Source organism: Schistocerca serialis, chromosome 9 (genome assembly GCF_023864345.2).
Source record: "Schistocerca serialis cubense isolate TAMUIC-IGC-003099 chromosome 9, iqSchSeri2.2, whole genome shotgun sequence".
NCBI classification, from domain to species: Eukaryota; Metazoa; Arthropoda; class Insecta; order Orthoptera; family Acrididae; genus Schistocerca; species Schistocerca serialis.
Genome location: NC_064646.1, coordinates 253,414,616 through 253,486,704, shown reverse-complemented (window position 1 = coordinate 253,486,704; position 72,089 = coordinate 253,414,616). Strand labels below are relative to the sequence as shown.

At 42.7% G+C, this 72,089-nt stretch overlaps 1 protein-coding gene across 1 annotated transcript; it reads left to right on the top strand.

Moving 5' to 3' along the window:
* Positions 1-40,822: 40,822 nt before the first annotated feature.
* On the top strand, positions 40,823-57,852 carry LOC126418834 (endocuticle structural glycoprotein SgAbd-4). The gene is made up of 3 exons (XM_050085811.1): positions 40,823-40,972; positions 55,292-55,410; positions 57,396-57,852. The coding sequence occupies exons 1-3, from the start codon at positions 40,964-40,966 to the stop codon at positions 57,682-57,684; spliced, it is 417 nt and encodes a 138-aa protein (XP_049941768.1). The 5' UTR covers positions 40,823-40,963; the 3' UTR covers positions 57,685-57,852.
* The last annotated feature ends 14,237 nt before the right edge of the window (positions 57,853-72,089 follow it).

Genomic DNA, 72,089 nt, shown 5'->3' with positions numbered 1-72,089 from the left:
ACAGAGGCACTGAAGGGGAGAATGGGAGAGGGAAAGAGTGTAGGAGGGGGAAAGTTGCTCAGTAGAAGGGAGGGGGAGGAGAGGGAGGCCTAAGGAGGAGGCAGGAGGAAGGTGGGCTTAGAGTTGGTAGGAGGGTTAGACGTTAGGACGAAGTTCATCATCCGGGAGTGGTAGGTGCTGGAAGTTGCATTGAGGAAGGAGGTGGAGGGTGTGGTGATGGAGAGAGGGCGGGACACAGCGGTAAAGGCGTGGCAACGGGCTGGGGGCCAAGAGGAAGCGAGACACCAGGGGATATAGGGATCGAGTCAGGAGGCAATATACAGGGCACGGATGGGGTCAAGGAAAAGGAGAATGTGGGGGAAAGGGGTGAGGTCATAGATGAGCATGTGGGGGACGGAAGGCAGATATGGAAGGCGAGGTGGAGTGCATGGCGCTCGAGAATTTGGAGGGCGTTATAGAACCTGGGAGGGGAGGAAATCAAAGCAATGCTGGCATAAAAAAGGATGAGGCGGATCAAGGATTTGTAGATGTGAAGGATGGAGGAAGGATGGAGTCCCCATGTCTGGCCACACAGTAGTGTCAGGAGACGGAGACTTTGGTGGGTTTTGTGTTGAATGGTAAGTGATGGGAAGTCCAGGTGAGGTGGCGATCGAGGGTGAGGCCAAGGTATTTTAGGGTAGGAATGAGGTGGATAGGACGGCCATAAATGGTGAGGTGGAAATCATGGAGGGTGGTGCGTCGTATTGTGATCACCCAGGTCTTGGAGGGGTTAATACGAAGCAGGAGGAAGCGATACACTTAGAAAAGGCTTGGAGACTCGAGAAGATTGCAGTTTGATTAGATCAAAAAAAGGCATTTCGAAATCGGGTGTTGGACTGTAGGGCGTATCCAGCAGCAGACATATGAGGGGCATTTATTAAGTAGCACAACACATTTTTTCGGTCATTCTCATATGAAATAATGCGAAATTTGTTATGGTGCATTGTGGAATATTTCCACTTTACCTTCTATAGTTTCAAATTCCGCCTGCAAAGGAGATACGTTCGAAGCAGAGAGATGTCATTGTTTATTTTGGTGGGAAACAAGAACGTTGCAGGTGTTCATATGCGCTGGCAGAACTTCTGGGGAGACCTAGCAGTGAATAAAAGCACGGTGGGTCACTGAGCGAGGCGTCTGTCATCATCGCAATAAGGTCGCACAAACCCGTCCGATCTACCACGTGTCAGCCACATACAGCTGCAACACCTGCAACGTTGCGAAGTGCTCACACACTCTCCTTCCAGGTGATCGACGCACCACAGTCAAACACATCGTCGCCCAGAAGGATGTTTCTATTGGTAGTGCTGACACACTCGTCCTCCACTCGTGGTACTCGAAGGTATGTAGCTGCTTGGTTTCTTGCTGTCTAACAAACGACCATATAGATAATCGAAGGACTATCTGTGTGGAATTGTTTGTACGTTACGAGGCTGACGGTGAAAACTTTGTCGAACGTCGTCACAGGCGATGAAACATGGGTTGGCCAAGTCGAACCGGAAACAAAACACTAATGTGTAGAGTGGCACCACATCACCTCTCCTCCAAAGAAAAAGTTCAAAGACGCACCCTCAGCGGGTAAATTGACGGCCACGCTCTTCTGGGACTCTGAAGGGATTTTTCTGTTCGATGTCCTCCCTCACGGTATAACGATCAACTCTGAAGTGTGCTACCCTCAGGAAATTGAAAAGACAAGTTTCCCTTGTTCGTCGCCACAAAAATGCAAACAACTTCTCTTTCTCCATGACAATGGAAGACGTCACACAAGGTTGTGCTCCATAAAGGAGCTCGCAAAACTTAATTACACTTTTCTTCTTCATCCACCATACAGCCGGGGTCTCGCGCCGTCAGACGTCCATCCATTTGTCCCAATGATGATTATATGTCGGAGGAAGCAGAGCGTGGACAATGGGGAGGCTATTGATGCAGCAAGGCTTTGGGTCTGACGTCGATCAGTAGAGTGACACCATGTGGGCTTACAAGCCGTCCCAGTAACGTGGCAGGAGGCCGTCGCATTGAAGGGAAATTATGTTGAAAGATAGGCCTTTGTAGCTAAGGAGTGGAGAATAATATGGTGCATTGTAAACCTGAATAAAACCAATCTACTTTCAGAAAAAATGTGTTACACCAGCTACTGAACGCCCTTCGTAGACTCGAATTATGATTTAGTTATGTTGAAGAGTATACTGAGATTTAAGAGGATCGTCCGGAAGAATCCGCGTGGAAAGTAGTGAGATAGTGAACTACTGAGGTATGATGAAATGTATTGCACGTCCTCCAAGGCTGCAGATACAGTGATAACGAATATAACAGAAGGTGGTTCACTTGAAGAGGGATGGCCGCCTCTAAAAAGGGCAATCGTGCAAGTTGAAAAGAAAAGTATAAGTCCAAAGAATCGTTGTGTAACTGGAGGAATACTCCGATTGATCGATGAGCGAGGGAAGTAGAAACAAAATGGGGATGCGATAGGACTACAACAATATAGACGACTTAGGACTGTAATAAAGTACATAGAGGGTAAGAGGAACTGTTCCCAAGATAAACGTCAAGAACTGGAAAAGGAAGCGAGGGTCAGAAAGACTGACTGAGAATACCGAAAATTCTAAGCAACCTTCCGTGCAATTAAAAGGAAAGGTGACAAAATTGTGTCTGGAACTGGAATTTCACTGTCAAACGCAGAAGGAAGAGACGATGAGTGGAAAGAGTACACTAAAGACCTCTATGAGACGGAGGAAGTGTCTGATGACGTGAAGAAGAAGAAACGGGAGTAGATATGGAACATGCATGTGATGGAATATTAGAGTTTAACAGAGATTTGAAAGACATGAAATCAAATAAGGCGGCAGGCATTGATAATATAATGATGTAAGCTGAAAAATGAATGAAAATCTGAACCAGCGCCGGGGTCCAGATACCGACTCGAGTTTAGAAAGGGAACTGAAATGTGCTGAAGTGTGAACTGGAATGTGCATCGACTAGGAAAACGTACTAGCGTGATCTGTGGAGCTGTGGTAATTGAAGTGCCAGTGTGCCGCCACGGATTACGCGTCTGAGTAGTGAGCAGCAGAAGTGGAAATCCAGACGCTGGTACGAATTTCAGTTCATTACTTCAGCCTTCATCAGTATCGTACATAAAGGTGAGACTCCATTTTACGTCTCACGAATATCAACAGTAGACGATTAGATAACATTCCCTAGCAGTTTCTGAAATTACTGGGGAAGCTGTACCCAAAAAATTATTTAAGTTGGTTTGTGGACCTTGAAATACTCCAGACATTCCTTCAGAATTTAAGAAAAAGTTTGATATATGCATTCCCGAAAACAGCAAGGTAGTTAGGTGTGACAACTGTCGTACAATCAGGTTAATGGCTCATGCATCCACGTTGCTGACAAGAGTATTACACAGAGGAAATTGGAAAGTAAATTGAGGAACTGATAGATTACAATTGGTTTTGGCTTTACGATAGAAAAAGGCACCAGAGAGGCACTCCTGACGTTTTGCTTGATAATGTAAGCAGAAGTTAAGAAAAATCAGGACGTTCATTAGATTCGTGGACCTAGAAAAAACGTTAGACAATACAAAAATGGATACGATTTTCGAAATTCTGAGGAAACTAGGACCATACATTGGTGTACACAATAAAATTGAATGGAATGAACAGCCTAACCCGTACAGGAAATGGATTGAGAGTAAATGGAAGAAAGACAAGAGTTATGAGAAAGCTCAATAGACAAAAATTAGTGACCAGGACGTAGACGGAGTAAAGGAATTCTTCTACCTTGGAAGCGGAAAAACGCATGAAGGAAGAAGGAAGGAGGACATAAAAAATAGACAAGCACATTCGAAGGGGAAATTGCTGGCCAAGGAAATTCTGCTGGTATTAAATACAGACCTTATTCAGGAATTCATTTCTGCGAATGTACTTTTGGAGTATTGTAATGATATGAATCACGAACTGTGGAAAAACCGGATGAGAAGAAAATCGAAGTGTTTGAGGTCGGTGCTGTAGAGTATGTTTTCAATTAATTGAATCGATAAGGTACGAAATGGGGGATATTCAATGTATCAATGATGAAACTGATGTATGGGCAAAACGGACAAGATGAAGAGACAGAATGAAAGGACGTGTGTCAGTACATTGGGGTATAAGTTGCGTGGTTCTTCAGGGAGATGTAGAGGGTAAAGACTATAGAAGAGTAAGATTCGAATTCGAGTATGTCCAACAAATAAATGAGGACGCTTGGTGTAACTGTTACTCTGAAATGAACAGGGTAGCAGGAGGCCGGAAGTGATGGAAGGAAGGCCGCATCTAACAAAAAAAAAGAAAGAAACAAAAAAAGAAAAAACCTTAACACAGAACAACTTTGGCACAAGAAGAAAATGAACAAAAATTCAACGTCGAACTTCCGTTCGTTCTGAAATACGACTTGCCACTATTGGCCAAACTTGAAAAATAACTACAGCATAGGATGATGAGCGTAAAAGAAACGGAGACACGTCTCGTTGCAAAAGGTGGTTCGAACACTACTGACTAATGTTCTGAGATGAGCGACTATATTTCATCAACATACTTTACCACAGAGGGTGATGTGACCGTATCATGGTACGGAGGTACTTAAGATCTGTTCTGAAGTTGTGCATTTGCTGCTACGCACCGACTTTATTCCAGTGACGTGCACAATGATCTGTAAACTGAAAGGATAGACGTATGTTTATGTTTCAATACGACTTCGATAACAAAATCACAATATCCGGAGTGGCGGACAGTGGTGGGCTCGCGCGTGCCTGGCCGAAAGGCGAAGGTGGGATCTGGCCGCGTGGCAGCTGCCTTACCCCTTTCCAACAGGTACGGGGTGCTTCCTAGTGGTGATGACATCGTTTCCGAGCCACCACAGGATGCCTCGCCTGCTGGGCCAGTGGCCGATTCTCCGGCAAGGTCCCGACAGTCACAGAGGGCGGGCCTATTAGTTATAGGGAGCTCCAACGTTAGGCGGGTTATGGAGCCCCTCAGGAAAATAGCGGGTAGGTCGGGGAAGAATGCCAGTGTGCACTCGGTGTGCTTGCCGGGGGGTCTCGTCCGTAATGTGGAGGAGGCCCTTCCGGCAGCTATTGAACGCACTGGGTGTGACCGGCTGCAGATAGTAGCACATGTCGGAACGAATGACGCCTGCCGCTTGGGTTCCGAGGCCATCCTTGGTTCCTTCCGGCGGCTGGCTGATTTGGTGAAGACAACCAGCATCGCACGCAGAGTGCAAGCTGAGCTTAATATCTGCAGCATAGTGCCCAGAGTCGATCGCGGTCCTCTGGTTTGGAGCCGTGTGGAGGGTCTAAACCAGAGGCTCAGACGACTCTGCGACTATAATGGTTGCAAATTCATCGACCTCCGTTATTGGGTGGAGAACTGTAGGGCCCCCCTAGACAGGTCAGGCGTGCACTACACACCGGAAGCAGCTACTAGGGTAGCAGAGTACGTGTGGCGTGCACACGGGGGTTTTTTAGGTTAGAGGGACCCCCCCTTGGGCGAAACGATAAAATACCTGACGGCTTACCAGAGAGGACATTATCATCGTTGATAAAGAACGTCCGTCGTCAGAGACCAAAAACAGGAAAAGTTAACGTAATATTGGTAAACTGCAGGAGTATCCAGGGCAAGGTTCCTGAATTAGTATCTCTTATTGAAGGAAATAGTGCGCATATAGTATTAGGAACGGAAAGTTGGTTAAAACCGGAAGTGAACAGTAACGAAATCCTAGACACAGAATGGAATATATACCGCAAGGATAGGATAAACGCCAATGGTGGAGGAGTATTTATAGCAGTAAAGAATTCAATAATATCCAGTGAAGTTATTAGCGAATGTGCATGTGAAATAATCTGGGTTAAGTTAAGTATCAAAGGTGGGTCAGATATGATAGTCGGATGCTTCTATAGACCACCTGCATCAGCAACCGTAGTAGTTGAGCGCCTCAGAGAGAACCTGCAGAACGTCGTGAAGGAGTTTCGTGATCATACTATTGTAATAGGGGGAGACTTCAATCTACCAGGTATAGACTGGGATAGTCACACAATCAGAACTGGAGCCAGGGACAGAGACTCTTGTGACATTATCCTGACTGCCTTGTCCGAGAATTACTTCGAGCAGATAGTTAGAGAACCAACTCGTGAAGCTAACGTTTTAGACCTCATAGCAACAAATAGACCGGAACTTTTCGACTCCGTGAATGTAGAAGAGGGTATCAGTGATCATAAGTCAGTGGTTGCATCAATGACTACAAGTGTAATAAGAAATGCCAAGAAAGGAAGGAAAATATATTTGCTTAACAAGAGTGATAGGGCACAAATCGCAGAATATCTGAGTGACCACCATCAAACGTTCATTTCTGAGGAAGAGGATGTGGAACAAAAATGGAAAAAATTCAGAAACATCGTCCAGTACGCCTTAGATAAGTTCGTACCGACTAAGGTCCAAAGCGAGGGGAAAGATCCACCGTGGTATAACAATCATGTACGAAAGGTACTACGGAAACAAAGAAAGCTTCATCATAGGTTTAAGAGTAGTCGAATCATAGCTGATAAGGAAAAGCTGAACGAAGCGAAAAAGAGCGTAAAGAGAGCAATGAGAGAAGCATTCAACGAATTCGAACATAAAACATTGGCAAACAATCTAAACAAGAACCCTAAAAAGTTTTGGTCATATGTAAAATCGGTAAGCGGATCTAAATCCCCTATTCAGTCACTCGTTGACCACGATGGCACCGAAACAGAGGACGACCGAAGAAAGGCAGAAATACTGAATTCAGTGTTCCTAAACTGTTTCACTGCGGAAAATCGTAACACGGTCCCTGACTTCAGCCGTCGCACGGACGCCAAAATGGAAAATATTGAAATAAACGATATCGGAATTGAAAAACAACTGCTATCACTTAGTAGCGGAAAAGCATCCGGACCAGACGAGATACCCTTAAGATTCTACAGTGATTATGCTAAAGAACTTGCCCCCTTTCTATCAGCAATTTATCGTAGATCGCTGGAAGAACGTAAAGTACCTAGCGACTGGAAGAAAGCGCAGGTCGTTCCCATTTTCAAGAAGGGTCATAAATCAGATGCGAATAATTATAGGCCTATTTCGCTTACGTCAATCTGTTGTAGAATAATGGAACATGTTTTGTGTTCTCGTATTATGACGTTCTTAGATCATACAAATCTCCTTCATCATAACCAACATGGATTCCGCAAACAGAGATCATGTGTAACTCAGCTCGCCCTATTTGCCCAAGAAATTCACAGTGCCGTAGACACTGGCGAGCAGATTGATGCCGTATTCCTGGACTTCAGGAAGGCATTTGATACGGTTCCGCACTTACGTTTAGTGAAAAAAATACGAGCTTACGGAATATCGGACCAGGTTTATGATTGGATTCAGGATTTCCTAGAAGAAAGAACACAACATGTCATTCTTAACGGTTCAAAATCTGCAGATGTAGAGGTAATTTCGGGAGTACCGCAGGGAAGCGTGATAGGACCTTTATTGTTTACAATATACATAAATGACTTAGTTGACAACATCGGTAGCTCCGTGAGGCTATTTGCAGATGACACGGTTGTCTACAAGAAAGTAGCAACATCAGAAGACTCGTACGTACTCCAGGAGGACCTGCAGAGGATTAATGCATGGTGCGACAGCTGGCAGCTTTCCCTAAACGTAGATAAATGTAATATAATGCGCATACATAGGGGCAGAAATCCATTCCAGTACGATTATGCCATAGGTGTTAAATCATTGGAAGCGGTAACGACCGTAAAATACTTAGGAGTTACTATCCGGAGCGATCTGAAGTGGAATGATCACATAAAACAAATAGTGGGAAAAGCAGGCGCCAGGTTGAGATTCATTGGAAGAATTCTAAGAAAATGTGACTCATCGACGATAGAAGTAGCTTACAAAACGCTTGTTCGTCCGATTCTTGAGTATTGCTCATCAGTATGGGACCCTTACCAGGTTGGATTAATAGAAGAGATAGACATGATCCAGCGAAAAGCAGCGCGATTCGTCATGGGGACATTTAGTCAGCGCGAGAGCGTTACGGAGATGCTGAACAAGCTCCAGTGGCGGACACTTCAAGAAAGGCGTTACGCAATACGGAGAGGTTTATTATCGAAATTACGAGAGAGCACATTCCGGGAAGAGATGGGCAACATATTACTACCGCCCACATATATCTCGCGTAATGATCACAACGAAAAGATTCGAGAAATTAGAGCAAATACGGAGACTTACAAGCAGTCGTTCTTCCCACGCACAATTCGTGAATGGAACAGGGAAGGGGGGATCAGATAGTGGTACAATAAGTACCCTCCGCCACACACCGTAAGGTGGCTCGCGGAGTATAGATGTAGATGTAGATGTAGATGTAGAGTGCAAGCTTGGACGGGACATAGATGAGGCAAAGAAGGGATTGCTGCTTCTTTGGGTCCTCCCTGAACTAACGCGAATGTTTTTAGAGGACCTGTATGAGATCTATATGGAGAGGTCCAGGGGAAAATTTACAAACATTTCCTCTTAAGCACATAGTTATTTCGATCTCTTCGAAATTTACCTCAGCACTTATGTGCTGAGTAGCTGGTGGACGTGGGATTAACATAGGAGCGTGAACCATCAACTAATATCATTACCTCGTAAATGCCACAGAAAGTCTACGAGAAACAGCTCCTCCAAGTATCTGTAATTATCTGCGGTATCTACAGTAGCAGGTTTAAAAGGACGTGATTTGTGGTAGTTATACAGAGTCGAAGAAGCTTGCACAGCATAGACTAGCATGTGATGCTACAAATGTTCATTAGTAACAATAATTCTTTTTTAATAAGAAGTTTATGTCACCGCAACAGGCGAAGCAGGAGTCGGATAAGAGGCTAAATAGTGAGAAATCAAAGATTTTTTTTAGATTGATAATGAAGGGATGCTTACAGGTTAAAAGTTTTCAGAAGGAGACCGTTCTTTGACTACAGTAATCAGGTACAAATGGATATAGATTGCAGTAGTTATGCAGACGTTCAGAGGGTTGCAAAAGATAGGCAGCACAATGAGATGCGTGAAATCAGCCTTCAGAGTGAAGACCACAGAAACAAAAGCGACAAGAAATGTAATACCTTCTTCTAATTCTTCTTAACATGTGAAATGGAACATCCAAAGAACACAAAAACTGTTAGAAGTAACTAGGCTTTTATTTCCTCCAAAAGAATGAGTTGCCGCCCATGAAAAATGAAAATAGCTGAGGACCTAATTCAGAGTTAAGAAGAGGATATTATCCCTCCTCCATCATTAACTTGCTATGAATGTCAATGGATCATATCACTTGTTTGGTAATTGTGCCCGAAATATATCGTTTATTTAAAGATGTAAACCCACCGTTGCTGATGAATGTACAGTATCTACGCAGATATTCACACTTCTCCCTAAGTCGACAGTCTGGAACTACAATAAACTTGTCACATATTCATTGGGAAACTTGTCATTTTTGATAATACTGTTTCATCCATGATGCTAGAGGTGTATTGCACGACTACGGTGACACATAATTCACATTTGTGACTATTGTTGCAGTCGCGCACTGTTTAACCCGTTACAGATATATCGTTAACAGATCGATCAAGGCAGCCTCGTGGTAGATATAAAGCGCAACACGTTCTAGTTCTCGTACAATAGGAATGAATATTTTGAAAGGATCATTTTCTTCCCTAACTTTCACCTAAAAAATTATATTATCACTCTTTTTACACAAGCTGAGGAAAATGCTAATTTCTGTGAAAGTTTCTAAGTGATTATTTGAACTTAGAGACGTGACAGGAGATGGATCTTCTACTTTAGAAAACAGCACCTGTAAATCACCAGACACGGTCTTCCCCGTGAAAGGCAGCAGCATAACGTTAAAGAGATGCTAACCGATGCCGTATTTCGAAACTCCAAGACTTGGTGCAGCTTTCGTTTGTAACCTGTCCATCTGCTTCAAGTTTCTCCTTGCGGCGACACTGCCCTCTCAGCACGGATACCTACGGAGGAAAGAAACAAATGAAGCAACTACAGAATGTGACATAAAGAGGAGAGACAAGTCACATACTACTCGGCTTACGGGCTGAGATAATGACACTTTTCTGTGTAATTAGCAGTGGAAATAACTTCTTTCATACTAATGATCTGCAGCTCTGTTGGCGGTTATAGGTATTTCTTTACAAACAAACAAGCCGTGGTCTTTCTGCGGATCCATTTGTATTTAAGGATTAGCTAATTTATCCTGTCTGTAAAAGACTGGGTTGATTATCAGTGAATATCTAATGCTCAGCATGAAATTCTTTTACGTAGGTTCGTAATACGGCTATTTGGTTTCAGAAGGTACCATGAAAGCATTTAACAACTGCAGTTCATTTTAGGCAGATATTCCAACAACAAAAATAGAAATGTTTATAATCGTAGAACATTTGGCTCCAGCTTCTACGTTACTGAAACAACACACGAACACTTTGAAGGTTCCAGAATGAGATGTTCACTCTGCAGCGGAGTGTGCGTTGATATGAAACTTCCTGGCAGATTAAAACTGTGTGCCGGACCGAGACTTGAACTCGGGGCATTTGCCTTCCGCAGGCAAGTGCTCTACCATCTGAACTACCCAAGCACGACTCACGACCCGTCCTCATAGCTTTAATTCCGCCAGTAACTCGTCTCCCACCTTCCAAACTTCGCAGAAGCTCTTCTACATACCTTCTTCCAGAAGTGCTAGTTCTGCAAGGTATGTAGGAGGGCTTTTGCGAAGTTTGGAAGGCAGGAGACAAGGTACTGGCGGAAGTAAAGCTGTGAGGACGGGTCGTGAGTCGTGCTTGGGTTGCTCAGTTGGTAGAGCACTTGCCCGCGAAAGGCAAAGGTCCCGAGTTCGAGTCTCAGTCCGGCAGACAATTTTAAGCTGCCAGGAAGTTTCATATCAGCGCACACTCCGCTGCAGAGTGAAAATCTCATTCTGGAAACATCCCCTAGGCTGTGGCTAAGCCATGTCTCCGCAATTCCTTTCTTCCAGGAGTGCTAGTTCTGTAAGGTACGTAGGAGAGCTTCTGCGAAGTTTGGAAGGTAGGAGACGAGGTTCTGGCGGAATTCAAGCTATGAGGACGGGTCGCGAGTCATGCTTGGGTAGCTCAGTTGCTAGAGCACTTGCCCGCGAAAGGCAAAGGTCCCGAGTTCGAGTCTCGGTCCGGCACACAGTTTTAATCTGCCAGGAATTTTCACTGCGAAAATTTGTTTCTGTGGCAACGAATACAATCCGTTCATTGTGAACAGATTGTAAAAGGGCTCTTCTTCAGCTCATTCTTCCTGTCACTGTTAACCTGTCAGTAGTAGTTCTCGACGCGGTGACACGTATTTACTTTGCGACAGCATTCTCTCTCAGTAATCCTTCCACATTGAAGGATATATTAGAAACATCGGCCTTCGGTGCAGTAAGAATAGTGCTGGTGGTACTGTGCTGTTGCAGTTACCAGGAGTCTCAGCGTTCCGTGTTCCTGTCATAACTATACAGGGTGATTCAAAAATAATACCACAACTTTAGGAATTTAAAACTCTGCAACGACAAAAGGCAGAGCTAAGCACTATCTGTCGGCGAATTAAAGGAGCTATAAAGTTTCATTTAGTTGTACATTTGTTCGCCATTTCAGCCAATAAAGTTTTTGGTCCCTTTTTCTTCGAAGGTGCTCCTGTAACTGGACTACAGTATCTGGAGATGTTAGAGAATTGGCTGTTCCCTCAGCTCGAACAAGAAGCACAACAATTCATATTTCAGCAGGATGGAGCGCCACCACATTGGCACTTATCTGTCCGTAACTACCTGAACGTCAACTACCCGAGGCGATGGATCGGCCGCCAGGCAGCCCGTGACAGAGCACGTCATCACTGGCCTCCAAGAAGCCCTGATCTTACCCCCTGCGATTTTTTCTTATGGGGGTATGTTAAGGATATGGTGTTTCGGCCACCTCTCCCAGCCACCATTGATGATTTGGAACGAGAAATAACAGCAGCTATCCAAACTGTTACGCCTGATATGCTACAGAGAGTGTGGAACGAGTTGGAGTATCGGGTTGATATTGCTCGTGTGTCTGGAGGGGGCCATATTGAACATCTCTGAACTTGTTTTTGAGTGAAAAAAAAACCTTTTTAAATACTCTTTGTAATGATGTATAACAGAAGGTTATATTATGTTTCTTTCATTAAATACACATTTTTAAAATTGTGGTATTCATTTTGAATCACCCTGTACATTTGGTTTTCTGCAACCCGATTGTGCTTAACCTATAATGATGCAAGGATTCTATCCGTCGATTTATTTCTAGGCACCTCCAACCTTATGAAGTGTATTTCCTTATAGAAAAAATAACGGTGTTATTTGTAGGGAGGACTATGGCGATCGTGTGTGTAACTAAGGCTAATGCACTTTACTTTCTAAACGATCTAAATAATTAATGTGAAGCAATTACCCATAAATGTGACTCTTTTCATGATAAGAGTTGACAAATTAAATTAGCGTCTGCTTGGAGAGTTGCCAGAATGCGGTTGAAGGATTACCTAGTATCTCACTGTACTTGTAAAGTAAAACTTCGTGAAACAACCACCTCTTTAAAAAAATCATAAACGACGCCTCTGACTCAAAGTAATCATTTTATTCGAAAAGTCCAACATTGAAAATTTCGTACTTAGACACCATGAAATGGAACACGGCGAAAATTTCGTGCTTGTGGTGAAGAACATTTTCGAAGTAATCCACTACAAAATAGCCCGATGACGAAATTTTAGAAGAGGATTTTACACATAAATATAAACTTTACAGCCAAAGGTGTCTGTGAGGTTATTTAAAATGTCTTATATAATCGTGAATGAAATCTTAGAAAAAATACGTTACACGAACAATTCGGCATTAAGCAATGGTTTACTTGTATGGATAAAATTCAATGTACTGTAATGGGCAAGAGCTTAGGTCAAAGGGTGAACACTTACGTTATAAACCAAAAGTATTCTGGTTTCCATAAAACCTTTTTCTAGCAGTTCCTGTAAGGTGGACAGTTGTCTAATTGGAAGCAAGTAAGTCAAAGAGATAAATATATTTTCTAAAAATTTTCAGAGGATTTTAGTGTCGACCGTTCAGCTGCATGCACCAACGAGGTCCAAAGAATTAAATGAAAGTTTAATCCCCGCATCAGCGTTTCTCCACGTGAAGTGGTAATGGCTCGTGACCTGCTAAACGATTTCCTGAAAACTGCAATTTGAGTCTGAGCAATTCTTCGATGCCAAGTCAAAGAATTACACTGAAAAACTCTGAAGCATTTTCATATGTGTTGCGAGTGTCGTTTTCCGACTGTTTTGTAAGACTGGCAGAGAGAGCGTACTTTCATACCCCATCACGTATCTATCTTTCATTATCTGCTTTAATATAAGCGCACGGAGCTGATACAGGAACTCATTTAGTATTTAGTAAATTGTGGAATGAAATTAGTGACATATAATTTAGCGAAAAATGTTGTTTTAAAATCGTTAATCGTAGAGTAAAAAGACTCGTACAATTTTCGTAAATGTACAGGCATGTCCTAATGTTAAGAGATCTGCGAGATCCAAGGAACAACATGAAAAACGGCGAAGTATGTTTCTTAAAAGATGTCCCGAAAACGCTATTAACGATAACATAATGATATGCTTACAAGATACACTGAGGTGACAAAAGACATGGAACACCTCCTTACATCGTATCGGACCTCCTTTTACTCGGCGTAGTGCAGAAACTCGCCGTGGCGTGAACTCAACAAGTCCTTGGACATCGCCTGTAGAAATATGGAACGAAGCTGCCTCTGTAGCCGTCCATAATTGCGAAAGTGTTACCGGTCCACGATTTTGTGCACGAACTGACTCCTCAATTATGTCCCATAAATGTTCGATTGGATTCATTCCGGGAGATCTGAATGCCCAAATCATTCGCTCGAATTCTCCAGAATATTCTTCAAACCAAACGCGAGTAATAGTGGCCCAGTGGTATGGCGCATTGTCATCCACAAAAATCCACCGTTGTTTGGGAACATGAAATCCATGAGAGGCTGTATCTGCTCTCCAAGTACCCGAGAGAAATGATTTCCAGTCAATGATGAGTTCAGTTGGACCAGAGTATCCAGTCCGTCCATTCCATGTAAGCACAGCTTATACTATTACAAAGCCATCACCAGCTTGCCCACGGCTTCGTGGGATTTGCCCCAAACCAGAACCCTACCCAGCTCTTACCAACTAAAATCGTGACTCATCCGACGAAGCCACGGTTTTCCAGTCGTCTAGGGTCCAACCGATATGGACCCGACCCCAGCAAAGCCAATTCAGGCGATCGTGCTGCTACCAAAGGCACTCGCGTCGGCCGTCTGCTTCCATAGCCCCCCCTCCCTCCCCCCCCCCCAAAAAAAAAGGTTCAAATGGCTGTAAGCCTATGGGACTTAACATCTGAGGTCATCAGTCCCCTAGAATTAGAACTACTTAAACCTAACTAACCTAAGGACATCACACACATCCATGCCCGACTCAGGATTCTGACCTGCGACCACAGCAGCAGCGCGGTTCCGGACTGAAGCCCCTTAAAACCGCCCGGCCACAGTGGCCGACTTCCATAGCCCATTAACGAGAAATGTTGACGCACAGTCCTAACGGATACGTTCGTCGTACGTCCCACATTGATTTCTGCGGTTATTCAACGCAATCTTGTTTATCTGTTAGCACTGACAACTTTATGCGATTATCGCTGCTCTCGGTCTTTAAATGAAAGCCGTCGGCCACTGGGTAGCCCGTGGTGAGAATTAATGCCTCAATTTGGTATTCTCGGCACAATCTTGACACTGTGGATCTCGGAATATTGAGTTCCCTAGCAATTTCCGAAATGGAATGCCCCATGAGTCTAGTTCCAACTACCACCCCGCCTTCAGTGTATTAATTTCTGTAGTGCGGCCATAAACACGCCAGAAACATTTTCACACGAATGACTTGATTACAAATAATAGCTCCGCCAGTGCACTGCCTTTTTATACCTCGTGTTGGCGATACTATTGCCATCTTTGTATGTGCACATCACTATCGTATGATGTTTGTCAGTGTATATTGACTGTTCCATGCGGGCTGTTTATGAAAGGAATAAGTGTGTCATGCTCCCAAAAATGAAGAATAATCCCTCTAGAGGCCATGGCTCCGATAATCGCCCGGAAATTTAGTTTCTTCATCATTAGCGCCAATGTTCTGCAGTAAATATCTGGTGGATCCAATTAAGCCTAAAAAACACTTAATTAAGCGTCACGATTCTCTCCTATATTCTGCGATTAAATCAGGTTTCTTTCGAGAACGGTAATGCATATTTATCAACAGACAAGCTGTTTCAGTGGAATGAATATCTGCAATTCACGGGTGAAGGGTGCATTAAGTTTAGTTGCTGTTTCTGACACATACACTTGGGTCTATCTTATACATGTTCCACGATTGACCAAGTACAACAATGGTCCTTCGGTTATAGTGTTAAGTATACTATCTGACATGTATTTCCTGAAGTCTTAATAGGTTTCCTAACGCTCTTCTCCCCTTTTACTTTATGTTTTTGCCATGTAGCCTTTTCCACGCCGATTCTGCAGAAAACATCCTCAATTACCTTATCTGTCCACTTGATATTTAGTATGCTTCTGCCATGTCACATTTCTAATGCTGTGACTCCCTTCTCACATGCCTTTAACACAGTAAACGATCCCCCTCCGTACAATACTATGCCTCAAACGTACAAATGAAGGCCTAGGTTTGGTAGTAGTAGACTTCTTTTGGATGGAATTCCCTCTTTGTCTATTCTGCTTTCACTGTCCTCATTCCATTGTCCATCATGCACTATTTTGATGCCAACGTAGCAGAACTACTTCAGTTCGTCTACTACGTGGACCCCCAATATCATATTAAGCTTATTGCTTATATAATTCCTGAATTCAATATAATTTATCTCTTTCTATCTATCGGTATACTGTACACAGTAGCCGGCCGAAGTGGCCGTGCGGTTCTAGGCGCTGCAGTCTGGAACCGCGAGACCGCTACGGTCGCAGGTTCGAATCCTGCCTTGGGCGTGGATGTGTGTGATGTCCTTAGGTTAGTTAGGTTTAACTAATTCTAAGTTCAAGGGGACTAATGACCTCAGAAGTTGAGTCCCATAGTGCTCAGAGCCATTTTTTTGTTTTTTTGTACACAGTAGGCTGTTCATTTAGCTGCACAGGTGCTGTAACTGATCCTCTGTTCCAGTCGTGGTTGAACGCTATCAGCCAATTTTATCTTTGAAATCCTTTTAGCTTCAATTTTAATCTCAGTTGTTCTTTGTTTTAATTCTTTTATTTCTTCCGGAAACGAGGAAAGCTGCCTCCCTTTTCCATAGGAAACCTCTCTGTTGTTCTTTCATTCTTTATTCTTGTACATATTGTATACTGAACGGCTTTCCGCATAATTTGTACATACTTTTTCTGAGGATTTCAAATATCTTGTAATTTATCGAACACATTTCCTAACCCGACAAATGTCACGCAGGGGTACTGAATAATGACTCGTTCCACGCTGATGTAATTATGTAAGAGACCACTGCAGACTTCAATCTGACGGAAAATTTGCACCCAGAGGAAGTTGTGAGAACAGGGCAGATGTTGTTCTAACTGGACGTTTTTTGGCATTAAACGCAAGATCGAAGGTCACAGCATGTGAGCTACTATTGACCATTTCTTCTTCATTGGAACACACTCGCTAGTCATGAAATGATGCTATCAGACAATTTTAACTCCATAGATTAAAACTGAAGAAACTGCAAAAAGGTGGGAATTTAAGGAGATGGGACCTGGATAAACTGACTAAACCAGAGGTTGTACAGACTTTCATGGAGAGCATAAGGGAACAATTGTCAGGAATGGAGGGGGGGGGGGGGGGAAGAAATACAGTAGAAGAAGAATGGGTAGCTTTGAGAGATGAAGTAGTGAAGGCAGCAGAAGATCTAGTGGGTAAAAAGACGAGGGCTAGTAGAAATTCTTGGGTAACAGAAGAAATATTGAATTAAATTGATGAAAGGACAATATATAAAAATGCAGTAAATGAAGCAGGCAAAAAGGAATACAAACGTCTCAAAAATGAGATCGACAGGAAGTGCAAAATGGCTAAGCAGGGATGGCTAGAGGACAAATGCAAGGATGTAGAGGCTTATCTCACTAGGGGTAAGGTAGATACTGCCTACAGGAAAATTAAAGAGACCTTTGGAGAAAAGAGAACCACTTGTATGAATATCAAGAGCTCAGATGGCAACCCAGTTCTAAGCAAAGAAGGGAAAGCAGAAAGGTGGAAGGAGTATATAGAGGGTCTATACAAGGGAGATGTACTTGAGGACAATATTATGGAAATGGAAGAGGATGTAGATGAAGGTGAAATGGGAGATACGATACTGCGTGAAGAGTTTGACACAGCACTGAAAGACCTGAGTCGAAACAAGGCCCCTGGAGTAGACAACATTCCATTAGAACTACTGACAGCCTTGGGAGAGCCCGTCCTGAGAAAACTCTACCATCTGGTAAGCAAGATGTTTGAGACAGGCGAAATACCCTCAGACTTCAAGAAGAATATAATAATTCCAATCCCAAAGAAAGCAGGTGCTGACAGAGGTGAAAATTACCGAACAATCAGTTTAATAAGTCACGGATGCAAAATACTAATGCGAATTCTTTACAAACGAATGGAAAAACTGATAGAAGCCGACCTCGGAGAAGATCAGTTTGGATTACGTAGAAATATTGGAACACGTGAGGCAATACTGACCCTACGACTTATCTTAGAAGCTAGATTAAGGAAAGGCAAACCTACGTTTCTAGCATTTGTAGACTTAGAGAAAGCTTTTGACAATGTTGACTGGAATACTCTCTTTCAAATTCTGAAGGTGGCAGGGGTAAAATACAGGGAGCGAAAGGCTATTTACAATTTGCACAGAAACCAGATGGCAGTTATAAGAGTTGAGGGGCTTGAAAGGGAACCAGTAGATGGGAAGGGAGTGAGACAGGGTTGTAGCCTCTCCCCGATGTTATTCAATCTGTATATTGAGCAAGCAGTGAAGGAAACAAAAGAAAAATTTGAAGTGGATATTAAAATCCATGGAGAAGAAATAAAAACTGAGGTTCGCCGATGACATTGTAATTCTGTCAGAGACAGCAAAGGACTTGGAAGAGCAGTTGAACGGAATGGACCGTGTCATGAAAGGAGGGCATAAGATGAACATCAACAAAAGCAAAACGAGGATAATGGAATATAGTCGAATTAAATCAGGCGATGCTGAGGGTATTAGATTAGGAAATGAGACACTTAAGATAGTAAAGGAGTTTTGCTATTTAGGGAGCAAAATAACTGATGATGGTCGAAGTAGAGAGGATATAAAATGTAGACTGGCAATGGGAAGGAAAGCGATTCTGAAGAAGAGAAACTTGTTAACATCGAGTATAGATTTAAGTATCAGGAAGTCGTTTCTGATAGTATTTGTATGGAGCGTAGCCATGTATGAAAGTGAAACATGGAAGATAACTAGTTCGGACAAGAAGAGAAAGAAGCTTTCGAAATGTGGTGTTACAGAAGAATGCTGAAGATTAGATGGGTAGATCATATAACTAATGAGGAGGTATTGAATAGGATTGGGGAGAAAAGAAGTTTGTGGCACAACTTGACTTGAAGAAGGTATCGGTTGGTACGACGTGTTCTGAGGCATCAAGAGATCAGCAATTTAGTATTGGAGGGCAGCGTGGAGGGTAAAAATCATAGAGGGAGACCAAGAGATGAATACACTAAACAGATTCAGAAGGATGTAGGTTGCAGTAGGTACTGGGAGATGAAGAAGCTTGCACAGGATAGAGTAGCATGGAGGGCTGCATCAAACTAGTCTCAGTACTGAAGACCACAACAACAACCCACCTTGCGCCGAGTGTTGCCTGGCTCTGATCTCCGAGGACCTAGCTACGTGCAATGTTGTCGTATGTGTACACTGTAGAGTCTTGTTTGACTGCAGCTCGAACACTGCGTTTGAAAGTAGTGACTATCAAAATATCTTCAGCTAAGGCGGCGAGTAACGGTAATTGTTACCGGTGTAAAAAGGGTGGGATAAGGGCAAGTTCTTCCTCCAACGTTAAGTCTATGCAGCGTCCCTTGATATAACATTTTTCGTGGAACTCGAGGATTTGTTGCCCTCTTTGCGAGACTGTAGTGACCGTAAAACTGGTAGCGGTCAAAGTAGTAATTATAGTTGTCTTACTGTTTCAGTGGATGGTTTTATTTTGACAGATATAGAACACACACTCAGCCTTTAATTGGGTTCTAGGTATTTGACTCTAATGCAGATGAGACAAATAATAGCACGATTACAGCTCGACAGAACTATCTGTGAAGGCAACAGAGCGCGGTGGGTTTATTGGCACGGGGAATGTAGTAAATGTTGCCGCTCAAGCAGTTACACTTTTTATGGCTCTGCATGTATCCAAAGGCAACACAGCAGTTGGCTGGCTATTAACGCACCAATCCCTGGGATACCTGCCACAAAATTACGACAGCAATTTCTTAAAGCCGGCGCCAAGACAACTGTGGTGAACCAGGCGCCATAGGGGTGAAAGATAACAGCGAAGATATGTATCAGTGAAAAGCTGTGCACTGTTGAGCAAACGACCTCCCAGAAGCTACGAACAGTGTTTCCTTAACGACCATTCAGCGAACGTTGATGTGTACTGCCCTTCACAGCAGGAGGAGCTACCAACAGTGTCTCCATAACTACCATTCAGCGAACGTTGATGTGTACTGCCCTTCGCAGCAGGTGCCTGGTTTATGCACCCATGCTGACTGCTGTTCATCAGCGATGAAAGCTGGAATTTGCACGCCAATACCGGAACTGGACGTGCACTGAGTGACGACAGGAGGCCTCTTCAGATGAATCATGTGATATACTTCGTCGGTCAGATGGCCGTGTCGTGTACAGTGTGAAACGTCTGAAACAATCGTTGGAAGGATCCAGGCCAGAGGGTGTTCCTTGGTGATTTAGTGACGCTGGAAGGTACAGTGGACCGGCACAACCGTGCATCTAACCTTGTAGATCTTGCCCGTCCGTATATGCTGTTTTTTTCTTTTTCACGATGGTATGTACCGGCAGGACAAGGCAACACATCATAGAGCTTTAAGGGTACGTGCTTGGTTGGAAGAGCACCAGGATGCGTTTACCGTATGCTCCAGGTCATCAGCCTCCATGGATTTAAACCCAATCGAGAATATGAGGGACCATCCCTATCGGACTGTTCGCCTCATGGATCCTCAACCCAGAAATGTAGCGCAGCTGGCTGCGATGCTAAAGTCGGTATGGCTCCACATCCCTTTCAGTGTCTTTCAAAACTATACTGCATGTTATAAGGTGCCGATTGTGTTTGGTAACATGAAGTGGTCTGATAGTAAACTAATGACTTTGATTTGTATTTCTGGCTGAAAATAGGCACAAATGTGACAGTAATACCTCAATTATTGATGCCCATTGTTCTTTCAAGACGTCCAGTGATGATTCTGTCGTATCCGGTAACTGCAATGGCCACAATTAAAGTAGGAGGAATTTTTCCCTGGAAATATACATAAGATGGCTATTTTTTGATAATGTTGTTGGAAATGCTTCTGTTTGTAAATTAGAACAATATATTTGAGCCGGGCGTTGTGGCCGGGTGGTTCTAGGCGCTTCAGTCTGGAAACGCGCTGCCGCTGCGGTCGCAGGTTTGTATTCTGCCTCGGGCATGGATGTGTGTCCTGAGGTTAGTTAGGTTTAAGTACAAAGTCTAGGGGGACTGATGACCTCAGATGTTCAAGTCTCCCATTGTGCTTAGAGCCATTTAAACCATATATATATATATATATATATATATATATATATATATATATATATATATATTTGTGGTCAGAGAAACAGTTGTCAGGCAACAGTATGCTGTATCTGTGCCTGCGATGGCAGCTCTGTGGAGTCATAGAATCTTTGACAGACAGTAGTGGAACGCTGCGATGTGCAGCAGGCGGGGATTGGTTGAGTGTTTAGTGTAATGAATGGACACACTTTTGGAATTATGTGAGTTTCAGAGTTATTACGAGGAGGAGTAATGACTCAGAACAATTGTTGGATAGCATACGGACATAACAAAGGTTTTGAAATGAAGAACTAGTTATTATTTGATGAGGTAAGAAGTTTATTTTTATTTTTGTAGACTTGTATTGTTGGTCCACTCCACCCCCGACACAGTCGAGTTTTTGATAATTATGCCATTGGTTGACTTTCTGAGTTAATTTACTGTTTCATGGAAGTTATTAGATTAAATGAATTTTTGTATAAGAATCTATAGTTTTATTTATACGTTCTTTCCTAACTGAAATTTCAGAACTTGAAGGTTGAATCATTGGCTTTCTGTGTCAAAATGACGAACGCAGTAACCCTGGACCAAACGTAGTTAGATTTTTAGCAGTATGTTTTGAGCTGTTGCGGAGTCTTGATGTGTTGCTGTTTCTGCCAGTACTTCAATTTGCAGGTGAGATTTATAATACTTGACTCTTTCGTCTCCTTTGCGCGATGTGGGTTGTGTCCGTTTTTTTTTTTTACCAGGGCCATATGTTAGTGCAGAAATTTGCGTATGTTCCAGGTTAAATTCTTATACAAGTGACACTATAGTTTTTTTCATACAGTTACTTTCTTCCCAACCAGTTCGCACCGACTAAGTCAACTGAGCGTGAAATTATTGGTTTGCTGATTAATCTGCTTGTGAATGAGATCGGTTTTCACACTCACATAAACAGTAATGAAATCCTAAACTCAGATTGGAATGTATACCGCAGAGACAGACTGGATAGTGAAGGGGGAGGCGCCTTTATAGCGATAAGAAGTGCAATAGTATCGAAGGAAATTGACGGAGATCCGAAATGTGAAATGATTTGGGTGAAGGTCACGGTTAAAGCAAGCCCAGACATGGTAATTGGATGTCTCTATAGGCCACCTGGCTCAGCAGCTGTTGTGGCTGAGCACCTGAAGAATAATTTGGAAAATATTTCGAATAGATTTCCCCATCGTGTTATAGATCTGGGTGGAGATTTTAATTTGCCGGATATAGACTGGGAGACTCAAACGTTCATAACGGGTGGCAGGGACAAAGAATCCAGTGGAATTTTTTAAAGTGCTTTATCAGAAAACTACCTTGAGCAGTTAAACAGAGAACCGACTCGTGGCGATAACATATTAGACCTGCTGGTGACAAACAGACCCGAACTATTTGAAACAGTTAACGCAGAACAGGGAATCAGCGATCATAAAGCGGTTACGGCATCGATGATTTTAGCCGTAAATAGAAATATTAAAAAAGGTAGGAAGATTTTTCTGTTTAGTAAAAGTGACAAAAAGCAGATTACAGAGTACCTGACGGCTCAACACGTCTCAAGTACAGATAGTGTTGAGGATCAGTGGACAAAGTTCAAAACCATCGTACAATACGCGTTAGATGAGTATGTGCCAAGCAAGATCGTAAGAGATGGAAAAGAGCCACCGTGGTACAACAACCGAGTTAGAATACTGCTGCGGAAGCAAAGGGAACTTCACAGCAAACATAAACATAGCCAAAGCCTTGCAGACAAACAAAAATTACGCGAAGCGAAATGTAGTGTGAGGAGGGCTATGCGAGAGGCGTTCAATGAATTCGAAAGTAAAGTACTATGTACTGACTTGGCAGAAAATCCTAAGAAATTTTGGTCTTTGTCAAAGTGGTAGGTGGATCAAAACAAAATGTCCAGACACTCTGTGGCCAAAATGGTACTGAAACAGAGGATGACAGACTAAAGGCCGAAATACTAAATGTCTTTTTCCAAAGCTGTTTCACAGAGGAAGATTGCACTGTAGTTCCTTCTCTACATTGTCGTACAGATGATAGAGAAACAATTAAAATCGCTCAAAAGAGGAAAGACCGCTGGACCTGATGGGATACCAGTTCGATTTTACACAGAGAACGCGAAGGAACTTGCCCCCCTTCTTGCAGCGGTGTACCGTAGGTCTCTAGAAGAGCGTAGCGTTCCAAAGGATTGGAGAAGTGCACAGCTCATCCCCGTTTTCAAGAAGGGACGTCGAAAAGATGTGCAGAACTATAGACCTATATCTCTAACGTCGATAAGTTGTAGAATTTTGGAACACGTATTATGTTCGAGTATAATGACTTTTCTGGAGACTAGAAATCTACTCTGTAGGAATCAGTATGGGTTTCGAAAAAGACGGTCGTGTGAAACCCAGCACGCGCTATTCGTCCACGAGACTCAGAGAGCCATAGACAGGGGTTCACAGGTAGATGCCGTGTTTCTTGACTTCCGCAAGGCGTTCGATACAGTTCCCCACAGTCGTTTAATGAACAAAGTAAGACCATATGGACTAGCAGACCAATTGTGTGATTGGATTGAAGAGTTCCTAGATAACAGAACGCAGCATGTCATTCCCAATGGAGAGAAGTCTTCCGAAGTAAGAGTGATTTCAGGTGTGCCGCAGGGGAGTGTCATAGGACCGTTGCTATTCACAATATACATAAATGACCTTGTGGATGACATCGGAAGTTCACTGAGGCTTTTTGCAGATGATGCTGTGGTGTATCGTGAGTTGTAACAATGGAAAAGTGTACTGAAATGCAGGAGGATCTGCAGCGAATTGACGCATCGTGCAGGGAATGGCAATTGAATCTCAATTTTGACAAGTGTAATGTGCTGCGAATAAATAGAAATATAGTTCTCTTATCATTTAGCTACAATATAGCAGGTGAGCAACTGGAAGCAGTTAATGCCATAAATTATCTGGAGAACTCATTAGGAGTGATTTTAAATGGAATGATCATATAAAGTTGCTCGTCGGTAAAGCAGATGTCAGACTGAGATTCATTGGAAGAATCCTAAGGAAATGCAATCCGAAAACAAAGGAAGTAGGTTACAGTACGCTTGTTCGCCCACTGCTTGAATACTGCTCAGCAGTGTGGGATCCGTACCAGAAAGGGTTGATAGAGGAGATATAGAAGATCCAACGGAGAGCGGCGCGCTTCGTTACAGGATCATTTAGTAATCGCGAAAGCGTTACGGAGATGATAGATAAACTCCAGTGGAAGACTGCAGAAGAGACGCTCAGCAGTTCGGTACGGGCTTTTGTTAAAGTTTCGAGAATATACCTTCACCGAAGAGTCAAGCAGTATATTGCTCCCTCCTACGTATATCTCGCGAAGAGACCATGAGGACAAAATCAGAGAGATTAGAGCCCACACAGAAGCATACCGACAATCCTTCTTTCCACGAACAATACGAGACTGGAATAGAAGGGAGAACTCAGGGTACCCTCCGCCACACACTGTCAGGTGGCTTGCGGAGTATGGATGTAGACGTAGATGTAGACTGTTTTCAGTTTCATGTAAGTGACTGAAATCACTAGGAGATTTAGGTTGTCAGTTCACATTCCTAGATTTGTAACTATGATAATACACACACAAGTAAAGGCTAGTCACTTACAAACATAAAACATTTTCTTTAACCTAACGCGACGGAAACAAGCAGCACAGAATGGCCTCATGGAGAGAAAAACAATGTTTTGCCGTACCTCATATATTCCTAACTCCATTCATTGTCTGATGCATCTGAAAGTGACCTGGAAGGCTCGAAGTAAAAGAATGAATTCAGACCTTCGGATTCATTAAATTACTTTTACATGTAGGTAATGTGGATCGTTTAACAAGCAGTGTTCGTAAAGGCTCCTGTCCCTTATGACATGAAGACTTGACAATATCTTAGCACACAAAATTATGAGCATGGTGTGTGCCTCCGTCTATATGAACACGGAAAAGGATTATACAAGATTGTGCGTGAGCCACCATGCTGTAACAGAGACAAGCGTTGCTGAGGGCAAAAGAACAAGAGAGAGAGAGTTGCTTTTTGCCTATCACAGATATTCGCAGGTCTGAAAAACTTACAGTTTCCTTAACAGATTTACACGGAACAGGAGCAGAGCGAGAGAAAACTGGAAGCGATTTACAGTTATAAAATCAACAGTACAAACATATGGTCCACATAAAGCAAGGCGATGTAAATAATTTTACATTCGACACACTTGACAAAGATTTCAGCCGTTCGGAAAGCATTTAGTAAAAGAATTATGACTACGAAATTATGACTACGAACAAGTTCTGATCGCGACTTAATTAGCACTACGCCAGCAAGTAACTGCATTGCTTCTCATCGCCATTGCCACGCGGTGCAGCTGCCCAACGGGTCCCCATTGAACAACATCATCTCCAACATGTCCAGACTAGCTCGTCCTGTCTTACACTGCTTACTGTTCCCTCATGAGCATCACAGAGAGGACGTACTTCTTGGCCCACATGCGGACCAATCATGAGCCTAGCTTCCGGGCGCAACGCAACAGACTCGCGTCAAAAAGGGCTCCCTACGGATCACTCGTTCGTCCGTTTCAACTGACAGATTTTTCCAGAAGTAACTCAAAGCTTCTATTGCGAACTTCTAATAACCAATGCAAGCACGAATTCGGCGGGAATGGTCTTTCCACCTGTGCGCTCCAAGTCACGTACGCCTGGACAGAGAAATGTGGGGTCCTCTCCAACCAGTACTCTCCTTGTTCCTTGATTCCCCTCCTCCGTGCTATTGTCCTGTGCATTCCAGTGGTTCAGCCTTCAGTTTATAAGCTCAGAGGGAGCAGAAAATTTCGCCTTAGGCCACAGTCACACTAACACAATAAATTGTTTGAACGACATGCCAAAAAAAGACTTTTATGATAGTTTCACGTTGTAACACAATAAATTGTTTGAAAGACATGCCAAAGAAAGACTTTTATGATAGTTTCACGTTGTTGTATGAGTGTTTGGTGCATCGCACCCAAGTGTGTTTGGGAGGATGGGGGTGAAGGAATGGGAGTGGGGAGGGGGGGGGGTGACAGAGTGAGAGATAGAGAGAGAGAGAGAGAGAGTAGGCGGAGTTCTATGTAAAACACCTAAATTATTAGAATCACCATATTAAAGGTTCTCTATTTTTTTATTGATCCAGTCTTGTAACGTTTTGGACTGATGAGTTAGATGTTGAGAAAACGGCTGGAAACAACGTCTACATAAACAATGCACATCTAACGCTATGGCCTTAAAACGTGGATAACAAGAACTTTGACAAACTAATGAAAGATAACAAAAAGAGAAAACGCTTGAGACAACTTTTAAACGTCGTTTTTGTTACTTTTCCAGCATGTAGTCTAACACAATGTAAAATTTCACATTTCATATTCTGTCGTTGTAACTCAGAGTTGTTAGGTTCACTGTTTTGCATCTACCCCTACATCTACGTACTGTTGGTTGCGTAACGGATATTCCACCTGTACGGGAGGTTTTTGGCAGTCAAATAAGACCATTAGAGCGGATGCTGCTAATAAGGCGTTGCTAACGCTCATTAGCTGCAGACAGTGTTTTCTTTACCTGAGATATTCGCAACAGCCCGAGCGGTTGCGCTACGCAGCTGTTATCTCAACGTGCATTGTTTCGGCGAACAAAGGTACACTTACTTCTCTCTCCAAGACCAACGAATGTGCAGCGTCCGGTAGCGTAACTGTGCTGGACACGAGAAGTTCTAAAGCGCATTCCTATAAGAGGGTACTAAACTGTAAACGCATACTGACTTTCTTCCACCATTAAAGGCCAGGTTCCACTATGAGTTGACGGTTTTAGCTGTAGAAAATCAGTGGGACAGCAGTTGATCTCTGAAACTAAGGATGATAATACGTGCTGTCCAGATTTAACATCAATAATAAATGATACGAATTATACAAAATACCATTGCGACTAATAGTAATGTGAGAAACATAGTTCTGACAAATGCAGAAAGCTGCTTGATGTTATGTAAGACCATAAGAATAGCAGTGTTAAACTAGGAGCGTTCAATAACTAACGCCACTTTTTTCCCGTCTGTTTCGGTTGAAAAAACGCGGGATTTGTTGTGATACGTCGCGGAATATTCTCGCTTCAGCCCCTATAGTTTCATGAAGTTCTGATTGGTTTCGGCGATATACGAAGCCTTCATAATGGCATAAGGTGCCTTCAAAGCAGAGAACTACCGCTGAGTTCCTTTTGGCGGAAAACCGGAGCATTGGAGATATTCACAGGCGTTTAGCAGAATGTCTTTCGACACTGTTCCTCACAAGCGTCTTCTAACCAAACTGGGTACCTATGGAATATCGCTTCGGTTGCGCGACTGGATTCGTGATTTCTTGTCAGAAAGGTCACAGTTCGCCGTAATAGATAGAAAATCATTGAGTAAAACAGAAGTAATATCCGGCGTTTCCCAAGAAAGTGTTATAGGCCCTCTATTGTTCCGGATCGATATTAAAGACATAAGACATAATGGTCTTCTGAGACTCTGAAGGGGTATTCTGTTGAGTAGTCCTGTTAAATTGTTTGCAGGTGATGTCGTTTATCGTCTAGTAAACTCATCAGATGACCAAAACGAATGCAAAATGATATAGATAAGGTATCTGTATGGAGCGAAAAGTGGCAATTGACCCTGAATAAAGAAAAGTGTGAAGTTATTCACATGAGTACTAAATGAAATCAGCTAAATTTCGAATACGCGGTAAGTCACACAAATTTTAAGGCTGTAAATTAAACTGAATACAGGTACTTAGGGATTACAATTACAAATAACCTAAACTGGAACTATCACATTGATAATGTTATGGATAGAGCAATCCAAAGACTCTGATTCATTGGCAGAACACTTAGAAGGTCCAACAGGTCTACTAAAGAGACTGCTTACACCACGCTTGTCCGCCCTATCCTGGAGTATTACTGTGCAGTGTGGGATCCGTGTCAGGTGGGACTGACGGATGACATCGAAAAAGTCCAAAGAAGGGCCCTATCGCGAAATAGGAGATATAGTACCACAGACATGATACCTGAACTGGAGTGGCAGCCATTAAAACAAAGGCGTTCTACGTTGTGACGGGATCTTCTCATGAAATTTCAATCACCAGTTTACGCCTCCGAATGCGAAAACATTCTGTTGGCACCAACCTACATAGGGAGAAATGATCATCACGATAAAATAAGATAAATCAGGGCTCCAACAGAAAAATTTAAATGCTCGTTTTTCCCGCACGCCGTTCGCGAGTGGAACGGTAGGAGACAGCTTGAAGGTGGTTCATTGAACCCTCTGCCGGGCACTTTATTGTGAAAACGGAGATGTAGATGTCTAAGGAGATCTGGCACTGTGAGTCATTGAGCGAGGCTTCTGTCATCATGGCAATAAGGTCACGCAAACACGTCCGATTTCTCACGTGGCGGACAGCCGCACACAGCTGTGACTCCATCAATGTTGGGATGTGCGTACACTCTCATTTGAAGTGATTGACGGATCGCAATCAAATATATCGCTGGTCAACTGGTTGTAACTGTTGGTAGTGTTAACACACTCGTCCGCCAGCTGGGATACTCAAAGGTGTGTGCCTGATAGGTTCCTCGCAGCCTATCAGAAGACCGTAAAGAGTAACGAAGCCATCTGTGAGGAATTGCTTGCACGCTATGAGACTGATTGCGACCATTTTTTGTTTGACATCGTCACAGGCGATGAAATGGGAGTTCATCATTTCGAACTGGAAACAAAACGGCAATCTATGGACTGGCACCACACCAGCAGTCCTCCACACCCTCCACCGGTGAAGCTAAGTCGATGATGTTCTTCTGAGACTCTGAAAGAGTATTCTGTCTGATGTCCTCTTTCATGTTGCAACGGTCGACTCTGGAATGTATTTTGTTACTCTCAGGAAACCGAAGAAAAGACTTCAACGTATTTTCGCGACAAAAATGCAAACGAACTTCACCTTGACAACGCAAGGCCCCACACAAGTCTGCGCATCCGAGGAAAGATCACAAAACTTCGTTGGACCTTCTTCATCCATCCTACAGCCTGACTTGGAGCCATCCGACTTCTATCTGTTAGGCCCAATGAAGGATGCACTCGGAGGGAATCAGTACACAGATGACGGGAAAGCAATTGATGCAGGAGATTATTTATGCAGAAAGATTGTGGCTCCAACATCGATCAGACAGTACAATGCTGGCACACGGGCCATCCCAGTAAGATACCGTAAGGCCGTCGCATTGGACGGAGATTAAAAATAGGATTTCTTAGCCAAAAATTTGGGGAATGGGGATAATATAGTGCAATGGAGTCATAAATAAAACAAACCTGCTTTCAGAAGAAAAGTGTTGTATTTCTTATTGAAAGAACCTCATATTCGATGGTACCAAACTACTGACTGAACATTGAGCAGCAAATTATACCTCGATCCATTTGTGAGTAGGCTGTTTAGGTTTTTATGTTGGTAACGCCACATAGCGCTCTGTAAGAAAATCGCTGAGTGCGCTGTGTGCAGTCTGTGGCTGGTCGGACTCATTGTTGGAATTTGCTATTGTAGTGTTGGGCTGTTGGATGTGAACAGCGTGTTACGTTGGGCTCTTGGAGGTGAGCCGCCAGCAGTGGTGGATGTGGGGAGAGATATGCCAGAGTCTTGAGAGGTTACTATAAGCGGACGATCTGGACGTGTGTCCGTGAGAAAAAGGAAATCTGTAAGACTGGATATCATGAACATATAATGACTTGTGAACACTATTAAGGTAAATACATTGTTTGTTATCTATCAAAATCTTTCATTTGCTAACTATGCCTATCAGTAGTTAGTGCCTTCAGTAGTTAGAATCTTTTATTTAGCTGGCGGTGTTGGCGCTCGCTGTATTGCAGTAGTTCGAGTAACGAAGATTTTTGTGAGGTAAGTGATTCATGAAAGTATAGGTTACTGTTAGTCGGGGCAATTCTTTTGTAGGGATTATTGAAAGTCAGATTGTGTTGCGCTAAAATACTGTGTGTCAGTTTTGTGATGATCAGAATAAGTAAAGAGAAAACTGTCTGAGTACGTTGAGTTTACTCAGCTGTTTGAAAATCAAATAACATAAGAGTTTTCCCAGCTCAGACATTCTTTACATACAAAGGGGAAGTTTCACATTGATATATTGATTGTGACTATGTGCGCTTTCGTGTCAGTTGTCGAACGTGGAACATGGAAATTAAGTAACAGAAACGAAACCGCCAGTATATGAAGCCCATGCCTATTGCATCTGCTAATGTCAATATTTCAGCACATGACCACTGTGGGATATGAATTAATTGGCATACTAGGTCTAGTGTAAGGTGTAATGGAACGGCTAAAAACAGAGAACGAAAACGAGATCTGTGTCAAGCCGGAACTGAATCAGGGTAAGAGTCTCTGAACCATTCGACTGTTATGTCGATCGGCAGTAAGTTTAAGCTGCCAAAAAAGAGTTTTTAGCGTTAGGTGGCCATAAAAGTCGACAGAAATATACATAGCTACGTTGCTGATGTTGCTTCTTTAATAACCAATAATATTTAGTAACATGAAATAAATGACATACAATTCTGCAACAGCTGCATGTCTCTTGTTTTATCAAATACTCTTTTCATTGGGTAAAGCCTCTGTTTCATCCAATACTCTTTCCGTTTGTTAAACGATTATCATAAGTTGTAAGGGGTTCCTTTCCTAACTGCATTTAGATAAAAAGATTGTCAGTTTCATGTAGGACGCGAGGTAGATACGACGCTACGTTGCAACTTGCTGGTAACAATGTACTGAATTAGCCGCAACATTTATAAATGTGACATAGCAGTTAGTTTACAGTTATAAAAAATACATACAGTGCTATAAGAACTGAATGTAAGAACATCCTATGTCTGCGAACTAATTGCTATGTGACATCCATATATATTGCGGCTAATTCCTTAATTATTAACGGTAAGACGCATCACGAAGTCATAGCTACCTCGACCTACTGATATAAACCGTCATTTATTTCCTCTGAAATAGTGCGTACGGTTATATAAGACGTCCCTTTAACCTCACGTTTATGGTTTAAGTACCAGTACCGTAAAGGCATTAGATGCAACAAAAACTTGGCGACTGAAGTAGAACAGCAATTTTCCTCATTTAGCTTAGCGTATTAGTCTTCTAAACACATCCAGTAATGAATGTAATTGATAATTATTCATAGGGAAGAGAAACATGACCACGTGATTTCTTGGTACAAAAACTAAGAGTATCACTTCATTGATCTAGAACTAAGGACATGTGATAGCTGTAAATTTGAAACAACTGTGTGATATCTTCAGCAGCAAGTGAAGAAGCACAACACACATTAAAATTCTCTCAGATAGTTTAAAATATTTAACAAAGCAACGTATAGGGACTGCATTATAATTAACTACAACATAATGCTCTATTCTGAAGTACTGTGCACAGACTTATACAACACAACAAGGAATATGTGGTGAAAATGCCAGTCCATAAAATTCTTAAAGAACAGTGGATATAATTCAATAACAAAGAAAGCAATTTATGGAGTGAGATCATGGTTTGTTTACAAGACACATCTAATGGAACGTATACATCGTTTTAAAGAAGACTTATGTTACTATAGCATACTGTGCCAACTATACATTTGGACACCTATTAGCACATAAAAGAAGGACAATAGGACCTAAAACTATAGAAGAGCTATCTACAAAGTTTAGTGTAGTATCTTCTACGTGTCGTATACACATTATTAGATGAAAGGTTAAAGCATTAATCCAGAGAGCTAAAAGAACTGGTGCGATTAAACTGAGAAATTGATGAATCGTGACCACGTCTGACCGAAATCACCATATTCCAGAAATGAATAAATTATTTAACATAACGCACACCACAGCAAAATTCAAGAACCATGTTTTACTGCCAGAGCTAAAAATACATTTACTCGAATCCCAACAACATTCTAACTTTTTTTTTTTTTAAAAAAAAAGAAGGAAGTGAAACGTATAAAGACTTTTACACCAGTTGGCTAAGAACTTCTGTTGCCTTCTTACCAATATTGTTCATCAGATAACTTCTCGAGTTCATACAAATGTTAGTCTCTGAAGTTCGAATGTACTGCATTATTCAGAAAATGTTAGATCTCTACCGAAAATAGCATCAAATGCATCAGCAGTCTTATTTTAAATTTCTTTTGTGAGCCTTCACATGTGACTCATTCTTCCACTGAATTTATATTATCTATGATCCGTAGCTTATATGTAACTTCGCTGTCATTTCATCTTGTGCTATCAAAGTTCAGTATGATCCAATCGGACTGGCACGGGAGTGTTTACCTTCTACATGAGACGACTCTTACATATGGAGAATAGAATATTTTAAGAATTTCAGTGGGTATTCCAATTGTGCAGTGCCTAATTAAATATTTCTCTGTGAGCAGGCATGGTCAGATTCGTAACTGAAATCTACCACATTAAAGAAATAGCAAATTATTTCTGTGTGTTACACGGCGCAAATCTTAACGTAAATCAATTTGTTTTGTGGATAATATCATCATTAATGTGTGAATTCATTGGAAGAAGTATGGCAGCAACTATGGGAGCACAATTTGATGGCTGACAAACAAACAACACTCTTCTACTAAGATTTTGCTTCTAAATTCGATTGCCGGAAACAAGGAAAACAGGGTCCAGTACAAACTCGTAATTTCTGAAGAAAGCGCATATGTGTGAAGACGACAACTGGGACTGCCAGTCTTCCAGTTTCCAATTCTTTTTTCAGGGCCGTCTTCCTGTCCGGAGTTCGCAAAAGATTAAAAGAAGAAAGTGTTGCCAGTCCTAGATGTCTACTTCAATGAAAGAGATGTTAACAGAAGCTGCTCGTATTCCACGTAATACCTAATGAATTATTTGATCCAGAGTTTCGTTCATTTCATGTTCCGGAGCCACTGAAGAAGGAACATCCGTATTTCCATTTTCCAGTCAAACAAAAAAAAACCAGATAGCAACATGTAGTTACTTGTAAGCAGAAGATCTATTTGACTGTTCACTATTCTCCCTGCCTACCTATCTCCTTCGGCTGCTACGTAGCCTTTCAGAGTTTACAGTGTAAGGTGAATGTGTTTTGTGAAGAACACAAACGATTATCATAGGTGGCGATAAGCAAATGGAGTATGTAGTGGTCATGAAAATACTTTTGGCGCTAATGTGATTCATAATAATACCTCCAATGTAGCCACACAGAAGATAGTTTCGTATAACTAATGCAGCTGATGAAAATGGCCAGCATACCTCACAGTCAGCGCATATTTGAAGGAATGGTTGATACTAATTTGAGCTAGCTTTTCACTTGTAATTATCCGCATTGTAGTGGGGCTGTTTCCCTAGTATGTATTCGTCTGTTCACACTGAATGATCATCATTCAACAGAACTCCTAAATTTCTTACACCAAAAATAAATATGATTCATTACCACACGAAACAGCTTAATGAGCAGCAACCCGGGTCATTTTAACTTGTTCATTGCCTGTAAAACCTAACTACCATGCAAAGAGATTGTGCTAAATTGTAACACCTGTATCCACTCTTGTTTCATGTGACGTAATTTGATCAGCAGAATAATTTCACTTCTGCCAATGTTCTGGTAACCTCAGGTCAACAAGAAATAAGCATCCTTTTTGTGGTACAGTCAATCAAAACAAGAATAAAGGAAATAATTTGTCTAGAAATGAGTATGCAACATATGTTGTTACAAATGAATATATTATTCCACAAACTGTAGAAACCAATTACAGGTTTGTCATTCAGCCTTATAAAACAAGATTACTCCGTCTGAAATATAATCTGGTACCATGGACCAAATTGACCGTATACCTCTTGTGAAATTTAATATGGAAGAATTTAATACAAAACAGAATTAAATGAGTTTAGCAGTGACTCAGTGATAAGCCGCTAAATTATTGATACTTGGCACCAATTAGTAACCTATACCACTGCATGCGAATACGCAGGAATATAACAGCACGTGGAAGGATACGAAACACGACAGACGGTAACGCCGAATTCAGCCAAGTAAATAAATTGGATGGATTTTATCGGTAACGTACATCGTACAAACTATTCAAAATCTTGATTCTCCGACAATCAAAGTACTTTCATCAGAACAGTCTGTTCTTTAAACTATGGCAAGAACAGGTACGAGAAAGAATGGTGACCGACTTTCTTTCGAACGTTAAGCACGTGACACTCTCTACAGCCAAGGCATGTGACTGGCGGATGGCTAATGGCTCACCAAAGAAAAACATTCCGATGCAGTGGCTAAGGAAAGCTGGTCGAAGGGCTTGTTGTGGACACGCCACGATCTCGCAATGTCAGACAATTACCGCCGAAGTACTATACCATAGGCACGAGCTACACCGTGTTGAAAGTACATTCGAATTGTTCATAAATCTGTTAATGCAATATTATTTCACCCTTCGCATTACATGCATTGATTAAAAACCAATACGAAAGTAGTAAACTCGAAATATATAGAAGTTTCCAAAGTTAATGGCTCAGAGACCGATGTAAAATATTAAAGACCTTGAAAAATTTAAACTACGTGACAATAAAAGGAAAGAGCCGAATATAGGAAGCAATTTGAGAAACAATATGTCATCCGTGGCTAGGCTGTAGTCGTTATGCTATTCGAGAGGTGTTTTGAATTTTTTAACGCCCAGTTCAATTTCTTCCTTCAGCCAGCCATCATTTCTATTGTTAATATTACCATGCTCAACAACAGTAAGAAATCATGAGACTATACCATACATGCAACCGTCACAGTCACATACACCACTCAGCTAAACCGCCAGATATGCATGCCATCTCAGTAGCGTGACCTACACAGGCTTCCTTAATGCCCTGAGCCATAACAGTAACAAGAAATTATTTGAACATATTGCTCTCGAGGGACAGTTATCTGAAATTGACAGGAATTATAACGTAGATACAAGTAAATTCAGAGGTGGATACTTGCTTTATTCTTCTTTCAGGTTACCTTTAAAACTTATGTTAAAAAATACAACCCCTGTGTTCAGTCCCTACTGATTTTAATTGTTAGTAGGTCTTATGCCTACATTATTTCCTTAATAATAAAGCAAGAATGACCAGGCTTGTTTGCACCCTTTATCTGCAGTCGTTCTTTAACCGTACCTATGAGCTGTAAGATAGCTGCAGATGGACTAGGGACTTCTTGTGGACACATCCTCGCAAAGACAAACAATTTTCATGTAATCACGATACCATTTTCAAGAACTGTCTTAGTTTTCTTGCAAATGATCTGTTAAAGTAATATTACTTCAGTGTTCTGATTACAAGCTTATTAATAAATCATTATCTCGAAATTGTGGACGTGAACATTGTATAAGCTATTTCCCCACCGTAATGCAATTGAACTGGTACTCTGTCTTCTCTTGATATATCCGTTTTTACCCCTGAAGCTGCCTTTATACAAAGTGATGCATGCTACTGTTAAGAACCCTGTTATTCATGTGGCACTGTAAATAAAACCTGGTATAATTGTTGACTTTTGAATGCCGAGTAGTATCTAAACTCCTCATTTGATAGTCGCTGCTATCCTTCATCGCTCTCAAAAGTGTTCTGGTTTGCATTTTGGAAGGGTAATCCAGTATAAAATACCCACAGTGAGTTGCTTCGAAGAAGAGAAAAGTTGTTGTGATTCATGTGTAGCAGTTGCTTTAACAACACGATGCGACTGTTTTTTTTTAGATTTTTTCACATAAAGCTTAACCAGAATTTCGGGAAGTTTCATCATGGTATACATTGAAGTTAGTGGTTGACAATTTTATCCCACATGCGGTTACAAGAACTGCAGGGCTGCTTATTAAATAAAAAATGTTGATAGTTGCAGTCGTGAGGTGATGAAGTTTTAGAGCGTAACGGATTTCTATATGTTATGAAAGGAAAAATTGGGAAATTTGTGGTAAGTTCCTATGGGACCAAACTGCTGAGATCATCGGTCCCTAGGCTTACACACTACTTAATCTAACTTAAACTGACTTAGGCTAAGGACAAAACACACACGCCGACGCCCGAGCGAGGACTCGAACCTCCGACGGGGCAACCACGCGAACCGTGGCAAGGCGCCCTTGACCGCGTGGCTACTCCGTCTGTTCGGCCGGGCTTTACACAACTTTGTTCGGAGACCAACCACGAGTCTTCCATAGATGCTAAGATATAGCTCTCAGGACAGAGAAGACAGGATATTCTCAGGGTTTAGAAATGAAATGTCATCAATGGAGCCTCCCAGAAATGCTACAGGTTGACCAAGCGTTATCTCTCGGTACTGTCTGAGTGGCTGAACCTGTGTAAAGTGTGTCTCCACCAATACCCACTCCAACATTCAGTGAGCATTTTGTATCAAAATCTTCATCCTTAAACAGTGAATCGTTATAGAAAAAAACATCGGACGTAATAGCGAAGCAGGTTGCAGTCTGTTAAGTACATCTGAGAGAAACTCTGTATATTACACCACCATTTTTTCCTGAATTTGGCTTTAATTTCTTTCTAATATATTCCAAGATCTTGTTCATTTCAATTACACTTCAAATATTTGGTGGTTGTACATCGTTTGTTGCACAGTACACAAGACGACGTGAATAACATCTTTTATACAGTGATTCCATAAAACAGAATTGCGATGCAAAACCTGTATCGGGAAAAGTGATAAGACGTGAAATATACGGAACATAGCATTTTTTTTGTTACAACAAAAAAATCACATCCCACACGCCGATAATGCTTAGAGAAAATCTAAAGCCACCCTTAAACAGTCTATTTTCTCTATGTGTACCCACGACATTTAGGCTGAACTTATTCATAACGATAACTTACACTTCTGAACCGTGCAGCCGTAGACCAGTACTATGATGGGAGATCAGTTGTTGAGCGTAGTCTTTCTACGTTTTGTGTTTACCAACATAACTGAAACCTAGGTTTACGTATTTTATCACAACAATGTATTTTTTTTTCATTTCACTCAGTTGTTAATTACATGGCAGGCTAATGAATGAAACTGCAAAAAAGTTTTTCACAAGGGAAAATCCAAACTAGGGAGTACTATAATTACACTTTCAGCTTGAAGTCACACCGGATATATTACGAAGGCAGTGATCGATGTCAGACGCTGGGAGATAGTCGTACACATATGAGCTACAGTTACTGCTTAATTTCAAATTTCACTAACCCTGGTACTATCTTAATCGAGATCTCATTTTAAAGAGGGAAGAGGGAATTTTTCTGTCAATATCATTTCAACAATCGTGGTGGTCACAGGAGTTTGGACTTTCGAGATTCAACACGTGTCCGTAAAAAGGATCGTATCTCAGACAGCAGAGTAAACAAAACTTTTTTTGCACAGCATAAGATTTCAGTTTCTCTCCTTTCCTGGCACAATTGAAAGTACATTCTTAAGTGGACTGTTTGAGTAGTTTCAAACTATCGTCTTACCCTCGTTGAAGAGCACTGTCACGATATGACACAATGAGCGACAATAGACGCTTCTCGAGGAGACCACAATGCTGTATATGAGTTATGACCATAGAGGAAACCATTGGAAATAAATAGGAAGCATTATACTGAATGATATTCTAAATGTCGGGATATATTTCGGTTGTAGTGGAAGATTTGATATCCGATTACCAAATAAACTGAAACTAGTTATCGCCAAAACAAAGTCTGTCTTTTGATCCAAATGGCTAACAAATTTTGTGTTCATATGGTTTTCGATGTAATTGACAGAAAATGTATTTCCTGGCATACACCGAACTTGACAATTGCATTCTTCGTAACTGTAATACCAAAATTGACATTACCTTCATTAGATGCTGTAAGCGTTGATCATAAACGTGCCTCCAATTTTCGTCGAAGTAGAGTACCGTTCTCACAGGAGAAACGAAGATTATGGTTTAAGCGTCCCATCAATGCCTTGGTCATTGAGGGTAATCACAAGTTCAGGTAGGTGAAGGGTAAACAAGGACGTCGGCTGTCCATTTTCAACGGAATCATCCCGGCTTTCACCTTATGCCATTTACAAAAATCACACGAAATCTAAATCTTGATGGTTGAACGGGGACTTCAATCATCAGTTTTACTAATATGAGACTATTGTCTATTAACTGTGCCAACTCGAGCGCATCTAACGTCATCCATTGCGCGAAGACAACTACATAACCAGTCGAAATATTTGTCTCAAAATTGTAAAAGATATTAGACTCTGCGAAGTACGCTTCTTACTTGAATGTTGCTTGGTTTCGAAGTAGCCTAACTCACTGTTATGCCCACAATCTTGAGAACTTAAAAATGGCAACCAGCACTCAAAAGGAAACAGATGATCTGTAGTGGTTAGTGAGTTATGTGTTCCATTGATCAATCTCACGGTAACCGATTTTAATGTAGAAACGATGTAGAAACTAATTTCCTAACACAGTAAAGCTCAAAATTATTCGCCTTATTTCCACAACAGCGGAACCCTTAATGTAGCCGATGTCGACCAATGCCTTACAGAGATGGTTACTATATCTTTAGTAGCAGGTCTTAAATAAAGCATAATGGTGATGAAATTACGTAGGTAAAGCCCAAATTTCATTCAAAATGAAAATGTATAAAAAGCTGAAGAGAGGAATAGGATATATTTAGTCTGCGTCAGCTAACGACATTTGGGGATTCTACATCACAAGAAATACAATGATTCTCACGGCGATATCTTGAGATAAACGCCCATCATTCTGTCATTGTGCCAGAATGGAACAATTCCCATATTGACGGCATGGACCACAGAATTGTAGCATGCTTGAGACTGAAGCCAAATGAGGCTCTTTTATGAATCGAAGAGAGATATTTGAATGACGAGCACTTCAGCTGATTACGATTATTTTTTTCGTCGCACTGCACCAGCGAAGAAATCGCTGCTATTTTCACAACTGACAGGCTGAAAAGAAACACCCTTGGTTGACTCCAGCAGACTTCACAAAAGTGATCGACGTCGGTACACAGACACATATGCAGGCACCAAAGTAGCACACACAATAACACACAAAACAGTACACGTATACACACAATGACCACATATTTTTGGAAGGAACAGTATTATCTTCCGAAGCAGTCACTGCACTACACCACAACTTCATGGCCTTTGCGCTCCGTTGTTCGTCGAAAGCTACATCTTTACTAAAAGTTACTTCCAATAGCAAAAGACTGTCCTCATTTCCAGACTGTATGAATCAGACGGAAAAGAATTGAATTCTACAAAATAGTTAGTTTTAAAAGAGCCTGCACGTTGCATGGATCTTTCGAGTACCTAAAAAGTGGAACCAGACCTAATACGTCAGTAACATTACGTGACAGTTACAACAGTATTTGTATAAGAGTTCTGCAAAAACCGTGGAAAAACGAATACTGTAAATGCAGACGTTTTTTCAACGAGTCTCTTCTGGATGGGTGTGTGTATGTTAGCATAAAGTTTCTCACCCTTCGAGAACTAATCACGGTGGGCTTCATCGGTTTAGCCGGAAAGATTACAATGGATATCTGAGACCGTCGTCATACTAATGATGCTCGCTCCCAACAGGGATATTTTATGCCATGAGTCTTTCACACAGGATCAGTAATTACACTGAATCTAATCTGCTGAAGTGCAAGTACAAAAATTAGCTGATACCTTCATGAACAACGCATAACTGATTTCGCAGACCGTTTTCGTCTCACAGGTGTAAAGTACCAAGATGACGTCCAATCTTGAAGCGTGAGGAGAAATGACTATCGAACCTGACACGCTAGTTCTAAAAGGTATGTTAATATTAACTGCTTCGGCCAAGTTGTGAGACAAACGACGTTCCACTACTGACGTCTGCTTCAATAGACTGTTACCCGCATATGTAATCTGATACTTCGGTGACCACCAAAGATTTTACCACAAACGACTACTGCCGCAAAACAGTTATGGAAATGCCGTCAGGTCCGACAAAGTCAGACGTAGTCAGCGGGTCCAGCCACGCTGAATGGGTAGGTCTCGACGGCAAAAATGCCGGTGCCAAAAGCTTTGCGATCTGGTAACCGAGTCACGAATCGTCGCCCGTCGCCCACGGAGTCTCTGGAAGAGCTGACGGCGTCTTCCGAGCGCCGCCTGCGACTGCAACAGAGCTCGTGCCCCGAGAGGCACGTAGTAATTGCCGACCCGAGGCTAGGAAAGGGTCCCTCAGCTAGCCTCTAGCCTCTAGCGCTGCCTCTCACAACAGTACAGCACACACTAACTCATTATCATGCATCCTCGATTACCTATGAAACCGTCGCCTTCACTGCGCTATTCTCTCTCCTACATATCTGTGACGTCTATTTCTGCAGCTCTACCACTACTCATCCTCGACAATGATACTGCACTATGTGCTATCCTTCTACCGTCCCCACGAGAAGCTTACGACTGCCCACTTTTGCGTCTGTTTACTCTTGTCCGTCAGTGGCTTTTTTAATTCCCCTCCGGTGTGGTCGCCTTATTGCTAGCGAAAACAGATTTACTACTCGTTGCCTAGGACTGATGTGTGCGACCGCGCTCCTAGTCGCCGCGGGACAGCCGGTGGTAGGGAGGCGGCGCGGCGAGTGGGGGTGGCGTCGTCGCCTGGGCGACGCGTTTCCCTGCGTGCGTCCCTCCCGCTAAGTGCCCGGTAGCGGCGTCTCTCTTTTGTCGGCCGGTGGATCGGGGCCATCACAGTGACGCAACGACGACCCCTCTGCAGCCCCCTCTCGCACCGTCCGCGGTCCCTGGTGCGTGGTTCCGTATATATAGTGGCCGCAGTGCGCCGACACTGCATGCACTCCCCCAGTTCCTCCCCGCTGAGCACAAGTGTAGGATTACGGGTGCCATGAAGTCGGTAAGTCCGCCGAGCGCTTTCTGTCTGGCGCTAATGGTATTTCTCATGTACTGGCGCTACTGGTTTTTCTCAAGTACTAGGTTTTATGTTTTTTTTCGAGTATTTTCCCTCAGTATTACTATCCAGGACTATTGTTAGATTTCCAAGGCAGCGGAAAGTTACAGTAAACTTCAGTCGTCGTAATTTAAGCATCGCCTCTCTATAAGCATTCTTGTTTCTACATACTCAGTTATACTATTTGTAGCACTGAAACATAGGACATGCGGCCACTACAGTGCCAGCAGTCATGGAGTTTGGTAGGCACTGCACGAGGAATTTATGCTGCTTCTTGTGAGGAGGCAGAGGCAATTCACTGGTGTGCTTGGATACCTGAGTTGAAAGAGCATTGCGAACAAAACATGTTTCACTGATCGTCCGGTACCTTCTCTTTACATACCTCAAACGATTTTTATGTCCAATTAACAGCTATTCTTTGCCGGTAACTCCGCGAGCTATGTGTCAGAGTAAACTCCGAAAGCCGAGATTTCTACCGCGACTGCTCCTAATGTATTTGCGACAATGCTTTTTTTTTTTTTTTTCGTGAGTCTTTTGACTGGCTTGATGCGCCTAGCCACGACTTTGTGTCCTGTGCTAACCACTTTCTCACAGTATGGGGTTAGCACCCATAGTACTTGACGATATGTTGGATGTACTCCAATCTCTCCGTCCCCCCACAGTTTTGGCTGTCTACAGCTCCTTTCAGTACCATGAAAATTATTCTCCAATGTCTTAACACATGCCCCTTCTTTTCCATCACTGACTTCCATTCAGATTCTGTGGAGAATCTCCACACTTCTTAAATTAATCCATTAATTTTTCGGTTTTTTTTTTTCACAGTTCGTCATTCTTTTCCCTTCAGTGCTGTGATTGAGATATTCATTCTCCTAAATTTATTTCTCAAGGTCTATGTTTGATATTAGTGTACTTCTTTTTGCTTAGAATGATATCTTCGTCTGCCTCATACATATTAAAAGTTCGAGCTTACAACGTTGTTCTAATTGAACATTAAATTCTGTCTCCGTATAAGAGAAGCCTGCAGAAAGAGAACAGGAATGCAGGGGAACGTTCCCCAGATAGATGGGAGACAAGTAGTTATTATGTACAAAGTGGCAATGCCTTGATGGCATTGTGGATGCTCACTCTCTTCATTTGAAGATTGGTTTACTTAAAGATGACATTCTAGAGCCGATTAAAACATTTTAGAGGAATTACTGACTTACTAATAGTACTAGTAGTACTCGAATAGAAAATATACTTGTATCTTAGTCGCCTATCACTATTCTGCATATGCTGTGGTCGATAATTACTTCTTTTAATTTTTTGTTTCTACGTTGCTTTTTGCTACTGGCCGTGGAGACCTAGCGAGTAGAGACTCTGACCTCGGAGGTACCGGTTTCAATCACCGGCGGGAGGGCGGAGATTTTCCCTTGTCCCAGACTCGTCTACTCAACCCGCTGTCAGAATGGCGCTAGGGGCCAGCCTGGACGAGGGACACGCCTTCAGTCGGGTTCTAGTACCGCGGCAAATGGAAGGGCCTGTATATTCACTTTTCTTCGTCACTTAGTTAAGAGAGGCTTATAGCTCTTAACAAGTAGACGACCACTCTCCGCGGAGGTGATCACGTATGAGTCAATCGGAACTTTCTCTGCCAATTACAGCATCTCGGAAGTGTGCGTCAGAAGCTATCAAGAGAGATTTAGATAAAACTGATGAAAGGCGTTTTTTGGTATTGCTCAGTTCATTGATGCCGATACAAAATCGGCAGTTTGGAGTTTCAAATCACACAGCTTTCCCGCTATTTCTAAATGGATTTAAGGTGGTGTGTTCGATAAGACGAAAAATGATTCTCTCTCTAGAGCCTAATAACGTCGATGTGAACTGAGGAATAACATATGCTTCTACATCCATACCCTGGACACCACTAGGAAGTGCATAGCATTCGGCTCTTCACATTGAACTAAGTATTACAGTTATTTCCCCTCCCATTCACGTACGGATCACAGGCAGAATGATTACTTCGGAGCCCTTTTGCGCGCGGTATTTAACTTAATCTTGACTTCGTGGTCCCTACTGGAGCGATACGTAGGATGGTAGGATGGTTTGCCACATCGCCTGTTTCTCACTAAATACTGATTCTTAAAACTTTGCAATAAGGTTTCCGCTGGGTTGTTTTCGTAAGTCTTGAAGCGTCTGCGAATTTTATGCTTTGCTGTTGCTCTCAGCGGGACGAAGGGGAAATAAATCTTTCGCCATTCGTGCTGTTCCTTTTCTGTTACATTCAATGTCCCCTGTTGGAACTATTTAGCGTCTGTTGGACACATCTCAAAAATAATCTAGGATGAGTCGCTCGCGTTGTTTATAAACATTCTCCGCTGTTGTGTGTGTGAATTCCTAAGGGACCAAACTGCTGAGAGCATCGGTCCCTAAACTAGCACACTACTTACACTAATTTACGCTAAGGACAACACACACATCCATGACCGAGGGAGGAATCGAACCCCTGGCGGGAGGAGCAGCGCGATTCGTGACATGGCTTCTCAAACCGTCATCTGTCACCATGGTCTCTCATCATGCAATTCCATGTTACCACAAACATTTACTCCGAGGTATTTGTAAGTGTTCAGTCCATTCGTGGCCCTTTGACACTGCAGGCTCAGAATACTATTTTCGTTTTGAAAAGTGCACAGTATTACGTTTCTAAACATTTAAAGCAATCTACCATCCTTTCCACTACTTTGAAATGTTATGAAGGTATGACAGTACTTATGTAGCCATTTTCACCCTGAACTTGATTAAAGATAATTGCATCACTTGTGGAGAGTCAGAGGTTGCTATCAATATTGATTGTCATCTCATCAATGTGCCGCATGAACAGAAAGGACGCTCCATACTTACCTGGGGACAGTCTAAAATTTCTTCTACGTCTGTCAATAACTCTGTATGTAAGACAACTTTCCGCGTCCTCCCTAGCAAGAGACAATCAGTCTAGTTTCAAGTTTCATTTGATGCCACATATGGCTGAGAGGCCAGGCAGACTTCTGGTTTCTGAAGAGGTGGCAGATCGCCTAACCAATGTGGAGGTGCTGATTAGAATTTGAGAGAAAAGAAATTTTTGACATATCTTGACTAAAAGATGGGTTCGTTGATAGGATACATTCTGAGACATCAGGGATCACCTACTTAGTACTGAAAGGAACTGTAGGGGGGAGGGGATAAAATTGTAGAGGGAGCCCAAGAGACGGAAACACCAAGCAGGTTCATAGGGATATAGGATGCAGTAGTTATTCGAATATGATGAGGCTTGCATCAAAACAAGTCATCGGACTAACGACCACAACAACAACACTCCATATGAGTATACATTCGTTAGTAAGCGGTGATTTGGTACTTCAGTATTTCCTGTTGGGGGAAAGTACTGGAAAGAAACACATTTATGAACGAATAATCGAGGAAAGTTACAAGAGCTGCGATGGTCATGAGACAAATACTTAAAATGAAAGTAGTATTTGGCACACTCGTGTGTAGGAGATACATCATTAAGCTTACGACTAGACTCATTTAACCATTCGAGGAATAGATTAGTTTTCCTGCGTGGAGTCGGACTGATAATGCACAGCATTTAGATGTCTGACCTTGTCATTTTCGACAGATGTTGGAAGTTAAAAAAGAGGGAAGAGAATTTAGTATTATGTCCTGTTGCCAATGCTCTCTCGAGAGACGGACTTGGATTAGGGAAAGATGGGGAAGGAAACTATTTTCAATAAACCCATCACTTCAGTTAAACACTACGGAAACCACGGTAAACCAAAATGTGGGTGGCCGGATGCACATTTGATCCCTGTCCTCTCCGATGTCCAATGTCTTACAACTGCGGCACATGTATCGCTGCTGCAAGTTAGCACGGCTGGATACTCTACCAGTCACTCTGGGCGGCCATTGGAACCAGCAGGTTGGTCAAAAAGGAAAAGAGATTAAAGCTAGAAGATAACAACCGTTTTATCATAAATCTGAAGTTTTCCACAGTTTAGGCAATTTTGAGTAGGCATAGGACAAGAGAGGACTCTTCACTGCCAAAAACAAACCGGTCGGAACTGCGCTGTGCGCCGTACAAGCGTGCCTACCAACCTTTCGAACCTTTTTGTCAACGGTGGCGAAACGCGTAGAAAAGAGAAACAGCGTACACTATGAAGCGCAATGTCACAATTGCATGGACAGCACCGCCGTTAACTGTTGTTGCCATCGCACGAGTTAGGTCTCGCACTTTCCCTGCCGTCCGCAGGTGTACCCTCTCTCCACCAGCCAGTGACAAATGTGAGGTCACTTCAGTCGACCTCACGTGTGTGTCACTAACTCCCCTGCGGTGTCGGTCCTTTTAAGGGTTACCACTACTACGCTACAAGTTGGAGGCGGTGGCTTTGTTGCGGTACCTAGATCACTGCTTTGAGCAAAGCTATGCTAACTCACCTTAGTCTATTATAAAGGGATCTAGTTACCATAGGCCGGTGCTGGCTTCACCGCTGTTGTACAAGAAGCACATGGAGTGGTAATTGAAATAAAGTAAAGTGAAGACAATGCTGTGTTCCTTCAAGGTATATTGTGGAGAGTACAGTAATGAGTAATTTGCATTCGTACTGTGCACTTCCATAATGCAATGTTGGCCATTAAAGTACCTACAAACATAGCAAATAAAGTAGCATTACTAAAGTATTTCATACCAACTGTCACAGCCACAGATTTATTAAAAGAAAATTCCGTTTCCCACCTTAGCTGCATTACGATATATTCACTTATTTCCCAAGACCAGCTAATTTTATCGATGCGCAGTTTTCAAGTGCTTATTCATATCCTAATTTTACGGTCACAGCTGTGGTTCTGCATTCTGTAAAGGAAGACTGTCTCTAATTAAGAGGCTAAGAGCAAGCATTCGAAAATTGCACACCGACAAAATCAGTTTATAGTGTGAAATAATGGTAATGATTAATGAAATCCCCCTCATCTGTATTATTTCACAGTAATTGTGTTACTACCAATTTCGTTCGTAGAACATCTTCAGGCTGCCGAGCAGTGCCAAAGTCATGATACAAGTATCATTACTTTTTCACAGCTCAGTAACCTGAAGATGTCCTATGAACGAAACCGGTCGTAATACAATGTAAATGGAATGATACTCCTGTGGCGTTTAACATGTTCAAGTGTATAAGAGACTAGGGCATAATGGGGTTAAGGTGGAAAATGGAACGTTCTTTTAACAGTGTATTACTTATAATAAATATACACCACAGAAGGAAGAACGTTTGGTTAAATTTGTAGGTGAGGTTTGGATGTGCAGAGTGAAAAATTTAATACCCAGAGCCGCCACCTCTGGGAGTAACAATGGCCCTAATGTCGCTGGGTACATAGTCGAATTGAGTTTGGATGATAGATGCTTTTACGTCATCCGATGAAGCTTCATCTTTCCTCCAGAACTCATCAGTAACGATGGCTGATAAACTGTGGCGTACCAGTGAGACGACGACCTATAACCAGATATTTTCAATCTCAAAGACCTGCAGAGCGTACTACCTATGCCAACAGTCAAGCACCCTCTTTGTCGAGGTAGGTCAGGGCAGCACGGGCAGTACGCTGTCAGCCGTTAACTTGTTGGAAGATATCGTCACGGAGACCACAGCGATGAGGCACAGCGACTGGTCTTGTAAAAAATGTCCAAATTACCGACTATACAATTCACGTGGATACTAATTTCATGCTAAAACCAATTTCCTGACACTAGGTACGTCACCTGGCGATAGGATTCCGCATGATCTATCGGACGCTACTCGCATGTGGCCATTTGGTCCTCCAGAGCCAGTCAGTTCCATTTTCCACTACAGTCGATGTATTCGTCGCGAGACAATTGAGCAACTCTGTTGATATTTAAGAACCTCATAGGTCGCTTATTTTCCAGTCTCAGTTGTATATTTTTACACTATAACTAGTATCGATCTCCTTGGATCATCATCTTCAGATCAATGTAGCTTCAGCAGTAATGTATTGTGTCTGTGTCGGAAATACGTGTCAGAATCAGAATTCTGATGTGTAGTTCCGATGCATACAAGGTGAATTCCTGCCGAAATTACTTTGATCTGAAGATGATCCAACTATATTTATACTGTAATAGCAAAATGACTGGGTTACAGGCAACACACATTATACTCGCACGCTGCCGATAGCCTGTACCCTCCCGGCTCTGAGTCATAACCAATACAGTAGTACGCCTGCGTCACCGGGAAGCATCAGCCAACATTTCGTCTACAACAAAATTTGTTCCACAGGATGCGATTTATCACCCCCTAGAAGTGTAATGCAAGAAATTTGAAACACGCTGTATGTCTGCAGGCTGTCATGGCCGTTGTCGTAGATGGTAAAATTTTATAAGTCGTTAGGCTACGTGCTTCTGATGAGACCCAAATGTTGAGTATTGAAGAGGTTTGAAGGGGAATGTGACATGGCGTAACAACTAAAAAAAATTTGCCATCATTTGACTGATTAAGTCTGCTGCAACGACAGGCGCAGCTACGTAAGCAGAGATAAGGGTGAAGCTACCGAAAAACCACCTATAAATGGATCAATTCGGTTATGGTAATACACGTTTACTGTGAAATAACCTGGAATAAACTATACTTGAAATATTGATGGAGATCAAAAGATGATCACAAACATTAGTCCGAAGTGAAAGTACACTGTGATGAGTTCATTCCGGGAGCAGTTAATGACGTTTCAATTAGTGTCAAGCGTATTGCAGCAAGCAGAGTAATAATGTTTCGGATCTGTAGACGGGGCAGTAACTTACCTATAAGAGAATGGAGGATCAAATTGACCGAAGCATTATTTATCCGAGCTGTTAACAATTTAAGAAAGCTAATGAAGAATTAGAATAGCATCTTCTGATGGGCACTCCACCCGTTCACACGTCTGAATACTTTTGGTTCTGTTTTCAGTATATTTCGAACTCCAGGAAATAGTTTTAGCATATATGGGTTGAGAGTCAATAGTGAAAATTTAAGTCTTCACCGTAATGCTTACGACTTAACGTATTTATGTTTTTCTAATAACAACTATATCTGTTGATAATCATCTAAATTTTTCTTTTAGCTTAATCTTTAGAACACTTGATTCGCACAGTTTTCTGCGTCTTGCATTTCTTGATCATATTTTTGGCACTTACCTAAGATTCAGATAATACTCACGAAATATGAGAGATGTCTCGTGCTACTGGCGTATTCCGAAGGTGTCGAGAAAGTTCGCGATCTATCTGTTTTCTTTCATCTCTCTTCTCTACATTACACAGGGATAACGCATTAAAAAACCCTTGGTCATTCTTTCAAACACCGTGTCACCTGGTGCAGAGATCAACTGCTGCGTGTATGCAAAGAATGTAATTCAAGGAAGTTCGATACCATACTCGAATCTGGCAGTCACTCAGAGCATTATCCGCCGTAGTGTTTTAGAAAACAAGGAAGTAAGTTTAGTGTGCTTACGTACCTTCTGATAGTGTGGACAACACCACTGCATCACCTATCTCGGGTAGTGCATTTTAATTGCTATAATTATACATACATCTGCTTAAGGCAACACGGGAGGAGCATTGTGAGTTAAGGGTGGGGGGGGGGGGGTAGTTGGAGCGTTAAATTCTTGAAACTGGAGTTTCTAATTCTATTCCGACAGTAAAATATGGTATGAAATGCAGTTTAAGTTGGTACTAATAACGTATACAGACCAATATTCCTCACTTCGGTTGCTGCGGAATCCTTGTACCTATTCTCAGTTCGAATATACGAAACTTCCTTGAGACTGAGAAGCTTTTGCCCGCGAATCAGCATGGTCTTAGAAAGCATCGCACCTGTAAAACTGATTTTGACCTTTCTTACATGATATAATGCGAACTATGGATGACGGGCAACAGGCAGATTCCACATTTCTAGGTTCCCGGAAAACATTTGTCATGGTGCCTCACTGCAGTCTGTTAAAGAAGGTGACAGCCTATGTCATAAGTTCACAGATACGTGAGTGGCTCGAAGTCTTCTTAAGTAATAGATCCCAGTATGTTGTCCTCGACAGCGAATATTCATCAGAGACAAGGGTATCGTCAGGAGCGCTCCAGGGAAGTTGGTAGGACCGTTGTTGTTTTCTATATAAATAAATGATTCCGCTTATGGGGTGGGCAGCAATATGCGGTTGTTTGCTGATGATGCTGTGGTGTACCGCAAGGGTTCTAGGCTCTACAGACTGGAGCCGAGCGACCACTACGGTCGCAGGTTCGAATCCTGCCTCGGGCATGGATGTGTGTGATGTTCTTACGTTAGTTCGGTTTACTTAGTTCTAAGTTCTAGGCGACTGATGACGTCAGAAGTCGCATAGTGCTCAGAGCCATTTGAACCATTTTTTTCGTACCGCAAGGTGTCGAGGTTGAGTTAATGCAGGAAGATACAAGATGACTTAGACAAAATTTCTAGTCGGTGTGGTGAATGATAGCTAACTCTAAATGTGGGAAAATGTAAGTTAAATGAGGATGAGTAGGAAAAACAAACCTGCAATGTTTGGATACGCCGTTAGTACTTTAGTGCTTTGTACAGCAACGTTGTTTCAATATTTGCGCGTAGAGTCGCAAAGCGATATGAGATGGAATTAGCATGTGAGGACTGTGGTAGGAAGAGCGCAGTGTGGTTCGTCTGTAAAGGAGATCCCCTATAGGACGCTTGTGCGACCTATTCTTGAATACTGTTCGAGTGTTTGGGATCGGTGCCAGGTCAGATCCAAGGAAGACATCGAAGCAAATCGGAGGCAGGCTGTTAGGTAGGTTCGAACAACTGGTAAGTGCTACAGAGACGCTTCGGGAACTCAAATCGGAATCCTTGGAGGGGAGGCCACGACCTCTTCGAAGAACAGTATTGAGAAAATTTAGAGAACCAGCACTTGCTGCTGAATGTCGAATGAATCCGCTGCCGCCATCACATATGCGCATAAGGACCACGAAGTTAAGATACGAGAAATTAGGACTCTTACGGGGGCATATAGATGGTCGTTTTTCCCTCGCTCTATTTGCGAGTGGAACAACAAAGGGAAAGTCTAGTAGTGGTACAAGGTACCCTCTGTCATGCACCGTACGGTGGCTTGCGGATCTTCTATATAGATGTAAACAATATTTAATAGCTATCCGAACCTAATAACTCGACTGTTTGGGATGTGGAAACGCGAAAGAACAAATACAGACAAACCAAGACCAGCCGGAGCCCACGGCCTTGCCAGTTCCCGTCAGATCACCGCAGTTAAGAGCTGTAGGGCTGGTCTAGCACTTGGATGGGTGACCATCCAGTCTGCCCAGCGCTATTGGGAAGCGGGGTGCACTCAGCCCTTGTGAGGTCAACTGAGGAGCTGCTTGACTGAGAAGTAGCGGCTCCGGTCTCGGAAAGTGGCATACGGCCGGGAGAGCGGTGTGCTGACCACATGCCCCTCCATATCCGCATCCAGTGCCGCCTATGGGCTGAGGGTGACACGGCAGCCGGTCGGTGCCGTTTGACCTTCAAGGCCTCTTCGGGAGGAGAGGAGGACCAGCCGGACGTTATGTATTGATGGACAGGGACCGTCAAGCACTGGGGAGGTTGGCTGTAAAAGTACCGTACGAAACCAGCAAGAGGAATCACTCGTGAGTCCAAGATTGCTACCACCAGTCCAGCGAGCGCAAGGATGGCGCGGTTTCAGTTAAAAAGAAAGGGGCACAGCGGTCGACTAGGTCCTCATACCCCATATATTTCTGTAGTCAATAACCAGCGACGCTTGAGGTTACATCACATGAACGCCGCTGGATACTGACTGACTGGAAATGAGTGATATGGAGTGCCAATGGGATGGACCGGTTAGGGTGTAGTGTTCAAAAATATTGAAATGTGTGTGAAATCTTATGGGACTTACCTTAACTGCTAAGGTCATCAGCCCATAAGCTTACATACTACTTAACCCAAACTATCCTAAGGACAAACACACACACCCATGCCCGGGGGTGGATTCGAACCTCCGCCGGGACCAGCCGCACAGTCTATGACTGCACCGCCCTACACCGCTCGGCTAATGCCGCGCGGCTCGGGTATAGTGAATGCCTAGAGAACATTACCTGACATCATGCGTAGTGCCAACAACAAAGTACGGAGCAGGTGGCGTTATGGTATAGTCCCCACATTACGCTTAAGAAGACAATAAACGCAGAAAGCTCTGAAAACTCGTTACAACCTTGTCTACTGAGTACAGTGGAGGAACAACTGTTCCGTCAGCTGTGGAGCAATGGTTCGTCCACAAAAATATTCCTAAAATGGACTGGCCTTTGCCGAGTCCCGACCTCTACCTAATGACCACCTTTGGGATGGTTCTACTTCAGTCTAGACCACAGTGTTCAGTATCCCTTCTTTCTCTGGTTATGGGTCTTGAGAAAGTATATATGCCATTCCTCCGCCGACGATCAGACAGCTCTTTGAAAGTGGCGTCACCAATCCGTCATAAAGGAAAAGGGTTAACGCACTTCTCAGATAGCGTATTTTTACATTACGGAACCTACCCTGGGTTATTCAGTGAGAAACTAATCATCTGCGAATAAATGTACATGAGAGCTACTGGTAGTTCAGTGATGCCATTCTCCTCAGGACAATGAAGTGTCACAGATCGCTCTTCTGTCACAGACACGCTACTAGCTTCGAGGAAGATTTCACAGGCGACGCGGTCAGCGCTAGACGCTAATCTGCGCACATGTTTGTTGTCACACGTCGCCCTCCCGCGGTGTTTGCTATTCTGGACGACGCAGTGGGGCCGCCAAGGTCAGTCCGGTGCAGCTCGCTTCGCCTCGCGTCGCTTCACGTCAAGTCACGTCAGACGGCCGCCGCGGCGCCGGTGCACCCAGCGGCCGGCGTTGGTGCTGGCTTGCAAAACAGACGCAGCAGGCAGAGGCAGCGCGGGATGCGAAGAAAAGGACGCAGGCCTTGACATCAGCCGTCGGCTCAAGGACGCACGTGCTTCCCCTGCCGAGCCGACCACGTAACACCACTTCCCATCAGCGGAGATTATTAGCGGAAAATTTCCCTCTGCTTCTTTTATAACTTCGATTTTTTATCGTTTTTTACTCGCTAGTCTTTCGACTTGTTTCACACGGTTCGCCGTTACTGTCTGTGGCTCTGCATTCGTCCACAGCATCCTCAGTAAATGGCAGTCCACAGAATCCTCAATAAATTTTCTCAAAATTCGTTTTTCTTCGCTTTCACTTCCCTTTTTAGCCAGCCTCACTGGAGAGCTAACTGTACTCGGTATTACTATATCATTTAAACTTCAACAGCTGCTCTTGTCTTTTCAGCCTCGCTAATTTTCTTTCGTCTCTACCACAATTATGTTCCCACCATTTGTCTCGTTAATCTTTCGACTTGTTTGAAGACTTTCACTAGTTACTTGTCTTTTGTGCCAATCTTCTCAGCCCTTCCATCCCACACTATCCTCAATAAGCTACGGTGAATACTTTCGAACTTCAGTTCTCACACCTTTCTTCCATTTACTACCCATCATACGACTCCTCACTGGCGGAACAACTTGGCCGTACTGGAACGAACACCATCGCATCTCTCTAAGTTTGAACGTATCGTTTCCTTGTAAGCTCTAATGCACCCGCCGGCCGGGGTGGCCGAGCGGTTCTAGGCGCTACAGTCTGGAACCGCGTGACCACTACAGTCGCAGATTTGAATCCTGCCTCGGGCATGGATGTGTGTGATGTCCTTAGATTAGTTAGGTTTAAGTAGTCCTATAGTGCTCAGAGCCATTTGAACCATTTTGTAACGTAGCCTTCTGTAAGATCGCAATGCAAATTTCCCTATCATCCCCATTCTTCGACGTCTACGTCTGAATAACGTTTTTTTCTGTATGGGCGCCTTTCTGGTGTGGTACATGTTTACTCCACCCCGAGCACACTTTCAGTCACGCGTCACTTTCCGCTTGTAAACACTAACAGATCGTAAATAATGATCTTGAAATAAAGCTGTTTGGAATCATTTCAAAATAAAAAGGGTAAACGGATACTCTTAATGTTTTTTACAAGTGATAAACATGTTATACAAGGTGCTGTACTTAAAGTCCAACAGTCAGTGTGATCTTTGAACGAAACGTGTTCAACAAGCTATTAAACAAGATGTGTCTACTTGTGATATCCTGAAAGCATCATAATCAATGAGACACATAAGTAGTTACTGGTCTTTCTCAATGACTGTATTGCTGAAAATTTTGCATTATTTCCTCGTCTGCTTCCAAAAATTGATCATATAAGAAATAATGTAACATTTAAATCACTGGTCACAAGAATTTGGAGAAAAGATTCCCACAGAAGACCTTTCGCTGACGTTGATTTGAGATTATGTTCTTGCTACATCTAGCATAACACTTTCAACAGTTCGAGACTTTGCGAGCAGTCATTGACATCCGCACAGTGCACTCTAGTTAAACTAGCCTTCTGCATTAGTGGACATTGTCTGCTAGACATTTCTCTGTAATACAATGAATATGACGAAACTGGTTCTCTTTGCCAAAAATAATGAAGCTGATGTTACCTATTAAAATACTAAATTTACTCTAAGAAGTGATCTAAGAAAATCCAATAACGGACTACGGAGAAAGAGTGAATAATTGAATTGAGTTTGTGTATTCCCTAATAAATATGGGGACACGCACACCTGTTACTTAAATTCTAAAATTTCTGAGTGAACTTTGCACTCTTACCTTCTATATGTCGGACTTGTATATCTGTGGTGTATTTGTGGTTTTCATTTATGAAATGTTCGGAAAGGCTGAGTCTGTTTTTTTTTTTTTTTTTAATCTCCAAGTTCTATGATATTCTCTGAGCCGAGTGCATATTGACCTCCCAATTGGACCAACATGTCGACGGCGAGACTATTGGTAGATGATCCTGTAAACCCATCCGTAATTTGTGAAAACTGTCGACACACAAAACATTTTCAGTTTAATTTGAGACTCGTTAGATTTAAAAGGATTTTTGGCTCTCATCTTTCAGTTCAGTTATGTACCAGAAAATAGTCTTATAACCCGAAACCTAGGTCGTAGAGTAATTATAAAATTTGTGAAATAGGGTTAAATAATGTTTCGTTTAGTTGACACAACAAAATATTCTATACAAACACGTATTGCTAACCTCTGTTAAGAAACATCACATTTCCTGGTGAAAATCGGCTTTCTGTCACAAGAATAACTAACGATCACCACCTTAAAAGAACACAAAGGTCGCTTTGCAGCGATGATGATGCTGCAGACCTGCCACCAGGTAGTGATGTGACCCTTCACCGCTGACAACGTCATCGAAGGAAGTGCTTGGATCTGTCATGTATCAGCGCTATAAAATCGGGCGCCGGGTAAACGTGACAGTCTTGCAGAGGGGAGCAATCGTATGTGGACGAACCCATGCCCACTCCACGTATAATGTGCTAGATTTGTGGTTTATCAACGCAGACAGTCCAATGTGTCTTTATGGAACAGTATGATACTCGCTGTAACTTAACGTGAAACATGTAACATGGAATACTGGCCGTCAAAATTCCATAGTCGAGAGGGATCTGAGACAATTATCTTTGGTTTGTGGAACGCTCAACTGCGCGGTCATCAGCGCCCGTACAAAGTCCCAATCTTTACACAGTCCAATCTAGCCACATTCACAAATGATACCACAAACAGTCAGCGCCCGGGCAGGGGAAATACCCTACCAACTTGGAATCGAACCTGGGAACCCATGATTCAGAGGCAGCAACGCTAGCCACTAGACCACGAGCTGAAGACCGGATCCGAGACGATGTGCCCGCTTTGGTCATGTTAGTTGGTTACAAAATCGATAGAAATTGCTACTGATAATGAACAGAAGTCCATCTCAAACATTTTACGAGCGAACATTGCGAAAGGACCCGCATGCACTGGCCATTTGAAGTCGGGGACCTCACAAAAGGCCATAGCTTACAGCGACACACAAAGCTCCTCGTCTCTCACGGGCAAAACAAAAAAGAAAATGGACCATTACTGATGTAGAGGTTCAGTGTGGTCCGATAAATTGCAACTTCTCCTTTTTTTTTTCAAATAATGCAAGGCAGTTTGAGGGTGATGTGTTTTGAGGGAGCGAGGATGGACGGAGGCACATCTTTCACAGTAAACCATCGGAAGTTACTTAGGCATGTGATTAAGATTTATTGTTAATGTGTTTCACTTCTCCTTCTTTTCCAGTGTTTCCTGTGGTTGTGTGCGCTGGTGACAGTCGTTGTCGCGCAGGCGCCTCCGGACAAAGTGATCCCCATCATCAGTCAGAACGAGGTCCGCAACCCGGATGGCAGTTACCAGTGGAAGTAAGTACGCTGAAAACTGAAGAATCACAAAAAGCCACTAGTTGCAGTAATTTTCGGAAATCGTCTATACGTATCAATCCAACGGTCCGTAGAATTTTACTCCGAATTCCGAAAGGCACTCGCTAGACGTTAGCACTCTACAGATATGTGATATAGTTGTCCCAATACTCAAAACTAAAATTACATATTACTTTGGTAGGACATAAACGGCCCATCAGCTATGGAAAGGTTAAGTATACCTTGACACTACAGAATGTGTCCTATCAGTCCATTCCACTTTTGGTTAAACTGTACCATCAAGGCTCTTTCTCTCCATTCTGATTCAGTACATCTGCAGTATTTAATCGATTAGTTGTCTAACTAAACAGAATAGGCGTAGAGCGGCTATGGGGTATTTGCCGCCCACATGATATGTGTCTCTTAGGGATCGTGAGGGCAAGCTAAGAGAGATTATGACGTATACACAGGCAAACAGGCAGTCTTTTCTTCCTCGCACAGAATGCAAGTGGAGTAGGATACAAACTCCTTAACGTAACTGAAAAATACTGTTTACTACCTTGCGGGGTATAACTGCAGACTTAGAAGCAAGGGTAACATTAGAACAGCAGGAAAATCCTATTTATGCTTCATAGGTGATTGATATTAGGAGGGAAACATATAGCCTGAAGATAAAAGAATAGAGAACCGGATTAGAAAGTTTGTAATTGTATTCTGCAGAGTTTGAAAGCCTCGGAAGGATAGCGTTAAGTCGTTTGAAGAAGGGAAGAACAAAGAAATACATGAGATCTATTTATAGAATCTTCCTGTAAGCCACGAAAGAAAAAAATTGAATTGGGAAAGTTGATGTTATAAAAAAAAGTTTATCCTTTAATCCCTTAATGTCGTTCGTGGTATACATTAATACAAACGTTGAGCTATGTCTCTGAATCCAAAGCTTTTCACCAATAACCCTTGCACTAATGATTAATGCACTGAAACATCTTATCATTTTCCGTTTCTTACTTTTCCAGCTATTTTTCAATCATCATCAGTACTTCGACTCATTTTATGACTTTCCTTCCGTCACTCATGAATATTAAGCAAAACGTATCTCTGATGGGTATTACAGTCACAATCTGCCTCCACAAATTATTCTACCTATCTTCCCTACGTATTGAACTACATCGCACACTTTATTTCACAGTTGACCAGCTGATTCCTAACTTCCAAGAACTTTTTCAGCATAAGTTCGTTCTTCAATTCACACCTAAACAAATCCCTCATTTTTTAACGACTTTCTGTTCCAATTCTATACAGAGACTTCCAAATATTTCTCTATCTCAGTATTCAAGTTTCCTTATAGTCACAAATCTGCTAACCCAGAATTCAAAAATCATTGTCTGTAGCTACAGGTCAACGATCAGTTCGGCGTACAGATTTGTAAACTGAGAACATTCCTCTGCTCTCAGAGTCTTGCTAGTTTAGCACGATACCCATATCTACAACGACAGTCCAACATTGAACCAGTCAGTGGCACAGAAAAGTACATCTCGAGTTACCTTCTAGTTAACAATATTAATGTCCCTGAATTATGATGCTTGCACACCCGTGTCATTCTTGTGCGGCTGCCACCTCGATCTTCGTTCCGGGCGAGTTCGTATGCAGGTTGACAATTAAGATCATACTCGACGGAGCAGGGCTAAATTTTCATCCACCCAAAACCATTTATGTTTTAGCAAATAGCTCCAGAAGTGCTTATGTGTTTCCTGCAAACTGGTCTCGGCTGAATGGCAGATTTGCTGCTCAATACTATAACATTTCTCGCTATCGTCCTGTCACTGTAGGACGCTAAAAACCTTCCTGCCCATATTTTTAGATTACCTCTTTCATGCCAATTTGCGTGCTATTTATTTATTACCTTCTTTGTACTAAAAATGGCACTTAACTTCATATGGTGGTTTTTAAGCTTATGAGATAACTGTTTTTTTCACATTTTTGATTTCCAGTTACGAGACAGGCAATGGCATCAAAGCTGACGAGACAGGCACACTGAAGAAGGGGTCCAAGCCGGACGAGGGTGACTTCATCGTCGCCCAGGGCTCGTTCTCGTATACGGGGCCCGACGGGACGGCATACTCCGTGCAGTACCAGGCCGACGACGAGAACGGCTTCGTGCCCCAGGGCGCCCACTTCCCCACGCCCCCTCCCATCCCCCCAGCGATCCAGCGCGCCCTCGACTACCTGGCGACGCTGCCGTCGACGCCCGAACCCCGCCCGGGCAGGAGGCGCCGGTAAGGCAGAGCCCCACTGCGCCGACGACGCCGCTCGCCGGTACGGCAGCGACTCCATTTATCGGCCGACAAAACCGACGACGGACACGCTCAACACAGAACAAGGAGAAACATGTCTGCTGCCAGTTGCTTGCGATGATCTTGTAAATGCTAATAAAAACTTTTCACATTACTCACCTCGTCGTTATATCTCTCATAATGAGAGCTTACTCCATTCTGTAGCCTGTAGTTGATCTATAAAAACAAATGTTTATAACCTACCCTGAAGCAAATACATCTACTTTCTTCGTTATTAAGTTATTGCTGTTAGGTAATCCCCAGTAACCTACTTCATCTTTAAGATTACAGCCAAACGCTTCAAAGCACACGCATTAAAGGTCATGAAATATTGTTGTACAAATCTTCGAGACTAATTTCTTCGCTTACTACGGTGCTGGAAATAAAATTTTGATGCTGATACAGTGTAAATTGTGTCATCCTGCGTTTAGCATACTGCACGAGCCGAACGGTACTGGTAGCAACATCTAGTGGCGGGGCGTTGAACTACTGAAGCGTCACACGTAGGTTCTCCGTCTCTTCCCCCCCCCCCCCCCCCACCCACTCGCTCACTCTCTCTCTCTCTCTCACACACACACACACACACGCACACACACACACACACACAGTATCTCGCTCACAGTGATTATCAGCGTTGTTAGAAGTGCGTTGCAGTTTTGCAGTTCATATAACAATCTCTGCACGGCAAAAGCCTGCTTTTTTCTTCACTGTCAGCATCGGAATACATATTTTTCTACATAGAATCAAAGACTTGTTCCTATCAGCTCTATGCACCACGCCGAAGCACAAACTCAGAGAAAACTTGAAAAAAAAAGTCGTTCATAGCCACGAAATGTTAATTACTGAACAATAACATAGTATAGTAGCCACTGCTTGAAAGACAGGTAAAGGCATTCTCAATATAATAAAAATAAGGGATATAATTTTCGGATGCCTTCATCCATAATACTCTTACTTAACGAAGAACATAGGTATCATTATGTTCCCTGAGTATACAGTGTATTAAATACAGTTGTGAAAGATAACTAGACTAACAGTTACGCACTGCCTTTTAAGTTCTGTAATATTCTACTGTAAACTGTTGTACGTTTGGTCACATAAATAAATGTGAAAAAAGGAATTAATTTGTCTCATATCATTACTGACGAACAATTACCCTCAAGAGAGGTTTACCTAATTTCGGATGATCTGTGCTACATCCCTCGAATGCATATGAATGAATATAAATGTTGCCCGAAACTTCTACATCTAGAGCGTGAACTACTGACTTCAAGTGGGAAACACAACTACCAGGAATGTTATGTTTAAATTTATGATTCATTACCGGTACCGTGGAACACAGATTGTAGTTATTATTCTAAACACCGTACTGAGTCCCATTTGTTTGTGTTGTTGGTTATTTACAACAAATAACTACTGTAAAATGGGTAAACATCTGAAGACGAGTGGTTACTCGTAAAGACGGTGTACATTAACGAAAATAACACCAAAAAGGCAATCTTAACGGGTTACGGTAAATATCCTGATACATAAACCATGACTTCAGCAGTTTCCAAAGACGGCTGAAAATCATGGGTGATCATTCCTGAGTGCATAGCTAAATTTTATGAAATTCCTGAAACGAAGAATGATGCTTTACTTGATTAATTTCACTCTTCTTTTTGTTAACGGCCCGATCAATTTGTAGCTAGACATTCGAGCTAATGTAGCATTGTTTTGCGAAGAGAATGAAGTACTTTACATAGTGGCGAATTAGACAGAACCGACAACAGCTTTATGAGCCTGGACTATTTAATTTTGTTTCTACATAGTTTACTGCTGGACCCATGGTCAAAGAGGCAGAAGAAACTTTCCATGCTGTAAATGGGTCTTGTCGTGCTTTCTTTTCCATTTTCATACATATCTGGTGGCTGTTTATAGAATTGTTGCTTAGAAGGCTTACTAGCAAGTTGTTAACAAATGGATTTGATTTTCCACTGCCGCAGTGATCTGACGACTACATAACTCCTTTGTTGCCGTTCTCTTACTGTTTGACTTTTGTGAATGCTAGCAGTCGAATTTACTAGGAATCAATGATGATATGTTTGAAAGAACTTGCATTTTAGTTAAAGAGTTTATGGAAAAGGTGAAAATTGTTTTTTGGGTGTTTCACCTGGTTGCTCACCATTTAATCCTGATTTTCTACGAGCTGCATTACCTTATGCATGAACGCATCTACACACATCAACAAAAGTTTGCATCGAGTCTTTCATTCGAAATTCATGGCACACAAAACAAAAATTTGCTCTCAGGAATGTATATGTAGCCTATTTATTCGTAACGTGTCCAGATCACCAAATCAAAAATCCAAACATTTATGTAATGGCAAAATCGTCTATTTCTAATGTGGAGTTTTTGATAATATACGGTGGAACGTCACCTTGCTCGGACGCATGCCTCAACCTGTCACGGTATAAAATGGCCAACATCATCAAATGTTCGTGAAGACAACACGTAGAGCACTCGAAATAACATCCGTCAATATGAAATTGTCACCAAAATGGTGGCAACGGTGCAGAATATCGTCCATGTGTCGTAGAACAGAAATATTAAAGATCCCGAGTTGAAGTCTCGGTCCGGTGCACAGTTTTAATCTGCCAGGAAGTTCATATCAGCGCACACTCCGCTGCAGAGTGAAATTTTCATTCTGGAAACATCCTCCAGGCTGTGGCTAAGCCATGTCTCCGCAATATCATTTCTTTCAGGATGCTAGTTCTGCAAGGTTCGCAGGAGAACTTCTGTAAAGTTTGGAAGGTAGGAGACGAGGTACTGGCGGAAGGAAGCTGTGAGGACGGGGCTTGAGTCGTGCTTGGGGAGCTCAGTTGGTAGAGCACTTGCCCGCGAAAGGCAAAGGTCCCGATTTCGAGTCTCGGTCTGTCACACAGTTTTAATCTGCCAGGGAGATTCATATCAGCGCGCACTCCGCTGCAGAATGAAAATCTAATTCAGGATAAAGAAATATTACCTTCAACAATTATGAGAGGTTTACGGTGGCCTCATGTAATGCCACCTGGGAGCATCACTCCGCCAACACTATTTTTTACATGTGGGATTCAGTGCTCCAGGCGTTCGGCATCACCGGTTTGCCGCCAAACACGCTGTCACGATTATCAGAGCGCAAGCAGACCCGAATTTCGTCCGTAAGCAAGCCGCGCGGAGTGGCCGCGCGGTTAGAGGCGCCATGTCAAACCTAACCTAACCTAACTAATCGTGCGGCCCCTCCCGCCGGAGGTTCGAGTCCTCCCTCGGGTATGGGTGTGAGAGTTGTCATTAGCGTTAAGTCAGGTTAAGTAGTGTGTAAGTCTAGGGACCGATGACCTCAGCAGCTTGGTCCCTCAGGAATTCTCACACATTTGAACATTTTCGGCCGTAAGCAACACCAGATGCCAATCCTGGAACCGCCATTCTTCATAATTTCTTGCCCATCTGTAACGGAGTCCCTGATGTTATAGTACACAACGTGGGGCTCGCCAAGTTCATTTTGAATGGAGTTCCGCAACTTGCGTTCGTCTTCTAACAGTTTGATGCAATAGAAGACGTCTTGCAATCTCTTCTAAAGTCAAATTCAATGCTGACAACTCAGTCCAGTAATTCTTTGAATCAAAATCGTAGATATCAATCGTCCTGTACACCTACTGAATGCTGATGGCTTGTGGTGAGTAAGACTTCAACACCACCTGTCGGTTGGAAGCGATTCCGTGTCCACACTACATTTCCTTGTCTCTGACGATCACGTCGAGCAACTTCCTTTGTTGATAAGCCTTCTTCGCGTAACGTTATTATGCGGAAAACATCAACGGTCGCGATTGTGCTTCGTGGCATGATGGATGCATAATGCGTCCCTGCTGGTACTTTACTTTCATTAGAAATGCTGTGTTCAAGTGCAGCGTTCTACCCGTAGGGAGCACTCATAGTAACTGTGTATATGTTTACGAGCGACGTGTGGGATAACTTTCCAATCGGCTCATGAACTGTCGCAGTAACAACAGATCTGGGTGATGCAAAACTTTTGTTGATGTGTGTACTATGAAATTTCCATTATTCTTAGTTTGAGGGAGGCAGTATTTTGTGGATGTTGTGTCTGAACCTAGTAGATATGTTACTGCAGTGTAGATACTGACTATCTTATTCTAGTCATTCAAGTACCATTGACATAGTGATCTCGAGCAAAAACAACGTAGAAGCTGATCTGAATATAATAATCTGTTGGGGGGGGGGGGGGGGGAGGGGGCGGCTGCTTTATGGTGGTGGCAGTTTGGGATAAGTCTTATATGATGCACTATGACAAAACGTGGCTGTGACTGGCGAACTGTTAAAATTTTTACAGGATACATCAGTTCTTTCTGTACTCTAACAGATTGCTTCCTTCGATATGTGGAGTTACACAGTGCGATTGGGTTTAATGTAAGGAGTCTACAGGTCCAGCAAAAGCAATCCTGGGTAATATCCCATTAATGCGATTTATGAACAGTGTGGAAACAGTGCCTTTGCCTTATTTGGACGATGAGACGAAGAAACTTGCATAATCTACTCTCCACTCAGGACACATAGAAAGTAACTTAACCTAACCTAACCTAGCCTAACCTAACCTAAATACCCATGTCCACTGTATGGATCACCATCAACAGTATTACATGTAGTCACTATTCACTCTTTAAGATGTTCTCATCGTCTGGTTATTTAGCTGGCTCAATCACCTTCCATCTACAAAGTAGTTACCAGCTGCGAACGTAGCTTACCTCCAGATCACAAACATTACAAGGCACGTAACCCATTGGAGGAAGTAGCCAACAGGTACTTCACGCCATCTCTCAACCCCTTACTGACCAAACATTGACTACGAAAACTTCTTCCTCCATCACTGCTCCAGGACGGTAGTTACTGAACCACCCATAGTGTTCAGTGTCCACATCTACCGCTGTCAACAGCGTTCTGTATCTACTTTCTCGTTCCTTCATGAGGATGTCTGAGATTCGACCAAGAACATTTGAGAAGAATCCAGTGATGACTACCGGCATAGTGCTGTCCTTGCACAGGCACGTAATTACGTTTCTCATTAGTCATCCAAAAAAACGGATGTATGTCGGTACCATAAAACTTGCTCACTCCTGGTCAAGGTCTGGTGACTTTCATGCAGGAGAAATTTTCGGTAACTATTTATGAAGACTTCTTAGAGAACAGTATCTCGCAACTTTTCTATAGTAAGTCCACTGTGCATGTGACATATTCATGTACAAGGACACACTGTAGTAGTTGTTATTGTTTAATTTATTCCAGTAGCGACGTCAACTAATTAAGATAATTTATTTCGATGTTAAATTCATGTAAAATCGATTTTAAAACTATCTAATCCCAATACAAGGTAGTGCTCGTGCCTAAAACATCGATTGCTATACCTAATGCGAGCGTTCGTCCAGAACGGGAGTTCACCACAAGGAAATCAGCCAAAGTGTCGAATTCAGAGAGTTGAACATTCCCAAACACCAAGGAGACAAATTCTGGATGACCGCCATTGTACTTACAGCACACAATTTTTGAGAAAGTTTCGCATTTGATGATAAAATTAGATTGGCTTAGGTCAACTGTACACCACTTTAACATCAAAACAAACTGTCTTACGGAGACGTATGGAGAAATTACAATATTAATGGGATAAAATATCACAAGAATGTAAAAGTTTGCTCACAACAGGAATTTAAGTGGAAACTTTCTTTGCTTTTTCTACAAATGGACAAAAGCAAAATTACGGATTGACAACCTTTTTTTACAATACAGACTTTTCAGTATTACCTCATCTCTTCTTCTCTGATTACTAATTTCTGGTTAACTTTATTTTTATTTGGGAAATGGCCTTGCCGCAGTGGGAACACCGGTTGCCGTCAGATCACCGAAGTTAAGCGCTTTCGAGCGTGGCCGGCACTTGGATGGGTGATCGTTCAGGCCGCCATGCGCTATTGCCATTTTTCGAGGTGCACTCAGCCTCGTGATGCCAATTGAGGAGCTACTCGACCGAGTAGTAGCGGCTCCGGTCAAATAAAACCATCAGAAGACCGGGAGAGTGGTGTGCTGAGCGCATTCTCCACCTAACTGCATCCTCAGCTGAGGATGACACGGCGATCGGATGGCCGCGATGGGCCACTTGTGGCCTGAAGACAGAGTGCTTTATTTTTATATACGTATTTATAATCATCATTTTATGTATGAACGTATGTATGTACCTTCACCATCTCCTCCTAAACTACTGGATCAACTTAAACCATACTTGTTACACATATCTCGAAAGAACCGTCGTGACTTTAGGAACCACCTACTCCCATTCGAGCGCATTATGGGACGAAAAGAGGCACATAAATCAGAAGTGTCTGGGGCTAACTAGATTTTGTATGTGCCTGGAGCAGTTTCTGCCAAACTTGGCACATGTATCACTTCCTATTTCTAAAAATTAGCTGTAACAATAATACGGCCCCAGCACCCCTATCAGTGCAGATGTGGGTGAAAAGGAGTAACTTATAACTCAGGGATGCTCAGAGTAATTTTAACCAATTTCGATTTACATACCACCCATTACGTGTACAAAACTACTCCAGAAATAAGACACCATTACTACTCGTAAGAGTGGGGGTCAGAGGGGAGATGATTAAGAGTAACATATAAAACGTTAAAAACAATCTGCTGGTATTTTATTCCCTTATTAAATTGATTTGTAAGAGATTAAAAGTATGATATTCAGTGTCTTTTCTTTGTCAAATGAAAATATGGTCCGTTGTAGTATGTATATTAATGTTCTTTATTTAATTAATGCGATTAGCTAATTTCGACTTTGGACGATCGTAAAAGTTGTTAGTAGCTGTCAGATTGCGTACTCGTAATAACAGTTACTAACGTGTGACGTATTACGATGAAGTATTATGATCTTTATTCTGTACACACACATTTGTTTATTATGGTGTGTGACCATACATGATTAAGACGAATTCGGTGAATACGTAATGTAAAACGTGATGCATATAAATTGATACCACATATTTGCTTGAAAATGACGCAAAATTAGCAGATCGCACAAATTAAATAAAGAACACTTACATACAGCCTACAAAGCAACATTTTCTCATTCGTAAAATAATTACAGGTCGTGGGCCAACACGGAAACAAAATCTTAATTTCTTATTTATGTTTTTCAGTGTGTCCACCAGGTTGCGCTAATGTGTACTACAGTGACCCAATAAGTTTGTGAACCCGTTTCGTGGCCAATGATGAAACCTTAGAGAAGAATACTACACAAACATTAAAGGTTCTCCGTGGACTAGTTTGGCGTAGAGCAGCGGAAAAAACAGGTGAACGCCAGCTAAAGATTGAAAATGTGTGAAATATGTTACATTCGTGTGAAACATACGCTGAAGAGCCAAAGAAACTGGTATATTTGCCTAATATCGTGTAGGGCTCGCATGAGCACGCAGATGTGCCGCATCACGTTCTAAAGCATCCCAGATAAGCTCAATGAGGTTCATGTCCGGGGAGTTTGGTGGCCAGCGGAAGTCTTTAAACTTAGAAGAGCCACTCAATAGCATTTCTGGACGTGTAGGGTGTCGCATTGCTCTGCTGGAATTGCCCAAGTCCGTCGGAATGTACAATGGACATGAATGGACACAGGTGAACCGGCAGGATGTTTACGTATGTGTCACCTGTCAGAGTCGTATCTAGACGTATCAGGGGTCCTATGTCACTCCAACTGCACACGCCCCACACGATTACAGAGTCTCCACCAGCTTGGACAGTCCCCTGCGGACATTCAGGGTCCATGTGTTCATGAGTTTGTTTCCATACCTGTACATGTTCGTCCGCTCGATACAATTTGAAACGAGACTCGTCCAACCCGGCAACATGTTTACAGTCATCAGCAGCCCAATGTCAGTGTTTATGGGGCCAGGGCAGATGTAAAGCTTTATGTCATGCAGTCATCCGAAAGGCCACATCGATGACGTTTCGTTGAATGGTTGGCATGCTGACACTTGTTGTTGGCCCAGCACTGAAATCTCCAGCAATTTGCAAAAGCGTTGCACGTCTGTAACGTTGAACAATTCTCTTCAGTCGTTGTTGGTCCCGTTCTTTCAGAATGTTTTTCCGGCCACAGCGATGTCGGAGATTTGATGTTTTACGGGGTTCCTGATATTCACGGTACACTCGTGAAATGGTCGTACGAAAAATCTCCACTTCATCGATACCTTGGGGAAGCTGTATGCCATCGCTCGTGGGCCGACTAAAACTCGATGTTCAAACTCACTTGAATCTTGATAACCTACCATCCTAGCAGTAGTAACCGATATAACAATGCGCCAGACATTTTTTTTTATATAATTGTTGCCGACCACCACACCGTATTATGCCTATTTACATACACTACTGGCCATTAAAATTGCTACACCAAGAAGAAATGCATATGATAAACGGGTATTCATTGGACAAATATCCTAGAACTGACATGTGATTACATTTTCATGCAATTTGGGCGCATAGATCCTGTAAAATCAGTACCCAGAATAACCACCTCTGGCCATAATAACGGCCTTGATACGCCTCGGCATTGAGTCAAACAGAGCTTGGATGGCGTGTACAGGTACAGCTGTGTACAGGTACAGCTGCCCATGCAGCTTCAACACGATACCACAGTTCATGAAGAGTAGTGACTGGCGTATTGTGACGAGCCAGTTGCTCGGCCACCATTGACCAGAAGTTTTCAGTTGGTAAGAGATCTGGAGAAAGTGCTGGCCACGGCACCAGTCGAACATTTTCGGTATGCAGAAAGACCCGTACAGGACTTGTAACATGCGGTCGTGCATTATCCTGCTGAAATATAGGGTTTCGCAGGGATCGAATGAATGGTAGAGCGACGAGTCGTAACACATCTAAAATGTAACGTCCACTGTTCAAAGTGCCGTCAATGCGAACAAGAGGTGACCGAGACGTGTAACCAATGGCAATACATACCATCACGCCGGGTGATACGTCAGTATGGCAATGACGAATACACGCTTCCAATGTGCGTTCACCGTGATGTTGCCAAACACGGATGCTACCATCATGATGCTATAAATAGAACCTGGATTCATCCGAAAAAATGACGTTTTGCCATTCGTGCACCCAGGTTCCTCGTTGAGTACCCCATCGCAGGCGCTCCTGTCTGTGATGAAGAGTCAAGGGTAACCGCAGCCATGGTCTCTGAGCTGATAGTCCATGCTGTTGCAAACGTCGTGGAACTGTTCGTGCAGATGGTTGTTGTCTCTCAAACGCCCCCATCTGTTGACTCAGGCCGGCCGTTGTGGTCGTGCGGTTCTAAGCGCGTCAGTTTGGAACCACGTGACCACTACGGTCGCAGGTTCGAATCATGCCTCGGGCATGGATGTGTGGGATGTACTTAGGTTAGGTTTAAGTAGTTCTAAGTTCTAGGGGACTGATGACCTCAGTAGTTAAGTCCCATAGTGCTCAGAGCCATTTGAACCATTTTCTGTTGACTCAGGGATCGATACGTGGCTGCACGATACGTTACAGCCATGCGGTTAAGATGCCTGTCGTCTGGACTGCTAGTGATACGAGGCAGTTGGGATCCAGCACGGCGTTCCGTATTACCCTCCTGAACCCACCGATTCCATATTCTGCTAACAGTCATTGGATCTCGACCAACGCGAGCAGCAGTGTCACGATACGTAAACCGCAATAGCGATAGGCTACAATCCGACCTTTATCAAAGTCGGAAACTTGATGGAACGCATTTCTCCTCCTTACACGAGGCATCACAACAACGTTTTACCAGGCAAGTCCGGTCAACTGCTGTTTGTGTATGAGATATCGGTTGGAAACTTTCCTCATGTCAGCACGTTGTAGATGTCGCCACCGGCGCCAACCTTGTGTGAATGCTCTGAAAAGCTAATCATGTGCATGTCACAGCATCATCTTCCTGTCGGTTAAATTTCGCGTCTGTAGCACGTCATCTTCGTGGTGTAGCAATTTTAATGGCCAGTAGTGTACATCTGTAATTGAATACGCGTGCCTATACCAGTTTCTTTGTCACTTCAGTGTATATGTGTGTGTGAAATGAATGTGACATTTGCATACGCGAGAGAGTCCACGGTAAACAGAATAAACTGTTTTCAAATTTTTATTTTTTTTTACGGTATTGTTATTAGTCGTTGTCCAATAGCGGAGTAAATTAAATGTCCCCTCCGTCGGGGAACGTAATTCAGCTGTGGTCCTTCAGAGTACACTTTGACTTTGGAGTGTCCAGCGCGTACCGGCTCTCTTGCGAAAGAGCTCGGTGATGCGTCATCGCGAATATGCAGTACTCTCGGCGTTCAAAAAGACCGGAGGCGGCCGTACAAGGAGAGGTGGGAGTGGACGGCCAGGGCCCTTGACGGCTTACGTAACGGTCCCCGCCTAAGACGAGAGCTTCTTCTCTCCGGAGGCCGCACTCCTCGCGGGTGCCTCCGGCAACATTACTATACGCTTCGTGGTGGAGTTTCAAGCTCCCTTTAAGGTAGAACACTGTAAGCACGACTTACCATTTTTTCTTCTGTGCAGATGTGTCAAAGTCACAATGAAGATTTCGTTTTTGAGATTATTGGAAGAAGACGTGTGTATTCCTGGGTTGTATGTGGAAAGACCTGTCCTCAGTACCTGGCTAGAGGCTTTCTATGCAGTGACCCCCAGTTTCCGAGATATCGATGAAGTTTTATGCGTACCTTCTTTCCTTTTAACGTTAGTCATGTTTCAACAGCACAGAAGTAGCGCAGTGGCGGATGTTGCTGACTGTCACGTGGGCGGTACAGGTTCAAGTCACGCCCTTGTACTATTTTTTCAGTTACATCGTACTTTGATATGAAATGATCGTATGGCATTTCTTGGCCGGGATATCCCCTTCGGGGTTCGGCCACCGTATTCAAAGTGTTTTTAGTTGACGCCACTTCGGTGACTTCATGATGAAATCATACAATTATTAAGTAGTATGCGCTATGTAAAATAATTCAAAAAGTCGTTTTCATCCTCGTTCTTCAATATATTTTGCTTGTTACAGAATGGATTAGAGTATCGTCTTTCTCGCTATCACTTGCAATCGCTTCCTGTGCTAGAAAAGAATTCCGGACCGTATTTGCCATAGAAGTAACCGAAACACAAATCTGCATAGCACCACAGAAATTTAATGAAAGCTGCTAACTTGCAGATAGAAGAATTTTTGAGAAGCGATACTGGAGAACACAGTTTGTTTAAATTAAAAAAATCATTGTTTTTTATTCTTTCACTTTCGAAACGAAAGATTTCCACAGTTGCTCTAAACTGAGGCAGGCTTAAGGAATGCATTTTTATGGAATTTTCATTAGGAACTATTTACTTACTAGTCTATTTGCAAATCAGAAGTATTTCGAATTTTTTTATGAAAATTTTATCCACCATCATCATCAACATCATCATCATCTTCTTTTCAAGGATTAGGTTGTTGCCTGTTCCGAAGTCACAAAGAAAACCATACCCAGCCTTTCCTAGGCCTTCCAATATCTCGTTTTCCGTTCGGCATGTAGTTCGGGATCTTCTGAGGAATTCTCTGACCGCATTCTCACGAGGTATTGTTGCCAATATTCACGATATTTTTGATTTTTTTTCATTCATGCTGAAAATATTCTTTTATTTTCTAATATATTCGTTTATAATCATATCTCTTCTTGTGCAGCTCTTCGTCTTTCCTAGAAACCTCATCTCTGTGTCAGAATTTTATATTCTTGTGGCCACCCAGTGTACTGATTCACTTGCAAGCCTTTGGTCCTGCATTAGTACATTTAAGTTTCGAGCGTGTAGTGCGGGAGGACTCACTCTACTTCCCTTGTTTCCCCTCACAATAGGTAGACGGAAGACAACCTGTCTGATATATAAACATTTCATTCCGTATTGCTTTACAGATGCTGTTCAGCAATATCTAACAAGTGGACAAGGTGCCCACGCGCTGCCTCCCTTGGCTCGAGCCGGCCGGAGTGGCCGTGCTGTTCTAGGCGCTACAGTCTGGAGCCGAGCGGCAGCTACGGTCACAGGTTCGAAACCTGCCTCGGGCATGGATGTGTGTGATGTCCTTAGGTTAGTTACGCGCTTCTTGTGTAATGCTGGAATACAGTATGGTGTTCGCCCACCCTTAGTCTTGATGATAGCTTCCACTCTCGCAGGCATACGTTCAATCAGGTGCTGGAAGGTTTCTTGGGGAATGGCAGCCCATTCTTCAGGGAGTGCTGCACTGAGAGGTCTCGTAGTCTGTCGATAAGACCGGGCACGAAGTCGACGTTCCAAAACATCCCAAAGGTGTTCTGCAGGATTCAGGTCAGGACTCTGTGCAAGCCAGTCCATTACAGGGATGTTACTGTCGTGTAACCACTCAGCCGCAGGTGGTGCATTACGAACAGGTGTTCGATCGTATTAAAAGATGCAGTTTCCATCCCCGAACTGCTCTTCAACAGTGGGAACCAAGAAGGTGCTTAAAACATGCCTATGCTGTGATAGTGCCAAGAAAAAAACAACAAGGTATGAAAGCCTCCTTCATGGAAAACACGAACACAGCATAACACCACAGCATCGGAATTTTACTGTTGGCCCTACACACGCTGGCAGATGACGTTCACCGGGAGTTCGCCATAACCACACTCTGCCATGGGATCGCCACTGTGTATATCTTGATTCGCCACCACATACAACGTTTCTCCACTGTTCAGTCGTCCAATGTTTACGCTCCTTACACACAGCGATGCATCGTTTGGCATTTACCGGCTGATGTATGGCTTATGAGCAGCCATTCCGCGATGAAATCCAAGTTTCTCACCTCCCGCCTAGCTGTCATAGTACAAGTGGATCCTTACGCAATCTGTAATTCCTGTGTGATGGTCTGGGTAGATATCTGCCTATTACATATTACGACCCTCTTCAACTGTCGGCGGTCTCAGTCAGTCGATCGTTGTGACGAGCGGTTCTAGGCACTACAGTGTGGAGCCGCGCCACCACTACGGTCGCAGGTTCGAATCCTGGCTCGGGAATGGATGTGTGTGATGTTTTTAGGTTATCTAGGTTTAAGTAGGTCTAAGTTCTAGGGGACTGATGACCTCAGATGTTAAGTCCCATAGTGCTCACAGCCATTTGAACCACATGTCAGTCAACAGACGAGGTCGAACTATATGCTTTTGTGCTTTTGAGCTGTTCGTGTCCCTTCTCGTTTCCAGTTCAGTATCACATCAAAAACAGTGGACCTAGGGATGTTTAGGAATGCGGAAGTCTCGCTTATGCACGTATGACGCAAGTGACACCCAATCATTGACTCCATTCCGCTCTCTCAAGATGTCTAATGACTACTGAGGTCGCTGATAGGGAGTACCTGGCAGCAAAATTCACCTAATATGAAAAACGTGTATTTTTGGGGGTGCCCGCACAATTTTGCTTACAAAGTGTACGTCTGCTCGCTGCAGCCGACCAGCTTACCTTCGTGCACAAAGGACCTGGGAAGTCCACATCCACACACACAGCCACAATATTTCCCGAAAGGGAGCAGATTGTACCGGACAGTCTGCCCGGCCCAGTTCTCAAACTGCCGTTAAACTGCCGTTAGATGGCTCTTACAGCGGCAAGTGAATGATGGAACTCAACACCCAGCTTTCGCTTCGGTAGCACAACACCAGAACCGCCTTTACTTGGAAGAATTTCGTGATGGTTTCTGTCTGTACTTTATGGCCCAATGTTCTGCTAACGGTACCATAGGCACCGTGGAATTTGTGTATTTTATATTTTCAATATCAGGGTCCAAATCAAAACTTATAGCACAGCCTAAGTAAGAGATTTGAGACACTTGTTCTAAAACTGAATTATCCAAAACAGTTTTTGATCAGACTGGATATGTTAATCGGAATGCCATTATTTTTGTTTTGTTACTAGAAATTTTAAATTGATAGTTCATGTCAATTTCTTTAGCTGGTATATTGATATTTGCAGGCCATCTTCATACTTTTGAATATACTTATAACGATGTACTTATAACGATGACATCAGCGAACAAAAGTCCATTCAGGTAGTCCTCATTCGTTATTTTATTTCCTTTGTTTACTTTAAATTTACGAATAATGAAGTGAATGTTGACATTAAAAAGGGTAAGTGACTGTCTACATACTTGTCTGACGACTCAGTTAATAATGACGTACAAGTTTTATATAATTACATAAAACAATAATAATTACATAATTTTCACCTGTCTGTAAAAATAAACATCATAGTGTACTCAACGTGAGGCACATGATTGAGACG

What these genes read in the sequence shown, in the direction of transcription:
- LOC126418834 (XM_050085811.1), top strand. An exon ending in GATGGCAGTTACCAGTGGAA is followed by an intron (nt 55,411 to 57,395) that starts GTAAGTACGCTG and finishes TTTGATTTCCAG; the next exon opens with TTACGAGACAGGCAATGGCA.